General features: G+C 43.6%; 1 protein-coding gene across 1 annotated transcript; it reads left to right on the top strand.

Moving 5' to 3' along the window:
• The first annotated feature begins 47412 nt into the window (after positions 1 to 47412).
• LOC149390278 (mitochondrial phosphate carrier protein 3, mitochondrial-like) lies at positions 47413 to 51068 on the top strand. Its single transcript, XM_089619446.1, has 6 exons — positions 47413 to 47808; positions 48445 to 48806; positions 48897 to 48940; positions 49627 to 49841; positions 50406 to 50530; positions 50616 to 51068. The coding sequence occupies exons 1-6, from the start codon at positions 47539 to 47541 to the stop codon at positions 50668 to 50670; spliced, it is 1071 nt and encodes a 356-aa protein (XP_089475572.1). The 5' UTR covers positions 47413 to 47538; the 3' UTR covers positions 50671 to 51068.
• The last annotated feature ends 21021 nt before the right edge of the window (positions 51069 to 72089 follow it).

Here is a 72089-nt window from a genome sequence, read left to right as displayed (position 1 = left end):
GCTCGACTCAAGGAGCGAACTCGACTTGAGGAGCAAACTTGAGCTCGAGGAGCGAGCTCGACTGGAGGAGCGAGCTCGACTCGAAGAGCGAACTTGAGCTCGACTCAAGGAGCGAACTCGACTTGAGGAGCGAGCTCGACTCGATGCCGGCCTCGTTGAGCTTGCTCTGGTGAGCGACCGAGCTCGCCGAGTTAGGTCGACCTAAGCCTCATCCCGGAAGTGGGGAGCTTAAGGTTTTTACCTCTCTTTTTTTTTTTTTTTTGCCGTGAATTCGTGAGTGTATGTCGCAGACCCATTAGCCCCCCAAGTTTTTAGTTTACAGGCCGTGCCATGATGACTAAAAACTTTTTTTTTAAAGTGGGTAAAAGAGACCGCAAACTTTATTTTTTATTGATTTTTGCTAACAGGTAACATCCTTGAACAGTGGCACATAGGCCTTTATTAAATAAGGGAAAACAGAGCAATAATGGGGGGACTTGATGTTGTCAATGGTGCCCACAAGAAGAGTTGTAGTCTTTATTTTGTACATTTGATGTAATAAAGTCTCATGAAGACTCTTGCTTGTAATTGCCTATCTATTCATTAATAAAGTTGAAACGTTCATTCATTCTTTCTTTGTTTGAAGCTTTATGATAAAACCTTAGTCTTTTAGTCCATAAACAAACTTAACAACTTACGAAGAGACAAATGTAGATTTGCATGAACAAACTCTTCGTAGTTTGCTTAAAACGATATATTCGCAAGCTAAGGGTCAAAGGACTATTGACCTCAGTATGATTGTTAGAAGAATCTATGATGTCTGGTTATGAGGCATTGAGAGTTGGAGACTCTATAGTTCTTCTAGGTATCTTCCGAAGGTACTAAATTGACCAGTGCACTTCTAGAGACAATATAAGAACAAACCATTTAACCTCTTATGTCTCGAAGTCACTATGTATGAATTGCATCATGCTTACCTTAATCATGAAATGAGACATGCCATTTCACACCTTAGTATTCTCATTTGAGAAAGTCAAAGTTCGGACTCACTATGTGATTCCGAACAAGGCCTATTGGTGAAGTACTAAGTTGTGAGTCTGTCATGAGTAACTTTGTGAAGTTCTCATAGATATGGAATTCATGTACAAGATTGCTGAAATGCAATGTATGTCACCTCATACTTTGTTCCTTGCAGTGTGAATAAATGAACTGGCCAGTGTCCAAATTGAGTCCTGACTCTTTTGGATGAAACAATGTGACTTGTTAGCTCCTCGTCAATACATTGTTTCTAACTTATTCACAAGCGACAAAGGAGTTGAGGAAATAGATAATATTCATGAAGGGTAAACATAGATAATATTCAGTGGGTAAACATTCATGAAGGGTAAACATAGATAATATTCAGTGGATCCGCTCATCATAATTAGGTCGAATTCTTGAGTAGAAAACAAATTCATTTGAACCGAGAGATTTTCAGTGTCAGCTCTTTAGTGGAGTCAGTTGGCATTAAGCTAAACTTGGAAAAGGTTTGTGAACTTTTGAGTCCAAGTGTTTAGCTCAAGCTTTGTTCATTTGGGTCCATGAGGTCACTGTCACGAATCACATCGATAGGAATTGTTAAACTGGAAGCTAAGTCAAAACAAGAACGAAAATTGTCGAAAGGGTATTTTTGTCTTTTGAGACAAAGGATGAAATGAATGTCAATAAATTTTTGACAAGGTCATTTTATGACATGTATCACTCGGCCATGACTTGATCATTGGGCCTTGTGAATTAATTTCATTTCATAAGAATTTTATTGAAAATTCTTAATGGGTCTTTCTCATGTTGTCATGAACAAATGAAGAAGCTTCTAGAAGCTCCTTCTAGAGAGACTTGGGCGCCTACCCTAATAGAGAAATAGGAGAGTTTATTTTGTGCATAAATGTATTTAGATACTTGCCAAAAGAAAAAGAGGAAACAAATTTGCATATGCATGCATAAGAGAATCGGCCATGTTGAGAGAAAAGGCAAGCCTTGAACAAAATAGGAAACAAATCAAGGCTTCTAGAAGCCCTAGCTTGGCCGAGTGTCTCAATGGGAAAGAGAGGAATATGGCTCATGAATATATGATATTCTATAGAAGAGGAAACTACCTTATTGAAGGTGAGACCTCTCCTATAAATATGAGCCTCATTTCCTCACATTTCATTCATCCAAGTTTAAGAGATTTGAGAGACTCTCTCTCTAGAACTTGTGGCCGAAAATCCTCTCTCTCTCTCTCTAGTTTATTTTCGATTTTTTCTTGTCTTGGCACCTAGGTCCTCACTCGACCTAGTGTTTAGCTCTGCGACTTCAAGACTTGTTCTTAAGTCGTAGTGTTTAAAAGTGCCCACTCACTGATTCCTTCTTTTCGAGTGATTTAGTGATAGAAACTTTCGTGGTTGCTCGAGGTGCCGAGGAAAGAAAGAGAGACGTGCTGCGAGGGGAGACGAGCATTGCAAACTTTCCACAAGCTTCTTCAAAGTTCAAGCTTCAAGAAAGGTTAGTAAACTTCTATGCTCATATTGGTTTTTAATTACATGTACTTGCTTCTTTGTCTAGGTTAGTAAAAACTGGTTTTACTTGAAAAGAAATTTTTTAAAATTCCGCCGCTTCCCGAAGCGTTTAATCTTTTTCTTAAACCCTAGATCAATTCCAACAAATGGTATCAGAGCTATGGTCAAAGATTAGCATGTACATGTTTTTAAAATTATGAGCTTGAAAATCGTTTTCGAAAGTTTACTAATTTTGTGACAAGTTAGAATTGTTATCTTAGATTTTTTTTTAATTTATTGCTCATGTCTTTAAATTAAAAAGCATGTTGATTTTCTATGAGTTTGGGATGTTTTTAAAACACATTAGAATCAGTTCTAAAAGTTTTTAATTTTTTATATTGAAAAACGTGTTTTAAAGGTTTGAGAAATTTCGGTAAATTTTGTGACTAGTTACTTTGTCTTTCTAGTTTCTTTTATTTACCGTATTCGTTTTATGCTTGTTGTTATTTCTTTTATTCTATGTTATTACCCTGATAATAAAACACAAATAAAAGATTTAAACAACATCTTAAAACGTTCCGTTACACTCGATTCTTTTTCGCACCTAAAAATGACCAAGTTTTAATTTATTTCTTTTTCTTCGAGCTGGAGTAAACCCGCATTAAAATTGGCATAACTCTCTGCTCAGAAATCGAAATTTAATGATTCTTGAATCAAATTAAAGCTCTGTCTGTCCTCTGTACAATGCCACCGGTTTCGGCTGAAAAGGACATCGGAGCCGCCAGATATGGCGATTTTACTCCTAGGTGCGCGGCTGTCTGAAACTCCAGTTTTTTAGAAATCCGGATTTTCAAACCCCACTACCATGAGTTATAGAACTCTAATGAGAAAATTTTCTTGAGCAAAAATGTTTTTCATATGATTATAAACATGATGTGTAAGATTAAAATGTTTTGATTTTTGAAAGTTTAATTGAAATTGAATTTTTACAAAACTAGTTTGAATTTTGAAAAACCGTTTTCACTTTCAAACTTGAAAATATTTTGTCATCCAAATCAAATAAATTTTCAAAATGTTTTCAAAACTATATCTATATCACATATGTTCAAAATCTATATGCTCTTGAAAATTTGAGTGGGAGGTCTCCTTGTAGACAAGCCGAAAAATAAAAAGATGTGTAATCTCAAACTTTCAAGTGTTCGAGTGAGTTGAAGTTCACACTTCCCTCACGCACTTTCCCGAAATAGAAAATAGGAAAAGATCGAGTATGTACCTTGTGCCTTTATGCACTAATACTGCTCTGAACATGTCGATCTAGGATTCTCTTCTAGTTGTCCGCTCTGTCGCTCTCTAACTAGGAAATTTGTTTTCGAACTTATAAGAGTCGATGAACCAACTCCAAAAACTAAGTGGGAGGGTTATATTCGTTGTTTGTAACCCACGATCCCCAACACTAGTGAAAGATGCAATAACGTGGGACTAAGAGCCGCTCTTGCGACCCTCACTTAAATGTGAGTACTCCAAGGCGTTATTGCTTCGATCATTGCTCAATGAGCTACGTCCGAGAGTGATGCAATGATGACAAGGCCTCCCCTTGGGGGATTGTTTTTCAAAGCTGATCTTTTGGACTAAGTGGTTGGTTACACACTTAGGCTCAATCCCTAGTATCCTCCCTTGAGGCTCTGCGAAAGGATGTGAGTGATCAAACCAATTTAAAAGGTGGCTAGTCAAAATAGATGTATTGACATCTTGGCTTAGCATTAATGATGTGTCATTTACTTATAAAAGGAGATTTTTTGTGGCCTTCTCTTGAGGGAGTAAATTATCGTTTGGTTTATAACACCTTTGGATTTTATAAAAGTCTTAATAAAACTTAAATCCTAAACCAAAGACTAATCATAAACTTGTTTCAACTTTTATAGGCAATATGTCTCTCAACCTTCTCTTGTTCATCCTTTCCTCGAACAAACTCGAAAACGAAAACTACGTAGATTCGAAACATAACCTCGACATAATCCTTACCAAGCACAAATGGGTACTCACCACCCCTTGTCCTCCTCTGACGAATAATGATTCGACTCAAGAGGACAATGACGCCTTAGCGGCCTGGCTTCGATCCGATGAGATTGTGAGGTGCTATATCTTGGCATCTATGAACAATATGCTGAAAGAGCAACATCGTAACATCGAGACTGCCGCCGAAATGCTGTACAATCTCCTTGAGATATTTGGAGGGCAAAGGCGTCAAGCAAGGCAAAAAGCAATCCGACAATTTATGAACTGTCGCATGAAGGCTAGGACTCCTGTTGGAGACTTTATGATACTGATCATTAGTTTTCTGAATAGAATGGAAATCCTAGGATCTGAGATTGATGGGAAGAATGTCATAGATATGATCTTAGAAACTCTCCCCGCGTCTCTTGATACCTCCAAGATGAACTACTCCATTAACAAGCTAGAGTACACTGTTACCAAGCTTATGGAGGAACTTCACACTGCTGTAGGTCTCACTAAGAGAAAGAGGAATCAAGGAGAGGCACATGCTACTGAGCACAAAGCCTCCGCCTCTGGAACTGTGAAGAGACCGTACAAGGCCGATAAAAAGAACTGTCCTGCCTATCTCAAAGCAAAGGAACATAGTATTGTACTAGTTACTGAAGCATGGTTAGTAGCTGATAATATATCAACGTGGATTCTTGACTCCGCTGCTACTAACCATATTTGTTGTTCCTTGAATGGTTTCAAGAAAACCAAAAGCTTAGAGGAAGGCGAGTTCTGTTTCAAATGGGGTGATGAGAGCCTGGTGTCTGCGAAGGCTGTGGGATCCGTGACGCTGTCTTTTGAAGACCACACTTTAAACTTGAATAATGTTTATTTTGTTCCTACCTTTGGGAAGAACTTAATATTCGTTGCTCGTCTTCTTGAGCAATATTATTGTTTAAAGTTCATTAAGAATGGAATTCGTATTTCGTTTCCTGATAATTCTTTTGTCGCTGATGCATGTATGAAGAATGCTCTTTTTTTACATCTATCCCACTCAACCTTCTCTTTTAGACACCGAAATAGATAACGATCTAATTAGGGAGCCAAAGAGGATCAAACTCTCTGAATCCTCCGATCTAACAAAATCAACACACCTCTAGCACTTGAGACTTGGTCATATCAGTCTAGATAGGATTAAGAGACTTGTGAGGGACGGTCCACTCCAAGCCTCTGCAATAGGTTCACTACCTACTTGTGAATCCTGCATAGAAGGAAAAATTACTAAGCGACCTTTCTCTGATAAGGGTCGAAGAGCCACTGAGTTGCTGGAACTAGTACATTCTGATGTATGTGGTCCGCTCAACCAATAGGCACGTGGAGGATACGAATACTTCGTTACCTTCACTGATGATTACTCAAGATATGGGTTTGTCTATTTGCTCAAACACAAATCTGAGACCTTAAACGTATTTAAGGTCTTTAGGGCTTTAGTGGAAAAGCAAACTGGCAAAGTGATCAAAACCCTTCGATCCGATCGAGGTGGTGAGTATATGTCTGGAGAGTTCGATGACTTTCTTAAAGAAGAAGGTATCGCTTCTCAGCTTACCGCACCTGGCACACCTCAACAAAACGGAGTGTCAGAGAGAAGAAACCGAACTCTTATGGAGATGGTTAGATCAATGATGAGTTACTCATCACTCCCGCTTTCCTTTTGGGGATATGCCCTTGAAACAGCCGCCTATATTCTGAACCAAGTTCCGTCCAAAACGGTTCCTGGTACTCCTTATGAACGATGGACTGGCCGCAAAGTGAATCTTGGCCGCATCCGAATTTGGGGTTGCCCTGCACACGTGCTGAGGCAAAAGACTAGCAAGTTGGCTAGTAGGTCAGAATTGTGCCTGTTTGTAGGATATCCGAAGGAAACCAAAGGTTTTACTTTCTATAGTCCCGAGGACGATAAGACTTTCGTTAGCACGAATGCTCGTTTTCTTGAGGAGGACTTTATGAAGGATGCGAAACCTAGAAGCAAAATTGTGCTTGAAGAAAAGTTGGGTGAGGAAGCTTCTACCTCATCTGTAAGAACTGTTCTTACCCCAACTGAAACACAACCTAACTCATCAGAATCTCGTCAAGTAGTACTTAGACGTAGTGGGAGGGCTACTCAAAAGCCTAACAGGTACATGTCTTATTGAGACTCTCTTGTAGCCGTCTCCGACATGGATGACCCTGTTTCCTATAGCCAAGCGATGGCTTGTTCTGAATCAAACCTTTGGCTTGACGCCATGAAAGTTGAAATGCACTCGATGTATGTCAACAATGTCTGGAAACTTGTAGACCTTTCTGAAGGGATTAAACCCGTAGGGTGTAAATGGATATACAAGAAGAAAATGGGTCCTGATGGGAACGTCGAGACGTTCAAAGCACGACTTCTGGCGAAGGGTTATACCCAACAAAAAGGGATTGACTATGAAGAAACCTTCTCGCCAGTCGCGATGCTTAAATCCATCCGCATACTCCTATCCATAGCTGCAGCTCTCGACTATGAGATCTGGCAAATGGATGTCAAGACAGCCTTTCTGAATGGCAATCTTGACGAGCGCATTTACATGGCTCAACCAGACGGTTTCGTGGATAAAGGTCAAGAGACCAAGGTTTGTGAGTTGCTTAAATCCATTTATGGACTAAAGCAAGCATCTAGGTCATGGAATATTAGATTCGATGAAACTGTAAAAAGCCTCATGTATGCTATGCTTTGCACTAGACCTGACATCTGTTTCGCCGTTGGCGTAGTTAGTCGTTTCCAATCCAACCCTGGACCCGAGCACTGGATTGCTGTTAAGCATGTTCTTAAGTATCTTCAAAGAACTAGGAACTTGATGCTTACATACTCAGGTACTGACCTGACTATGACGGGATATACCGACTCCGATTTTCAAGCGGATAAGGATTCCAGGAAATCCACTTCGGGATCTCTGTTCATCCTTAATGGTGGAGCTGTTGTGTGGAGAAGTATTAAGCAATCTTGCATTGCTGACTCCACAATGGAAGCAGAATATGTGGCTGCTTGTGAAGCATCCAAAGAGGCTGTATGGCTTAGAAAGTTCCTTAAGTATTTGGAAGTTGTTCCAAACGTCGACGAGCCCATGACCCTTTATTGTGATAATAGTGGGGCTGTCGCTAACTCAAAGGAACCTAGAAGCCATAAGCGCTCTAAGCATATTGAGAGGAAATACCATTTGATTCGAGAGATCGTGCAGCGCGGAGACGTGGAAGTGAAGAAGATCTCAACGGTGGACAACCTCGCAGATCCATTCACCAAGGCCCTAGCGAACAAGGTCTTCGACCAACATCGTGAGGGTTTAGGCATGAAGGACTACACACACCTTCTTTGAGTCAAGTGGGAGTTTGTTGTCAATGGTGCCCACAAGAAGAGTTGTAGTCTTTATTTTGTACATTTGATGTAATAAAGTCTCATGAAGACTCTTGCTTGTAATTGCCTATCTATTCATTAATAAAGTTGAAACGTTCATTCATTCTTTCTTTGTTTGAAGCTTTATGATAAAACCTTAGTCTTTTAGTCCATAAACAAACTTAACAACTTACGAAGAGACAAATGTAGATTTGCATGAACAAACTCTTCGTAGTTTGCTTAAAACGATATATTCGCAATCTAAGGGTCAAAGGACTACTGACCTCAGTATGATTGTTAGAAGAATCTATGATGTCTGGTTATGAGGCATTGAGAGTTGGAGACTCTATAGTTCTTCTAGGTATCTTCCGAAGGTACTAAATTGACCAGTGCACTTCTAGAGACAATATAAGAACAAACCATTTAACCTCTTATGTCTCGAAGTCACTATGTATGAATTGCATCATGCTTACCTTAATCCTGAAATGAGACATGCCATTTCACACCTTAGTATTCTCATTTGAGAAAGTCAAAGTTCGGACTCACTATGTGATTCCAAACAAGGCCTATTGGTGAAGTACTAAGTTGTGAGTCTGTCATGAGTAACTTTGTGAAGTTCTCATAGATATGGAATTCATGTACAAGATTGCTGAAATACAATGTATGTCACCTCATGCTTTGTTACTTGGAGTGTGAATAAATGAACTGGCCAGTGTCCAAATTGAGTCTTGACTCTTTTGGATGAAACAATGTGACTTGTTAGCTCCTCGTCAATACATTGTTTCTAACTTATTCACAAGCGACAAAGGAGTTGAGGAAATAACAGCTAGAAGGGTAAAATGGTAATTTAGTAAATCCCGACTAGCTGATGACATTCATGAAGGGTAAACATAGATAATATTCAGTGGATCCGCTCATCATAATTAGGTCGAATTCTTGAGTAGAAAATAAATTCATTTGAACCGAGATATTTTTAGTGTCAGCTCTTGAGTGGAGTCAGTTGGCATTAAGCTAAACTTGGAAAAGGTTTGTGAACTTTTGAGTCCAAGTGTTTAGCTAAAGCTTTGTTCATTTGGGTCCATGAGGTCACTGTCACGAATCACATCGATAGGAATTGTTAAACTGGAAGCTAAGTCAAAACAAGAACGAAAATTGTCGAAAAGGGTATTTTTGTCTTTTGAGACAAAGGATGAAACGAATGTCAATAAATTTTTGACAAGGTCATTTTATGACATGTATCACTCGGCCATGACTTGATCATTGGGCCTTGTGAATTAATTTCATTTCATGAGAATTTTATTGAAAATTTTTAATGGGCCTTTCTCATGTTGTCATGAACAAATGAAGAAGCTTCTAGAAGCTCCTTCTAGAGAGACTTGGGCGCCTACCCTAATAGAGAAATATGAGAGTTTATTTTGTGCATAAATGTATTTAGATACTTGCCAAAAGAAAAAGAGGAAACAAATTTGCATATGCATGCATAAGAGAATCGGCCATGTTGAGAGAAAAGGCAAGCCTTGAACAAAATAGGAAACAAATCAAGGCTTCTAGAAGCCCTAGCTTGGCCGAGTGTCTCAATGGGAAAGAGAGGAATATGGCTCATGAATATGTGATATTCTATAGAAGAGGAAACTACCTTATTGAAGGTGAGACCTCTCCTATAAATAGGAGCCTCATTTCCTCATATTTCATTCATCCAAGTTTAAGAGATTTGAGAGACTCTCTCTCTAGAACTTGTGGCCGAAAATCCTCTCTCTCTCTCTCTAGTTTATTTTCGATTTTTTCTTGTCTTGGCACCTAGGTCCTCACTCGACCTAGTGTTTAGCTCTGCGACTTCAAGACTTGTTCTTAAGTCGTAGTGTTTAAAAGTGCCCACTCACTGATTCCTTCTTTTCGAGTGATTTAGTGATAGAAACTTTCGTGGTTGCTCGAGGTGCCGAGGAAAGAAAGAGAGACATGCTGCGAGGGGAGACGAGCGTTGCAAACTTTCCACAAGCTTCTTCAAAGTTCAAGCTTCAAGAAAGGTTAGTAAACTTCTATGCTCATATTGGTTTTTAATTACATGTACTTGCTTCTTTGTCTAGGTTAGTAAAAACTGTTTTTACTTTAAAAGAAATTTTTTAAAATTCCGCCGCTTCCCGAAGCGTTTAATCTTTTTCTTAAACCCTAGATCAATTCCAACACTTGATCACTGGTGGTACTGCCTCAAGTGTTCGGCGTTCCACGGGTGCCGGATTGGAGTTCCGTCCGTGTGCTCGATGTAGTAGGTCCCGTCGTGTTGACTTGTCGGACTCTATACACTCCTTCCCAATTTGGGCCTAGGACTCCGGCGCCTTGCACTTGGGTGTTCTGGAACACGCGTCTGAGTACAAGGCTGCCAACGGCGAAGATCCGCCTTTTGATTTTGGCGTTGTAGTATCTCTCGACCTTTCGTTTTTGTGCAGCGAGTCTGGTGAGAGCCTCGGATCTTTTCTAGTCGATTAGATCCAGTTCGAGGCGCATGGCTTCCTCATTTTCTTTTTCGTTGAAAGTGTCAACCCGATAGGTGGGGACTTCCATTTCCACGGGGACCACCGCCTCAACCCCTAAAGCTAGGGAGAAGGGGGTCTCTCCGGTGGCGTTTCGAACGGTCGTTCGATAGGCCCATAGGATGAAAGGCAGTTCTTCAGCCCAGGCGCCTTTTTTGTCTTCGAGATTTTTCTTGAGGTTGCTCTTAATCGTCTTGTTGACGGCTTCCACCTGGCCATTAGCCTGTGGATGCCGCGGGGATGAGAATGTCTTGCTTATCCCTAGTTGGGCGCCGTTGTCGAACTGCGCGCCGTTATCGGTCACGATTGACGCGGGGATGCCGTGGCGGCATATTATGGACTTCCAGATGAAGTTCGTAGTGTTGGCCTCGGTGATCCTGGCCAGAGGCTCGGCTTCGACCCACTTGGTGAAGTGTCGATAGCGACGATGGCGTATTCGTATTGCCTCGGAGCTTTGGGAAGCTTGCCTATAATGTCTATGCCCCATTTTTCGAAGGGGCGTGGAACAACGATGCTACTTAGGGGAGATGGCGGCTGTCGTGGAACGTTGGAGAAACGTTGACACTTGTCGCACTTTCTCGCCCAGTCGTAGGCGTCTTTTTTCATCGTTGGCCAGAAATAGCCTTGTCGAAGCGCTTTGAGCGCGAGGGGCCTTCCAGCGGCGTGGTTTCCGCAGAGGCCTTCGTTGATCTCGCGGAGGACCTTGGTCGACTCGACGCTGTTGAGACATCGGAGCAGCGGGGTTGAATACCCGCGCTTGTATAAGGCTTCGCCTCTCAACACGTATTTGGATGCGAGGGCTTTTAGCCTTTCGGCTTCTTTGCGGTCTTCGGGAAGTACCCCTCTTCGCAAGAAGTCCGTGAGCGGGGTCATCCAAGTTGGATGAGCGGCGCTCTCAATCGTTCCCACCTCGTCGCGTGAGACGGATGGCCGCGAGAGAGACTCGATTGGGATGGTTCCCAACCCGTCTTCGGCGATACCGGATCCGAGGCGAGCTAAGGCGTCAGCCTCAGACTTCTCTTCTCGTGGGATCTGGACGATCTCAAACCAGGAGAAGGCATCTAGCTTGGCATTTGCCTTTGCCAAGTAGGCGATCATGTTAGGTTCTTTGGCGACGTAGTCGCCTTTGACCTAATTTACGATTAACTACGAGTCACAGTGTATTCGTAAATTCTGAACGTCGAGCTTCTGAGCGAGCTCTAGCCCTACGATGAGGGCTTCATACTCAGCCTCATTGTTGGAGGCCTGGAATCCGTAGTGGAGGGCGTAGCGTAACTTTTCCCGGTCGGGGTTTGTCAGAATCACGACGGCGCCTGCTCCTTGGGCATTAGATGCTCTGTCTACGTGTAGTTCCCAGATGGGACCCGTAGGGTCGACCTTTCTCTTTCGAGCCGACAAGTCGTCGGTCGAGCCGTCTTCTGCTCTTCCCGTGTTGGGAGTGTAGGAGAATTCTGCCACGAAATCAGCTAAGGCTTGAGCCTTTATTGTCGGCCGTGGATGAAACTCAATCCCGTACTCGCTCGATTCTTGGGACCAGATCTCCATGCGAGTCGATGTCCCCTTTTGAAGAGCCTTACCAATTGGGTGTCCGGTCCGGACAACGATTGGGTGAGCCTGGAAGTATGGGCGTAGCTTTTTGGCAGCTACGAGGAGAGCAAGAGAGAGCTTCTCTATCTCTGTATAACGCATTTCAGCATCAAGTAGGGCTTTGCTTATGTAGAAGATGGGCCATTGAGCCCTATCTTCTTCACGGATCAGCACAGCGCTCACAGCTCGTTCGGAGACGGCGAGGTAGATGTAAAGCGTCTCGCCTTCTTTTGGCTTGGAGAGGAACGGAGGTTTCCCGAAGTAGGCCTTCATTTCTTGGAAGGCCTTTTCGCACTCGTCCGTCCATTCAAAGCCGTCCGTCTTCTTAATCGCTTTGAAGAACGGTTGACACTTGTCGGTTACTTTGGCCACAAAACGCGCTAGGGCGGCATTCCGACCGGTCAGACTTTGGACTTCCTTGACACGTCGCGGGGACTTCATGTCAAGGAGTGCCTTGATTTTCTCGGGGTTCGCTTCGATACCTCGACGGCTAACTATGTAGCCAAGGAACTTCCCGGACTCGACCCCGAACACACATTTGTTGGGGTTGAGCTTCATTTTGTACCGGCGGAGGATTAAGAACATCTCCCTCAGGTTGTCTACGTGGTTGGTGGCCAACAGGCTTTTAACGAGCATGTCTTCCACGTATACTTCCATGGTCTTGCCGATTAGGTCGCCGAAGATCCGGTTTACCAATCGTTGGTAAGTAGCTCCTGCATTCTTAAGGCCGAAAGGCATGACCTTGTAGCAGTAGAGGCCGCGATCAGTGACAAAGGTTGCCTTGATCTGATCGGGCTCGTGCATTCATATCTGGTTATAGCCCGAGTAAGCGTCCATGAAACTTAGGAGTTCATGTCCTGCCGTGGCGTCGACCAGTTGTTCGATGCGTGGGAGTGGAAAGCAATCTTTTAGGCAGGCTTTGTTAAGATCTTTGTAATCTATGCAAATGCGCCACTTCCCGTTGGGCTTTTTGACCATGACCACATTGGCCACCCACTTTGGGTACTTGGCTTCTCGGATGAAACCAACGGAGAGAAGTTTTTCGACTTCCTCGTTTATTGCTAGGTACCGTTCGGGGTTGAACGCACGTCTAGCTTGTACCTTTTCAGCGATGGTTTTATCGTCATTCAATCGGTGCACAATCACATCGGGGTCTATGTCGGGCATGTCTGCATGTGTCCATGCAAAGACATCCTTAAACTCCCGAAGGAAGGACGCGAGTTGAGTTTTGATGGCGAGAGGGAGTTGTGCACCGATCTTTACTACCTGGTCAGGTTTAGCTTCGTCGAGAACGATCGAAGTGAGATCATCAGGGGTGTCAACTTTCAACCTCTTGATATTGTCGCGGGGGTCTAATTCCCCGAGTTGCCGTGCGTCTTTTTGATCACACGGGTAGTCGTCTTCCAGTTGGTAGATCGTGTTAACCCTTTTTTCAGCGGGCTTGCCGTCCACGCCTTGGACGTAGCATATCCTCGCCTGGGTCTGATCACCGGCCATGACGCCAATTCCCTCTTCGGTGGGGAATTTCACTAGTAGGTGATAAGTGGACGTAATAGCCCTTAGTCTGTTCAACGTGGGTCGCCCAATGATAACATTGTAGGGCGACTCCTGGTAGACCACAAGAAAGGGGACCATGTGAACGACTTCGATGCCTCCGGCAGTTCCGAAGGTGACTGGTAAATCAATGATTCCTTCAGTCATGACCTTTTCTCTTGTGAACCCAAACAGGGGCGTCTGAGTTGGGACAAGGCGGAGCCCCCCGAGCTTCATGCGCTCGAGGGTGGTCTTAAAGATTATATCGGCTGCGCTGTCGTTATCAATAAGAACTCTTTTTACCAAATTGTTGGCCACCTGGGCCTTAAGGACTATAGCGTCATTGTGCGGGTGCACAACTCGCTTGGCCTCTTCATTGGTGAATTGTATCGTCTCGTAAGGTACGGACGGAGGTTCCTTGTAGGTGAGGTTAACCTGCCCGGCAAGGCCTTCATGGGTGGCAGCTCTGAGGAGCTTTTTCCTTTGCCGGGCCGAGTCCCCGTCTTGCAAGCCACCTAGTATGGTGGTGACGACGTGGAGTTGCGCATCAGCCGTAGCTGTGACCGCCGTGCGGTCGGTGTTTGGGTTGGTCCTTTCACCTTTTTCAGGCTGTGGCCTGTTGTCGGTGGGGGTTGCCGCTCCTACCAAGCGAAGGACAAACTCTTTGAGTTCTCCCTTCTGGATTAACGTCTCAATTTGTTTCCTAAGATGGAAGCACTGAGCGGTCGTGTGACCGTAATCCCGGTGGAACTCGCAATAGCGGGACCGGTCGCGAGACGCGGGGTTGCCTCTTATTGGAGCCGGAGCGACGAACTTGTCACGCACCACAGCGTAGATTTGCTCTACCAGGGCATTCAAGGGAGTGTAACCCGAGTAGTCTCTAAAATTGCTCGCAAGACGCGGCTTTTGAGACGTAGGGGATCGGCTATCGGAAGCCTGACCTCCTTTGTTTATCCTCTTACGGGGGTTGCCAGGCTCGTTGTCGGACTCGTCCCGACGGTGGGAGCTTTGGTTGCTGCTCCTGCGGCCGTCGAGGTAATCTTCTACCCCCATAAATGTTTTGGCTCGGTTCATTAACTCGGCCATCGTAGAAGGGACTCTGCCGACGACGGACTTTAGGAAGTCTCCAGTGCGCAAGCCCTCGATGATGGTTGTAATTGCGTCACTGTCGTCAAAGCGGTCGACCTTGTTCGATTATGTGGTGAATCGAGTGAGATACTGTCTCAAGGACTCGTTATTCTCTTGCCTGATTGACCATAAGTACATCTTGGTCTTCTTTTGGACCATGGATATAGCAAATCATGCCAGGAACATGTCCTTCAGGTATTTGAACGATTGGACGCTCCCTGGTCTTAGATTCTTAAACCACTCGAAACTGGGTCCGGTGAGGGTAAGACTAAAATCTTGGCATAGAGCCCCAGGTGAGACGCCCTGCATCGTCATCCAAGTCTCATAATGTTGGATGTGATACGTGGGATCAGATTTCCCATTGTATGGAGGGAGATTCGGGAGTTTGAAGTTTCACGTGCACACCTCAGCAAGGATTTGGGCGGTGAAGGGAGAGGAATGTTCTTCCACGACCCCGTATGTATCACCGGCCAAGCCGCCTTCACGCAGGTCACGCACCTCGTTACGGAGATTGTGAATCATGGTGACGACGTCGAGGCCAGTGTTGGGGGTCGCTCCTTGTTCAGGAGGAGTCACCTGTCGCCAGTGCGAGGGTCCCCATTGATCGGGGCCGTAGGGTTGTGACCCTTACGAGCGCTCAACCTCTCCCTGAGGTCTTCGCCACGGTTGTTCCGTTGGGCGGTAAGTCGATCTCTAAGATCCGGCCCGGCGGTATGGGGGTGCGAGCTTCGAGCCACGCGCCTTACTCACCGAGTCGTTGTACCTTCCCTGACATTGCCTCTTTGACCGAGTCGGTCATGGGCTGAACGTCGGGAGGTCTCTTCTTGAGAGGAGACCGGTATTGCTTTCGTCTTTGATGGACCGGCTTCGATCTCAACAGGGAGCTCCCCGTCCTTGGTGAGAGAAGTCTCGACGTCCGCCGAAATTTCCAAGCCTTCATAGTCGGGGTCATAATCATGTCCCTCGTCCATGAGGCCCTCAGATTCCCCGTGGGGGGCGCCGGGTGCCGGTGCCTTTCCCGCCAGTTGGCAGTGGTACCTTGCATTGGCTATCTTTAGCTGGCGGATTTTCTCCTCCATTTCAAGGATGCGGTCGTCCCGACTGCCCTGAAGAGGAGGGGGCGAGGGAGTGGGGCTCTCGTCGTTGAGAGACTCCTCATCGCCTTGCGCTCGGGAGCGCATGAAGTATTTCTTCACCGCGGTTGCGTTTTCGGGGTTGTTCACGCCCTCAGAACGAACGGGTGGTTGACCACTCATGTCTTCCTCGAGTCGAGAAGAAAGGGGTCAAGCTGTAGAAGGGATTTCGGCCTGTGTAAGTCGGGAAGTCCCCTCCTTCTAGCGCCAAAATATTGTCGCACGAAAATGAACAACGATTAAATACCTCGGGCGGTTCGATCCAAGGCCGGACCAAGTGATCGCGCCCGGGCCAAAAACGGGAGCTCGTAGACCGAGCTGCACCCTCCAAACCCTGAGGTGTGTTTTGGGGGGTGTGACCGTGCCAAAGGTTGGCTGCCTACGTACCCTTTAGTAGGGATCAGATCAGAACGTAGTTCAATTTGTGTGGGGAGGCTATCTTGGGCTCGGAGGCTTTGTGAATCCAAGGCTTTAGAGTAGGACCCGGCTCGTAGCTTCTAGTGAAGACTTTAGAGGGGTCGCGTGCTCGTAGCTCGGAGTTCTAGCTCAAGGGCCAAGAAGCAGGAGGGCAGTGTGTACTGCAGAGGTTTGGGTCGCAGAAGAGGAGCGCGCTCCCTCTCGTGGAGGGGGGTCCTTGATTTCTGAGCCGAGGGAGGAGGAGTGCGTGTTCTTGGAATGTCACAAGAGCACGAGAGAGGTACTGTTCTCGAAGAAGTATGTATTCTTAAAAAATGTATCAATTCTCAGGGCTGAATCAGCGTGTCCTTTTTCTCCCCTAAGGGGGGGGGTATTTATAGTGTTTGAGGGGAGGCCTTGGGCCGGCCCCTTGAAGCCCACCGGGTTGCCGGGAGCGAGGCGTGCGAGGCCTCACGCCCAAGAGGGCGCAGGGCGCGCGGGACATGTCGCCTGGATGGGCGCGGGGCGTGTCAGGCGCGAGACTTGGCCGGGCGCGGCGTGCCCGGCAGCGTGCGAGCCCGGCCGAGGTGGCAAGGACGCTCGGCCGAGGTGGTGAGCTGGCGAAGACGCTCGGCCGAGGCGGCCGAGCTGGCGAAGGCGCTCGACCGAGGTGGCCGAGGTGGCAGGGACACCCGGCTGAGGCAGCAGCGGCGCTCGGCCGGGGTGCCGAGGCGCGCGCAGACCGGGAGGCCGGGGTGCACGGGAGTGCGCGCGCGGGCCGGGAAGTTGGGGTGCGCGGGAGCGCGCGCGCGCGCCGGGAGGCCGGGGCGCAGAGTGCGCGCGAGCCAGGCGCAATAGGGCACACTGAGGCCCATTGGGCCGGGGGCCTCAGGGCCGGGGGCGCAGGTGCGCGCGCACCGGCCATGCCGGGCCGTGGGTGCGTAGGGGCGCTCCGGCCTGGTGGGCCGGGGCCCGTTGGGCTTCTGGCCGGCAAAGCCCGGCCGGCCTTGAATTGTTTTTGAATTTCTGGTGTCCCGAAAACGACCGGTAACAACTTTCCTTTAAATAAGGAGAAAATATAGGACAATATCTTATATTTTTCTCTCTCCTTTATTTATACAACTAAAGAGAAAATATTGGTAAATACTAATATTGAAAAAATCGGATTTGGAGGCACACGGCCAAGGGGATTTGCGCAAGTCCTTATGCCGAAATTCCAAATTCGATTTTTCCATGTGTGCAAGGCCCAATTGCTTAAAACTCAATTAATCATTTATTTACTTGGTCCAACAATAAACAAATAATTAATAATTGTTTATTTACTTGATCAAACAATAAATAAACAATTCTACCATAAATATTTATTTAATTCTACGAATACCCGTTTTCCATAATTAATGATGTCAATCACAATTACAGCAAGTGAGATTAATCATGATAAACATTATTATACGAAAGTTCTTATCCGCCTTTATCAGAGCCGAATCGGGGACTATGGACCTAGTAATAGGAGCTTAACAAATCTGATGAAAAAGACGAAATAGTCCTTTCTCTTTTGTCCATCGATTCGTCTAATCTTGGTCAAATACTCCACCTTGTAAGCCAAGACTGAACTCTCCTTTATACTAGAATTATATTTACTCATCGTGACGAGTGTCCACTGATATAGTCAGTTCGTGATCAAGATCCTCCAGGTTCAACCCGTGTCAAGAGAAGTCAATTTTTCCGTTATACTTCTCTTGATACATATCAGCCCTAAGCATTGTTGCTTCCCCAGCGAAAGATTCTTTCGAACGTTACTTACTTCGAAAGTGCGCGCAATCTATCGGTTCTGGAATCAACCCTTAGGTGAGAGAACATTAACCTTCTTTTTGGGAGGCTGGATTCTGTATCTGTAAATCATTTCCCACTCGAATTATGCTCTGAGAAAACTCCCAAGACATAAGCTGTGCTTAGCATGAATAGCCTTTTAGCGAATGAGTCAAAGAGCTCAGTAACATAACCCAGTGTCCATGATCACTTCAGGATTTAGATCAAGTCTCACTGTGACCATCATAGTGGCCTCGGTTAGTGTGTCGTAACGGTCCTTAAACGACACATCTACACCAAGACCTGTCCAGGTCGTACACTTACCACAAGTGTAGAATGCTCCCACATAGTGATCAGCCTTCACCTATGTGTTCCACATATATGACTTTAGATATACTTTTCCAGGCGTATATCAGTCATCGACCATGTTTTAGCACACCGCCCGAACTCAGGTGCCCAGCACGTGACTAAGTTAGATACAGAGGCGCTATGGAATAATGAATGTTTAATAAATCTCATTAAATAAGAAATAACGCTTTCAATTCAAATAGATAATAAATGTCAAACTTTATTTTATTAATAATTTCAACGAGAATTTACATAAGTATCTTCTCGTGGGCAAGAATTCCTAACACTTCGACAAACATCGAGAGGGATGAGGCATGAAGGACTACACACATCTTTTGTACATTTGATGTAATAAAGTCTCACGAAGACTCTTGCTTGTATTTGCTTATTCATTAATAAAAAGTTGAAACATTCATTCATTATTCCTTGTGTGAAGCTTTATGATAAAACCTTAGTCTTCAGTCCATAAACAAACCTAACAACACATGAAGAGACAAATGTAGATTTGCATGAACAAACTCTTCATGGTTTGCTTAAAACGATATATTCGCAATCTAAGGGTCAAAGGACTATTGACCTCAGTACGATTGTTAGGAGAATCTATGATGTCTGGTTATGGGACATTGAGAGTTGGAGACTCTATAGTTCTTCAAGGTATCTTCCGAAGGTACTGAATTGACCAGTGCACTTCTAGAGACAAGATAAGAACAAACCATTTAACCTCTTATGTCTCGAAGTCACTACGTATGAATTACATCATGCTTACCTTAATCGTGAAATGAGACATGCCATTTCACAACTTACGTATTCTCATTTGAGAAAGTCAGAGTTCGGACTCACTATGTGTTTCTGAACATGATCTATTGGTGAAGTACTAAGTTGTGAAGATGTCATGAGTAACTCTTTGAAGTTCTCATAGATATGGAATTCATGTACAAGATTGCTGAAATGCAATATATATCACCTCATGCTTTATTTCTTGGAATGTGAATAAATGAACTGGCCAGTGTCCGAATTGAGTCTTGACTCTTTTGGATGAAACAATGTGACTTGTTAGCTCATCGTCAGTACATTATTTCTAACTTATTCACAAGCGACAAAGGAGTTGAGGAAATAACAGCTAGAATGGTAAAATGGTAATTTTATAAATCCCGACTAGCTGATGATATTCATGAAGGGTAAACATAGATAATATTCAATTGATCCATGTTGGAATCGATCTAGAGTTTAAGAAAAAGTTTAACGCTTCGGTAAGCGGCAGAATTTTAAAAAATTTCTTTTACAAGTAAAACAGTTTTTACTAACCTAGACAAAGAGCAAGCACATGTAAATAAAAAACTAATATGAGCATAAAAGATTACTAACCTTTTGGAAGCTTGAACGTTGAGAAGCTTTTGGAAAAGGTTGCAACGTTCGTCTCCCCTCGCAGCACGTCTCTCTTCCTTCCTCGGCAACTCGAGCAACCACGAAAGTTTCTATCACTAAATCACTCGAGAGAAAAGGAATTAGTGTGTGGGCACTTTTAAACACTATGACTTAAGAAACTCTAGGTCAAATGAGGACCTAGGTGCCAAAACAAAAAATGAAATTGAATAGAGAGAGAGAGAGAGGAGTCGGCCAAGTCTAGAGAGAGAAGCTCTCAATCTCTAAAACTTTGGATGTATGAAATGTGAGGAATGAGGCTCCTATTTATAGGAGAGGTCTTACCTTCAATAAGGTAGTTTCGTCTTCTATAGAATATCACATATTCATGAGTCAATTTCCGTTTTTCCCACTTGAGATACTCGGCCAAACAAGGTCTTCTAGAAGCCTTGATTTGTTTCCTATTTTGTTCCTTTCTCTAGTTGGCCGAAATTCTCTATGCCATGCATAGGAAATTTGTTTCCTCTTTTTCTTTTGGCAAGTATCTTGATACATGTTGTCGCTGTTTTTCAGACAACCATTTAGGAGCCCAAAGTGGTTAGACCCAAGGCCGGACCAAGTGGTCTCACTTCGGCTCGAGCGTGTCGGACTTGGTATCCCAAGTCGTCCCTTAGCTGTCAATGTCCCTTGAGTTCGTCCAGGTACCTTAAAAGGAATAAAGAACAGGTGAACTAGGAAGGGAAAACAGAGGGGGGGCCTCTGTTTACCTCTCCGACGCTCAACATTAGTAGGATTGAGGTGGAGTATAGAGGTTTTAGAGGTGGTGAGAGGCCAAAGATGAGTGAAACGAGTGAAGTACGAGTTCGACAGCGTTTCGGGACTCAAAATTGGATTACCTTTGGGAGAGGACGGACCTCCCTATTTATAGGCGACCAAGGGGTGTTTGGAGAACCCCTTGGCCGAGTGAGCTTCTTGGGTCGGCCATTGGCCGAGTGAAGTGCATGGCCGGCTGAAGGTTCACTCGGCCAATGGCTGAGTGAACTGTTTGGGAGGTTCACTCGGCCATTGGCCGAGTGAACTGCATGGTCGGCTGAGGGTTCACTCGGCCAATGGCCGAGTGAACTATTTGGGAGGTTCACTCGGCCATTGTCCGAGTGAACTGCATGGCCGGCTGAGGGTTCACTCGGCCAATGGCCGAGTGAACTGTTTGAGAGGTTCACTCGGCCATTGGCCGAGTGAACTACATGGCCGGCTGAGGGTTCACTCGGCCAATGGCCGAGTGAACTGTTTGGGAGGTTCACTCGGTCATTGGCCGAGTGAACTGCATGGCCGGGTGAGGGTTCACGCGGCCAATGGCCGAGTGAACCTCTCACTTGAGAGGTTCACTCGGCCATTGGCCGAGTGAACTGCATGGCCGGCTGAGGGTTCACTCGGCCAATGGCCGAGTGAACTTCTTGAGAGGTTCACTCGGCCATTGGCCGAGTGAACTGCATGGCCGACTGAGCATATGGCCGGCCGTGGGCCGGCTGACCCTTGGACCGGCCATGGGCCAGCTGAGCATATGGCCGGCCATTGGCCGGCTGACCCTTGGGTCGGCCATTGGGTTGGGCCGGCCAATGGCTGAGGCAAGGCTTCGCCGGCCGAGGCCTCGCGCCGGTCGCGTGGGTCGAAGTGACGCCTTTGTCCTCGTCGGTCCGAGACGGGTCGACAACATTAGCCCCCCGAGTTTCTGGTCGAGCGTGGGTCGAGTGGAAACTCAGAACTTCCGCTGACGTGCGGACTTGGGACAAACGCCCTCGGGCTTGTGAGCCTGCCACGAAAGGGCTTTTGGTGCGTCGTGAGGGACGGCTTTTGTGCGTCGCGAGGGACGGCTTTTATGCATCGCGAGGGACGGCTTTTGTGCATCACGAGGGACGGCCTTTGTACGTCGCGAGGGACGGCTTTTGTGCGTCACGAGGGATGGCTTTTATGCGTCCCGAGGGACGGCTTTCGATGTCTTTCGTTTTGCATGTCTTATGTTCTCGACATACTATCGTAGTCGACTCGCATGGTTTTGTCGGTGAGCGTCTTATTTTCTCGATTTGCCGACGGGGGCGTAATCGATTTGCGCGGCTTGGCAATGCGTGGCTTATTTTCTCGATTTACCAATGAAGGCGTAATCGATTTGCACGGCTTTTTTGGTGGTGCGCGGCTTATTTTCTCGACTTACCAATGAAGGCGTAACCGATTCGCACGTCTTGATGGTGCGTGGCTTATTTTCTCGACCTACCAGTGAAGGCGCGATCGATTTGCACGGCCTTATCGTGCGCGGCTTATTTTCTCGACCTACCAATGAAGGTGTGATCGATTTGCACGGCTTTGTTGGTGGTGCGGCGGCTTATTTTCTCGACCTACCAATGAAGGCGTAATCGATTTGCACGGCTTGGGCCTCGGGGGCGTTGGTGTCACGTCGGTGTGAACGGGTTTTCCGTGGACGCTGGCTAGACGAGTAACATCCGGCGAGCGCAGGCCTTTGAAACCCATTTGTAACTCACTGCCTATTGGCGCACGAGCTGGGCGGCGAGCGCGGTGCCACATTTGCGTGACCAGGTTTCCCGTGGACGCTGGCTAGACCAGGTACGTCCGGCGGACGCAAACCTTTGAAACCCATTTGTGACTCGCTGCCTTTCGGCTCACGAGCTGAGCGGCGAGCGCGGTGCCACATTTGTGTGGCCAGGTTTCCCGTGGACGCTGGCTAGACTAGGTACGTCCAGCGGACGCAAGCCTTTGAAACCCATTTGTCACTCGCTGCCTTTCGGCTCACGAGCTGGGCGGCGAGCGTGGTGCCACATTTGTGTGGCCAGGTTTCCCGTGGACGCTGGCTAGACCAAGTACGTCCGGCGGACGCAAGCCTTTGAAACCCGTTTATGACTCGCTGCCTATCGGCTCACGAGCTGGGCGGCGAGCGCGGTGCCACTTTTGTGTGGCCATGTTTCCCATGGACGCTGGCTAGACCAGGTACGCCCGGCGGACGCAAGCCTTTGAAACCCATTTGTGACTCGCTGCCTTTCGGCTCACGAGCTGGGCGGGGAACGTGGTGCCACTTTTGTGTGGCCATGTTTCCCGTGGACGCTGGCTAGACCAGGTACGCCCGGCGGACGCAAGCCTTTGAAACCCATTTGTGACTCGCTGCCTTTCGGCTCACGAGCTGGGCGGCGAGCGTGGTGCCACTTTTGTGTGGCCATTCCACCTCACGAGCGTGGCACCCTTGGGTGCGCGTGTCGTGTGATAGGTGGGGTTAGGTGTAGACTTGATTCCCTGGCGAGTGTGGCACCTTAGTGCACTGGTCGTGTTTTCGGGTTGAGTCTCTTGGGTCGAGTCTTGTGCCCTTGTGAATGCGACGCCATGGCGTGCGCGTCACGCTTGGGGACTCAATTGGCCCATTCTTTCTCTCACGAGAGCGTCGTGGAGCGAATTTTGGTTTACCGTTTAGGGGCGATTTTTCGTTGCTTGTGTGAGAGCATTCAGATTTATCATTGAATCTTGTGAGTCTATCGTTGACTGGTGACTCAAGAAGTCGCGTATGTTTGACACGAGGATTCGTAAGTCGACTCGTGGGTTTGTGACGTGACTTGAGGAGAAATGTAGAGTCGGCACGAGGGGTAGCTTGTCAACTCGTGGACTCGGTACTCGACTCGAGGAATGAACTCAACTCGAGGAGAAATGTGGAGTCGGCACGACGAGTAGTTTGTCGACTCGAGCACTCGTCACTCGACTCGAGGAGTGAACTCAACTCGAGGAGAAATGTAGAGTCGGCGCGAGGAGTAGTTTTTCGACTCGTGGACTCGAGGAGTGAACTCAACTCGAGGAGAAATGTAGAGTCGGCACGAGGAGTAGTTTGTCGACTCGTGGACTTGTCACTCGACTCGAGGAATGAACTCAACTCGAGGAGTGAACTCAACTTGAGGAGTGAACTCAACTCGAGGAGAAATGTAGAGTCGGCACGAGGAGTAGTTTGTCGGCTCATGGACTCGTCACTCGACTCGAGGAATGAACTCAACTCAAGGAGAAATGTAGAGTCGGCACGAGGAGTAGTTTGTCGACTCGTGGACTCGTCACTCGACTCGAGGAATGAACTCAATTCGAGGAGAAATGTAGAGTCGGCACGAGGAGTAGTTTGTCGACTCGTGGACTCGTCACTCGATTTGAGGAGTGAACTCAACTCGAGGAGTGAACTCAACTCTAGGAGTGATCTCAACTTGAGGAGAAATGTAGAGTCGGCACGAGGAGTAGTTTGTCGACTCGTGGACTCGTCACTCGACTCAAGGAATGAACTCAACTCGAGGAGAAATGTAGAGTCGGCACGAGGAGTAGTTTGTCGACTCGTGGACTCGTTACTCGACTGGAGGAGTGAACTCAACTCGAGGAGTGAACTCAACTCGAGGAGTGATCTCAACTCGAGGAGAAATGTAGAGTCGGCACAAGGAGTAGTTTGTCGACTCGTGGACTCGTCACTCGACTCGAGGAATGAACTCAACTCGAGGAGTTAACTCAACTCGAGGAGTAAACTCAACTCGAGGAGTTAACTCAACTCGAGGAGTCAGGTGTAGGGTCTGCACGAGGACTTGTCGATCGACTTGTGGACTCGAAACTCAACTCGAGGAGTGATCTCAACTCAAGGAGTTACGTGTAGAGTCGGCACGAGGACTTGTCGATTGACTCATGGACTCGAAACTCAACTCTTGGAGTTACGTGTAGTGTTGATTATTTCTCTTTGGGACCTCCGGCCTGACCATCGGCCCCTTGAGACTTCGTTATACTTTTGTTTTTGTTTTTTGTTTTTGAGGGTTTCATCGAGTATCGTTCCCAATTAGTTAGCCCCCCGAGTTTCTTGTGTTTGTGAGACGGAGACCAAGAAACTCTCGAGTGGGAGATATACAATAGGATGTCACAACTTGTAGAACAACTTTTATTGGAATGAAAATGTTGTTACACCTTGTCTTGGCACATGGCCTCTTTAGGAAAAGGGAAATTACATGTCTTATATAAAATGATAATAAGTTCAAGCGCGAATTCAATGATGAAAGTCGTGTCGGTCGTGGCCGTGAATGCTAGGCTCGTGTCAGACAGTGCTCATCATCTCATTGTCTTTGTGCTAGAGGATTCTCCCTTTTGACAAGTCGGTTGCTCGGTCGGGGTCACCTCGCTACTGAATGTGATGAACTCTATGAGATTCCCGCCTTGAATAAGGGAATCAATTTGCTTCCTAAGCTGGTAGCATTCATTCGCCACGTGTCCGTGGTCTCGGTGATATTCACATTGTTTGCTCTTATCTCGTGTTGCGGGGTCCCTCTTCATTGGAGGCGGGGATCCTAGCTCCTCTCTGTGTAAGCTCAGGATCCTGTCGGGTGTCGTGTTGAGGGGGACGAAGGATCGCTTCGGGGTCGGAGAAGGAAGGTCATTAGGGGCTTGACCCTTTCGGCGCCTTTTCCTTCGTGACTTGGGACCGACGGCCGGCGTCACAAGTGCGGCCACGCGCTTCTTGTTGAGTGCTCGATCAATGTTGGGTGCTCGATGCCCCAAGACGATCGCGATCTCGCGTTGAGCGTTGAGTTTTTCTCTCAAGTCGCTCCCATGAGATTCCCTTCGGGAACTAAGACGATCTCTCAAGTCTCCGGTGGCCATCCCTATCACTTTAGGCGAGGACACGTCATTCGAGTGACGTCCTCGACAGACGCCACGGCCATTGACGTCGTCATCTCCCCGGGGGTTTTGGACGTGGATGGTGAGCTTGGAGCGTCCCTTTCGGGACCTAGAGGTCGAGTGTCCCCGACTATTACTCGGCGCTTGACGCCTTGACGTGGTCGCTCGAGGGTGTCCCCTCGAGGGCGCGTGCGCGTGCTCATTAGAAAGTTGACGTCTCGACGCAGTCGCCCGACGGTGTCCCCTTGGAAGCGTGCGCATGTGTCCACTTTCGTGAATAGCGTGGTCGAGGTTGGTCTCGTTGGTTCTCGACTTCGCCACGTAATCGGGGTCTTTCTCATCATGGTTGACGTCGTCGACGTTGTTGGAGTCGAGGAGGTCGGCGATGAGCGCGCCGGTGACGCCGGGGCGGTCTAGGAGCTCAGCGAGCCTTCGAGCCGCGTCCTCTCGGACTGCGGTCTCGGGGTCATTCGCCGAGTCTTGGGGCTGGCTCTCGTTATCATGAGGTTTCCCTCCTAGACGGTGTGCAAGGCTTCGGAGGCCGTATCTCGAGCTCGTCGCTCGGTCGGCCGCGGAGGTGACGGGCATTGACTCATCTATCGAGAGTTTTGCCGTTGAAGGATGAAGAAGAGTGGTAGAGGGAATGTGTCGCCAAGATCGAGAGATCCCCTCCTTCTAGCGCCAATATGTTGTCGCTATTTTTCAGACAACCATTTAGGAGCCCAAAGTGGTTAGACCCAAGGCCGGACCAAGTAGTCTCACTTCGGCTCGAGCGTGTCGGACTTGGTATTCCAAGTCGTCCCTTAGCTGTCAATGTCCCTTGAGTTCGTCCAGGTACCTGAAAGGGAATAAAGAACAGGTGAACTAGGAAGGGAAAACAGAGGGGGCCTCTGTTTACCTCTCCGACGCTCAACATTAGTAGGATTGAGGTGAAGTATAGAGGTTTTAGAGGTGGTGAGAGGCCAAAGATGAGCGAAACGAGTGAAGTACGAGTTCGACAGCGTTTCGAGACTCAAAATTGGATTACCTTTGGGAGAGGACGGACCTCCCTATTTATAGGCGACCAAGGGGTGTTTGGAGAACCCCTTGGCCGAGTGAGCTTCTTGGGTCAGCCATTGGCCGAGTGAACTTCTTGGAAGGTTCACTCGGCCATTGGCCGAGTGAAGTGCATGGCCGGCTGAAGGTTCACTCGGCCAATGGCCGAGTGAACTGTTTGGGAGGTTCACTCGGCCATTGGCCGAGTGAACTGCATGGCCGGCTGAGGGTTCACTCGGCCAATGGCCGAGTGAACTGTTTGAGAGGTTCACTCGGCCATTGGCCGAGTGAACTGCATGGCCGGCTGAGGGTTCACTCGGCCAATGGCCGAGTGAACTGTTTGGGAGGTTCACTCGGCCATTGGCCGAGTGAACTTCATGGCCAGCTGAGGGTTCACTCGGCCAATGGCCGAGTGAACTTCTTGAGAGGTTCACTCGGCCATTGGCCGAGTGAACTGCATGGCCGGCTGAGGGTTCACTCGGCCAATTGCCGAGTGAACTTCTTGAGAGGTTCACTCGGCCATTGGCCGAGTGAACTGCATGGCCGACTAAGCATATGGCCGGCTGTGGGCCGGCTGACCCTTGGACCGGCCATGGGCCGGCTGAGCATATGGCCGGCCATTGGCCGGCTGACCCTTGGGTCGGCCATTGGGTTCGGCCGGCCAATGGCTGAGGCAAGGCTTCGCCGGCCGAGGCCTCGCGCCGGTCGCGTGGGTCGAAGTGACGCCTTTGTCCTCGTCGGTCCGAGACGGGCCGACAACAATACATTTATGCACAAAATATTCTATCTTTCCCTTGGGTAGTAGGCGCCCATATTCAATCTAGAAGAGCCTTCTAGAAACTCCTTCATTTGTTCATGACAACATGAAAAAGGCCCATTAAGAATTTTCAATAAAATTCTTATGAAATGAAATTAATCCACAAGGCCCAATAAAACTAATATTGGCCGAGAGATGCATGTCATCAAATGACCATGTCAAAAAATTTATTGACATTCATTTCATCCTATGTCTCAAAAGACAAAAATACCCTTTTGACAATTTTCGTAAAACTTGTCTCGTTCTTGTTTTGACTTAACTTCTAGTTTAACTATTCATACTCGATGTGATTCGTGACAGTGACCTCATGGATCCAAATGAACAAAGCTTGAACTAAACACTTGGACTCAAATGTTCATAAACCTTTTCCAAGTTTAGCTTAATGTCAACTGACTCCACTAAAGAGTTGACACTGAAAATCTCTCGGTTCAAATGAATTTATTTTCTACTCAAGAATTCAACCTAATTGTAATGAGCGGATCCACAGAATATTATCAGTGTTTACCCTTCATGAATATCATCAGCTAGTCGGGATTTACTAAATTACCATTTTACCCTTCTAGCTGTTATTTCCTCAACTCCTTTGTCGCTTGTGAATAAGTTAGAAACAACGTATTGACGAGGAGCTAACAAGTCACATTGTTTCATCCAAAAGAGTCAAGACTCAATTTGGACACTGGCCAGTTCATTTATTCACACTCCAAGGAACAAAGCTTGAGGTGATATACATTGCATTTCAGCAAATTGTACATGAATTCCATATCTATGAGAACTTCACAAAGTTACTCATGACATTCTCACAACTTAGTATTTCACCAATAGGCCTTGTTTGGAATCACATAGTGAGTCCGAACTCTGACTTTCTCAAATGAGAATACGTAAGATGTGAAATGGCATGTCTCAGTTAAGGATTAAGGTAAGCACGATGCAATTCATACGTAGTGACTTCGAGACATAAGAGGTTAAATGGTTTGTTCTTATTTTGTCTCTAGAAGTGCACTGGTCAATTCAGTACCTTCGGAAGATACCTAGAAGAACTATAGAGTCTCCAACTCTCAATGCCTCATAACCAGACATCATAGATTCTTCTAACAATCATACTTAGGTCAATAGTCCTTTGACCCTTAGATTGTGACTATATCGTTTTAAAAAATTTATTGACATGGTCATATGATGTCCTACATCCACTCGGCCAAGTTAATTTGTTTGGGCCTAGTGGATTAATTTCATTTCATAAGAGTTTTATTGAAAATTCTTAATGGGCATTTTCTCATGTTGTTATGAACAAATGAAGAAGCTTCTAGAAGCTCCTTCTAGGAGACTTGGCCGCCAATCCCGTAGAAAGAAAAAGGAGATTATTTTGTGCATCAATGTATGAAGATACTTATTGCCAAAAAAAAAGGAAACAAATTTTCTCTATTAGGAAGGTGGATTTCGGCCAACAAGCTAAGGGAGAACAAAAGAGGAAACAAATCCAAGGCTTCTAGAAGGAAGCTTGGCCGTGTGACTCTAAGGGAAGGAGAGCAATTTTTGCTCATGAATATGTGATATTCTATAGAAGAGGAAACTACCTTATTGAAGGTAATCCCTCCCCTATAAATAGAGGCCTCATTCTCATTGTTTATTCATCCAAAGTTTTAGAGATTGAGAGCTTCTCTCTCTAGCTTGGCCACCCCTTCCCCCTCTCTCTCTCTAAGTTTTCTTTTGTTTTTGTTTTGTCACCTAGGTCCTCATTTGACCTAGCATTTTTAGCTCTTCCACTTTGAGACTTGTTCTCGAGTCGTCGTGTTTAAAAGTGCCCACTCACTAATTCCTTTTTTTCTCGAGTGATTTTAGTGATAGAAACTTTCATGGTTGCTCGAGTTCCTGAGGAAAGAAGAGAGACGTGTTGCGAGGGGAGACGAACGTTTATACCTTCCGAAGGCTCCTCAACGCTCAAGCTTCACAAAGGTTAGTAAATTATTTAATGCTCATTAATAATTTAAATTATATGTACTTGCTCTTTGTCTAGGTTAGTAAAATCGTTTTACTTGTTTTAAAGAAAATTTTTAAATTCCGCCGCTTGCTCAAAGCGTTAAAATTTTTCTTAACCCTAGATGAATTCCAACATCAACTTCCTTCTTCACATAAAGATCTTCTTGATTATAGCAGTCTTGTCCTTGATCTCTGACTCAGGCTGCCTGATTATCCTCTGCTTTATAGCAGAAGAAACAGAGGAAGATGTACCTGCATGGGAGGAGAATGGATGAACATCTCCTTGAACATCTGAGGCAACACCCTTCTATATCATTGGCATGCTTCCATGTGAATAGCTTGGGATCGACATTGAATCGCAAAGACTCTCCAGAAAGATCAACGTCAGAAGCCTTCAGCCAAGGATGCTGACATTATCACATCTTATAGATCAGAGAAGGAAACCTAATGAGATGGTCGACTTTCCCAAAGGCACCATGAGCTGCAATATGATCAAAGATGATCTGCCCAAAATCCACATTTCTCTTTAGGCCAATAGTAGATAGAACTTGACCCATGAAATTCTCACCGACCCTCTATGTATATTTGGGAACCAGTTTTTGATGGCTATGTCATAGAATAGAGAGAACATGGTAGTCATCTCTGTAGAGGGCAAGTTCTTAACTACCCATCCAGTTATCTCCTACCTGGTCAACACACGAGCAATCTTATCAAAGTCTTGTTCCCCCTAAAAATTTTCCACTGGGTAACTTCGAGGGTTTCTTCTTGATTTTCTTCACATAGGTCTTCAAAAGAGGGTAACTTAGTTCATCAGGGTTAGGAATGTCATGAATTCCCCCCCCCCCCCCCCCCCCCCCCCCCCCCCCCTCTTTCTTTAAATTATAACTTTTGAATCAATCGACTTGTAAATTCAAATTTAATAAACGAGCTTCCATTGTTACAATTAAGTTCTAGAGTGAATTATGGTCCTATAAGTTTATCGAATTACTTTAAAATATTTTAAGGTAGTGGAAAATCTCGGAGTAAATAAAGGATTTATCGAGTTCGTATTGAATAATAAATTATTTTTGAAGAAATATTCTGGAAATTAATTTAATAAATAAATTCTCAAGAAGGAGAATCATTTCCGACAAACCTTAAATATATTTAAATTAATCGAGAACGAACAAGAAAATTCTAGGTTTAATCATATAATTCAAGAAAACCAAAAGCTTAGAGGAAGGCGACTTCTGTTTCAAGTGGGGTGATGGGAGCCTGGTGTCTCCGAAGGCTGTGGGATCTGTGATGCTGTCTTTTGAAGACCGCACTTTAAACTTGAATAATGTTTATTTTGTTCCTTCCTTTGGGAAGAACTTAATATCTGTTTGTCACTAATGCAAGTATGAAGAATGCTCTTTTCTACATCTATCCCACTCAACCTTCTCTATTAGACACCGAAATAGATAATACTCTAGTTAGGGAGCCAAAGAGGATCAAACTTTCTGATTCCTCTGATCTAATAAAATCAACATATCTCTAGCACTTAAGACTTGGTCATATCAGTCTATATAGGATTAAGAGACTTGTGAATCTTGTATAGAAGGAAAAATGACCAATCGACCTTTCTCAGCCAAGGGTCGAAGAGCCACTGAGTTGCTGGAACTTGTACATTCTGATGTATGTGGTCCGTTTAGTACTCAGGCACGGGGAGGATACGAATACTTCGTTACCTTCACCGACGATTACTCAACATACGATTTTGTCTATTTGCTGAAACAAGAATCCGAGACCTTTAACGTATTTAAGGTCTTTAGGGCTTTAGTGGAAAAGCAAACTGGCAAACAGATCAAAACCCTTCGATCCAATCGAGGTGGTAAGTATATGTCTGGAGAGTTCGATGACTTTCTTAAAGAAGAAGGTATCGCTTCTCAGCTTACCGCACCTGGCACACCTCAACAAAACGGAGTGTTAGAGAGAAGAAACTGAACTCTTTTGGAGATGGTTATATCAATGATGACTTACTCATCACTCACTCTTTCCTTTTGGGGATATGCCCTCGAAACAGCCGCATATATTCTGAACCAAGTTCCGTCTAAAAAAGTTCTTGGTACCCCTTATGAACGATGGATTAGCTATAAAGTAAACCTAGGCCGCATCAAAATTTGGGGTTGCCCTGCACACGTGATGAGGCAAAAGACTAGCAAGTTAGGGTTGTTACCTTAGATTTTTTTTAATAAATTATTGCTCGTACCTTTAAATTAAAAATCATGTTGATTTTCTATGACTTTGGGATGTTATTAAAACATATTAGAATCAGTTCTAAAAAATTTTAATTTTTTATAATTAAAAACGTATTTTTATAGTTCGAGAAAATTTCGGGTAATTTTGTGACTAGTTATATTGTCTTGCTAGTTTCGTTTATTTAGTCGATTCATTTTAAGTTTGTTGTTATTTACTTTTATTCCATGTTATTACCATGTTAATAAAACATATATAAAAGGATTAACAACTCTCTAAAACGTTCTGTTACACTCGATTCTTTTGCACTCAAATCCCAACTTTAATTATTTCCAGTTTTCTTCGAGCTCGAGAAAAACTTGTAGTAAAAGTGGCAGAACTCACTGCTCAGAATTCCAAATTTAATGATTCTTGAATCAAATTAAAGGTCTGTTTGTCCTCTTTCCAATACAATTGGTTTTAGGTCAAAACGACGTAGGAGCTGCCAGTTATGGCGATTTTACTCTGAGGTATGCGGCTGTTCCGAAAGTCCAGTTTTTTAGAATTTTTGAATTCCGGATTTCGGACCCCACTCCATGAGTTATAGAATTCTAATTAGAAATTTTTTTTGAGAAAAATTGTTTTTTCATAAGATAATAAACATAATGTGAAAGATTAAAATGTTTTTATTTTTGAAAATTTAATTGAAATTAATTTTTATAGAACTAGTTTGAATTTTGAAAAACCGTTTTCGCTTTCAAACTTGAAAATATTTTGTCATCCAAATCAAATAAGTTTTCAAAACTATATCTATATCACATATGTTCAAAATCTATATGCTCTTGAAATTTTGAGTGGGTGGTCTCCTCGTAGACGAGGCGAAAAATAAAGATGTGTAATCTCAAAACTTTTAAGTGTTCGAGTGAGTTGAAGTTCACACTTCTCTCATGCACTTTCCCGAATAGAAAATAGAAAAATGTCCGAGTATGTACCTTGTGCCATTATGCACTAACACTATTCTTCCTTGAACATGAAGATCTAGGATTCCTTTCTTGATGTCCACCCTATCACTCTATAACTAGAAAATGTATTTCCGGACTAATAAGAGATGATGTGCCAACTCTAAAAACTAAGTGGGAGGGTTATATTTGTTGTTTGTAACCCACGATCCCCAACTTTAATGAAAGAAGCAATTAAACGTTTGACTAAGAGTCACTCTTGTGGCCCTCTCTTCAATGAGAGTACTCTATGCCATTTTTGCTTCGATCATTGCTCAATGAACTACGTCCGAGAATGAGACTATGAAGACAAGGCCTCCTCTTGGGGGATTGTTTTTTCAAAGTTAATCTTTTGGACTAAGTGATTGGTTGCACACTTAGACTTAATCCCTAGTAATCCTCTCTTGAGGCTCTGCGAAAGCATGTGAATGATCAAACCAATTTAAAAGGTGGCTAGTCAAAATTGGTGTATTGACATCTTGGCTAAGCATTAATGATGTGTCATTTACTTATAAAAGGAAATTTTTTGCGGCCTTCTCTTGAGGGAGTAGATTGTAATTTCGTTTATAACACCTTTGGATTTTTCTGTCTTGTTCATCCTATAAACTTAAACAAACTTAAATCCTAAACCAAAAGACTAATCATAAACTTGTTTCAACTCTTCGGCATAATGTCTCTCAACCCTCTTTCAATCATCCTTTTCCTCAAATAAACTCGAAAGTGAGAACTACGTAGATTGGAAACTTAACCTCGACATAATACTTACCGTTAACAGCACAAATGGGTTCTCACCACCCCTTGTCCTCCTCATACGAATGATGATTCGACTCAAGCGGACAAAGACACCTTGGCAGCCTGGCTCCGTTCCGATGAGATTGTGAGGTGCTATATTTTGGTATCTATGAACAATGTGCTGCAACAGCAACATCGTGATATTGAGATAGCCACCGACATGCTCTATGATCTACATGAGATATTTGGAGGGCAAGGGCGTCAGCAGTTAGACAGTTTATGAACTGTCATATAAAGGCTGGGACTCCTATCAGGGACCATATGATGCTGATCATTAGTTACCTGAATGAAATCCTAGGATCTAAGATTGACAGGGAGACCAAAATAGATATGATCTTGGAAACTCTCCCTGAGTCTTTTGATACCTTCAAGCTTAACTACTCCATGAATAAGCTAGAGTACACTGTTACCGAACTTATGAAGGAGCTTCACACTATTGAAGGTCTCACTAAGAAAAAAGAGGAATCAAGGAGAGGCACATGCTATTGAGCACAAAACCTCCGCCTCTGGATATAAGAAGAGACCTCACAAGGCTGAGAAGAAGAACTGTCGTGCCTATCTCAAAGCAAAGGAACATAGTATTGTACTAATTACCGAAGCATGCTTAGTAGCTGATAATGTATCAACGTAGATTCTTGACTCCGCTACTACTAACCATATTTGTTGTTCCTTTACTGGTTTCAAGAAAACCAAAAACTTAGAGGAAGGCGACTTCTGCTTCAAGTAGGGTGATGTGAGCCTGGTGTCTACGAAGACTGTGGGATCTGTGATGCTGTCTTTTGAAGACCGCACTTTAAACTTGAATAATGTTTATTTTGTTCCTTCTTTTGGGAAGAACTTAATATCTATTGCTCGTCTTCATGAGCAAGATTATTGTTTAAAGTTTATTAAGAATGGAATTCGTATTTCGTTTTCTGATAATTCTTTTGTCACTAATGCATGTATGAAGAATGCTCTTTTCTACATCTATCCCACTCAACCTTCTCTATTAGACACCGAAATATATAATGATCTAGTTATGGAGCCAAACACGATCAAACTTTCTTATTCCTCTGATCTAATAAAATCAACATATCTCTGGCACTTAAGACTTGGTCATATTAGTCAAGACAGGATTAAGAGACTTCTATGGGACGGTCCACTCCAAGCTTATGCAATAGGTTCACTACCTACTTATGAATCTTGTATAGAAGGAAAAATGACCAAGCGGCTTTTCTCAGCCAAGGGTCGAAGAGCCACTGAGTTGCTGGAACTAATACATTCTGATGTATGTGGTCCGCTTAGTACACAGGCACGGGGAGGATACAAATACTTCGTTACCTTCACCGACGATTACTCAACATACGATTTTGTCTATTTGCTCAAACACAAATCTGACACCTTTAACGTATTTAAGGTCTTTAGGCCTTTAGTGGAAAAGCAAACTGGAAAACAGATCAAAACCCTTTGATCCGATCGAGGTGGTGAGTATATGTCTGGAGAGTTTGATAACTTTCTTAAAGAAGAAGGTATCGCTTCTCAGCTTACCGCACCTGGCACACCTCAACAAAACGGAGTGTCAGAGAGAAGAAACTGAACTCTTATGGAGATAGTTAGATCAATGATGAGTTACTAATCACTCCGTCTTTCCTTTTGGGGATATGCCATCGAAACAGCCGCATATATTCTGAACCAAGTTCCGTCTAAAATGGTTCTCGGTACCACTTATGAACGATGGATTGGTCGTAAAGTAAACCTAGGCCGCTTCAAAATTTGGTGTTGCTCTGCACACGTGATGAGGCAAAAGACTAGCAAGTTGGCTAGTAGGTCAGAATTGTGTTTGTTCGTTGGATATCCAAAGGAAACTAATGGTTTCACATTTTACATAACTATTTAGAACTTTGGTAGTGTCTAAATAATTATCTCATATCGACAAATGATTTGTGTGATTAAGAGATAATAAGATAAGACAACTTTAAATTTAGTGTTGATGAAACATTGATTGAGTGGGAGGATCTTTATAAGAACCTAGACACTCTAGTTCAATAACTAAGTGGGAGCTTCTTTGCATGGAACCTAGTCACTAGAATTGATTAAGTGGAAGCATCCTTTTTTGGATCCTAGTCACTAGAATCATATTATTGAGTGGAAGCATCCTTTAAAGGATTCTAGCCACGATTGTTCATTGAATTTAATGGGAGCATCTTTATAAGAATCTCGCCGTTTTTGAACAATATAATGAAAGCAATGTCATTCACAAGACTGTTACCATCATTTATGATGGAATTCTTTAATATGTATTAATATTGCTATCATGACAATAATATGAATGGAAGTGTAATTAATTATTGACTTGCCATAAATAATCAATTAATAAGTGGGAGCATCTTTAATTAGAATCTTTCCGCTATTGAACGAATTTAAAATAGCTTAATCCTTCACAGGATTTTATGCATCATTAATGATGAGATTCTTAAACGAATCTAATAAGTTATTAAATCGTACAATAAATGGAAGTATGCATTACTTATCATTAAGTAGAAAGCATCCATTAACGGATCCTTGTCTTTAATCATCAACAAAATCTTTCTTTAATGAAAGTATTCATCTTTAATAATGAAGAACAAGCTAACTTGTATTAAGTCAATAAACCATTATTTAGCAGATCAACCTGTCAAGCTATTAGCTTGAAGGATTTGAGAGATCTATAAATTGAACAATGAATGTGTTCGAACAAGCGGATTGGTACTTAAGGGATTGAGCCCTTGAGAAGAGACATTGGCAACAATGTTGCTCTTCTCTTTCATACCACAAACCAGTTCATTTGGGATCTTATTTAAAATAAGATGAACTGTCCTTTGAGAAACATGTTCTGTTGACTTTGGATCTAAGTAGTTAGATACTACTGAACCTTTTATTAAAAGGTAGAACTTTAAAAACGAACAAATAATCATGATGACTTTTGTATTTTTGTTATAATCGATATTCTTGGAATGATCGATATGTGTTATTACTACTACAAATTAACATATTGGGTGCAGAAGGGTATTAGGTGCGACATGTTGCACCTAATAGTCGCACCTAAGCCCATATTAGGTGCGACATGTCGCACCGGATATTCATCCAGACGACTAAAAATTTCGCTAATGTTTAGTGGTATTCGGTGCGACAATGTCACACCTAATATTAAATTGTACCTAAATGTATTAGGTGCGATATTCGTCGCACCGAAATGTATTAGGTGCGACTAAAGTCGCACCCAATGGGTTTTAAAATTTAAGTTATCAGCCAAATCCCTCCGAATATTTTTGGATTTGGGATTTCATATTAGGTGCGACATTGTCGCACCCAATATGATTATTGGGTGCGACAATGTCGCACCCAATATGAAAAGAGGTTATAACCCGATCGAGCCTTCTTCTTTTCTTTCACTCGTTCACTCATCTCACTCTCAGCCTTCTCTCTCTCGCCGCCCAAGTCTCATCCCTCTCCACTGCCCTCTCTCTCACCGCCGTCGCGAAGTCTCCGTCGCCGCTCTCATTCAAATCTTCTATCTCCGTCGTCGCCCTCCACTCCCCGCTCTCCCTTAACGCGCGCCACCCCTCCGAGCCGTCCGACCAAACGCTCTCAGGTACGTCCCTCCCTCCCTCTCTCTCTCTCTCTCTCTCTCTCTCTCTCTCTCTCTCTCTCTCTCTCTCTCTTTGTCTCACCGTCTCTCAATCTCACTCTGTCTCTCTCTCTTCCAGCCCCGCCGGTCGTGACCAGCCTCGCCCGGACCAGCCTTGCCCGCCCCGCCGCCTGGACCAGCCCGCCCGCCGCCTTGACCAGTTTCCCACCCCGAGCCGCGTGCCTCTGCTGAGCCCAACCCCCTCGACGAGCCCGCTCCATCCTTGACAACGAGCCCTCCCCGAGACCATGGAGGTTCCTCTCGTTGATTTTTTTTTGGAACGTGATTAGTTTGGTTATAAATTTTGGATTAGAGAGATTTTGGATTGGTTAGGTTCGTTACGTTTATGTGAAATTGAATTGAAATTTTTAATTTAGTTTAGTTTTAGATTATCGTAATTATTTGAATTGAAATTGAAATTGAAATGTTTGTGTGATTGTTACTTAGTAATTTCGTTAGTAAAGTTGAATTGAAATGTTTAATTTAGTTTAGTTTTATATTATCGTAATTATTTGAATTGAAATTTAAATGTTTATGTGATTTAATTAGTTAAGTTAATTTACTATTTTTCGACGGCTAATTAGTTTATTGGATATATGTTGAGTTGAATTGGTTGTTTAATTTGACTGTAATTTGTTGAAAATTTGATTAATTAATTAATTAGTAATATATATGAATAGGATAGTCTTGGTTGGTTATATATGTGGTTTTTTTAAAATTGCAGATTTTAGTTAGTCAATATTATAGGGGAAACTCTGCCGAATTTCTGGTAGAATAAAACGTATTTGTCAAAAAATTAACTCTTTCGACAATATATTTTAACGAATTAACTAATTTATCGAAATTGGTTAACTCGTTAATGAAATCAGTAGTGAAGTGAATTTGTATTAACGATTCACTCTCAATTTCATAACAATTCACTCTAAATTTAAAATATTAACGATTCACTCTCAATTTTCTAATAATTCACTCTTACAAAATGAATTCTAACGATTCATTTTTATCTCTCAATTTCCTGTCTCATTCAGCAGAATGTCAAATCCAAGTAGAGATTGGATTACCGAGAACAATCAGTTGAGTTTGCAATATAAAACAGGGGTTAACGAGTGTATCCACCTTGCAAGCAAACTCCCGAACAAAAACGGTCATTATCGTTGTGCTTGTAAGTCTTGCAATAACGTGAGATGGCTGGACATCGGGGTCGTAAAGAATCACCTTTTGAACAAGGGGTTTACCCCGGGATACACCGAATGGTATCATCACGGCGAACGTCATGTGCTTACCCAAGTAGAAGATGCTAGCGAGACTAACCAGAGAGGGGTCGGTGGATTGCACGATGCTCTCCATGATATAATGGATCACGAGGACTTCGACGATTTTACGGATCCGAATCCGAGTGAAGTGCGTGCAGATGAGCAAGTGGAAGACTTGTTTGTCGAGTTGGAAGCAGAATTGTACCCTAGATGCAAAGAGTTTTCGTCTTTGTCGTTCTTGGTTTCGTTGATGCACATCAAAGTCACAAACCATTGGATGAACAAGTCGTTTACAAAATTGTTGCAGCTCTTGAGTAATTCTCATCCAATTGTTAACCGAATTCCGAAAAAACACTACGAGGCAAAGGCGAAGCTGAAGCGTTTCGGCATGGGATACGATATGATCGACGCGTGCATCAACGATTGTGTGTTATTTCGAAAAGATCTCGAGACAGAAGTGTGCCCAATTTGCAATGAGAGCAGATGGAAGCCAACCGGGAATAATTTATCACAAAGGATATTACGATACCTTCCTTTGAAAGATCGATTGAAGCGATTGTACACTTCTCGACACACGTCGCTTGAGATGCAGTGGTATGAACGAGATCGCGTCAAAGAAGAAGGCGTTTTGCGACATCATGCGGATGGTTTGACGTGGAAGAATCTAAACGAGAGATACCCAAATTTCGCTGCAGAGCCTCGTAACGTACGTCTAGGACTAGCTTCTGATGGGTTCAACCCGTTTGGGGAAATGAGTCTAGCGTATAGTATGTGGCCCGTGGTACTAACTGCGTAAAACTTGCCACCTTGGTTGTGCATGAAAAAAGAGTACTTGATGCTGACGCTTTTGATACCTAGACCGAGCTCACCTGGAAAAGACATGGACGTGTTTTTAAAACCACTAGTTGAAGAGCTGAAAGAATTGTGGGATACTGAGTTCCAAGTGCGAGATGGGGCGAACGATGAAGTGTTTCGGTTGCGTGCCGCGCTTCTATGGATGATAAACGAATTTTCGGCTCAATCGTATTTGTCGGGATGGAGTGGCCAAGGGTATCTTGCGTGCCCCACGTGCAACCTTGAGACGCCATCTCTGAAAGTCAGAAACAGGATTGTCTACTATGACCATCGTCGATTCTCGCCTACGCCTCACCGATTGAGGAAAAGCATTGATCACTATGTAAATCGTCACGAGAAGCGCCATAAACCTATCAAGTTGACTGCGCAAGATATACTCGATCAGTTGGCTAGTGTTTCTTCCACGACAACTGGAAAAAAATGTCGGTAAACGAAAACGTGTTGAGTGCGAATTGAATTGGACCAAAAAGAGCATCTTCTATAAGTTGTCTTACTTGTCAGAATTGGAGTTGAAACACAACATGGACGTCATACATATAGAGAAGAACGTGTGCGAGAATCTTCTCGGGACGATGCTCATCTTGGAAAAGAAGAACTACGATACGGAGATGTCGAGATTTGACTTGATGGACTTGAAAATCAAGTCTTCTCTGCACTTGAGACAACAAAGGAATGGGTGGTACAAACCGCCAGCAGCGTACACGTTAACGCTTGAGCAGAGACAACGGTTTACCGAGTTCCTCCAATCTGTTAAATTCCCAGACGGGCTCGTTGGAAATTTGAAGAAAAATGTGACTGCTGATGGGAAGCTCACAGGTTTGAAGTCGCACGATTGTCACGTGATCATGCAGAGGCTGTTGGTTGATGGTATTCGCCCTTTTGTGCCAAAACCGATACAGGAGACGATCTCCGAGCTTTGCAACTTTTTCAAGTTGATCAGTTCTAGAACCCTGAGAGTGGAAGATCTCGAAAAAGTGCAAGATTCAATCATTGATATATTATGTAAGCTTGAGATGATATTTCGGCCAGATTTTTTCACAATCATGGTTCACGTGGCAATTCATCTACCAGATGAAGCGTTGTGTGGCGGTTCGGTGCATATGCGATGGATGTACCCAATTGAGAGATACCTTGGAACGTTAAAACAATTTGTCAGAAATAGAGCTAGACCCAAAGGCTCCATTGGGGAAGCATACGTTGTAGAAGAGGAATTGACATTTGTTGCAAGGTATCTCGAAGATAAGAAAACTGTCGATGAAGTTCAAGTGCGGGAACTTATTGTTTTTCGGTCCGAAAACTGTGTGCCTTATGGGATGATGAAGCCGATAGTTTTAGACGACGACCAAAAAGAGAAGGCGGAGTGGTACATTTTTACCAATTGTCCAGAAATCGATCCGTATTTGATGTAAGGAAATCTTTCATTTAAATATGTACATTATCTAGCTCATGGATTTACATCTAATTACGTAACATTAACAGTGAGCATTTGGAACTTATACAAAATAACTCTGAAGCGGGAACTGCAGATTCTAATATCGAAGCAATGCATAGAAAAGAATTCAAAATTTGGTTTGCGAAAAAGGTAAACTGAAAGGATTTATTTGCTGAAAGCATACTAAAACTGCTAATGACATCATCTTAATTTGCATATTCCAGATTTATGACATGAAAGTTAGTGGTTCCGACGTGTCCGAAGAGCTTTACGCATTGTCTACGGAATCTATGCAAATTGCTCATCAGTATCCGAGTTGCTTTGTGAATGGCGTGAAGTTCATCAGTCGTCGTTGTGATAACCAACGAATCACCCAGAATAGCGGTGTTTGTGTGCCCGTGAACGACTTCAACTTTTACGACCGAATGGAGGACGTTATCGTGCTAAATTATACACATAATTGTCGTGTCGTATTGTTCAAATGCATATGGTATGGTGACAAGTACAATGCAGGACGTATAGTTCACGTTGATAAGACCACCGGATCAACGAGTTCGTATACCGCCAAAGAGTGGTTTACATAAGAGCTGTTTATACTCGTGACTCAAGCGAAACAAGTGTTTTACATCCAAGATCTCGTTAAGGGTCGCGAATGGGAAATCGTTCAGGAATGCAATCATCGACGGATATGGGACATTCCTTAAGTTGACCCGACCACTTCAGCATCGATTCCGTTGACAATAGAATTGTCAAATATCGACCGTCTTAATCATCGACACGAAACTGCTACGGCCGAGCTTGTTACTGTTGTTGAAGATGATGAAGAAGGGGATGAAGAAGATGAGGCATGCGCCGTTTTTTAGGGAGACGATGTTGATGTCGATACTAACATTACATCGAGTGACGACGATGAATGACTAACACCATGTAATAATAATCACAGTCGTCGAATACTAATAAAATACTAAATACTAACTATAATTCATTTTGCAGGATGTCTACTTCAGGCCAGGACCCATCTGGAGGAGAGCGTGATCCCCCACAGATGCCGAAGAAAAAGCGGGGACCAACGACTGGCCTCATTTCTGCGAGAGCTGGTGTTGGGACTCTTGGAGCGAACATAGTTCGCTATGATCAGACACAACAGGTGTTTTACCAAGACGTCAGGGAGCAAAATCTGTTGATCAGGACGTTCCAAAATCGATTAGGAAACCTGATCAAGAGTACCATTCCAGTTGACCTCCCAGATTGTAACGGCTCTTATGAACTCTATTCATAACGAGTACCGCTTCGTTTACGCTCATCCCGACACTGGCAAGCTTGTGTTAGCAGATCCTATTCGCAACGAGATTGATATGGCTATCATTCGCGATGTGAAGAGGATGCGCCGTGGCCAAAAGTCAAGGTTGTCGCAGCTCTTCTTCAAGACGTTTTGCGGGAGTAAGGATCTCGTTAGAAACGAAACTCCTGAAGGCTATAACCAGGAAGCCTGGTTGAAGGCAATAGAGAGGTTCGACTCACCGGAGCATAAGGTATGAGTTGAACTTTCGATGGTTATTTGAATTTCTTAATATTGAACTTAACGAATTTATGTCTCGCAGGTGAAGTCTGTCCGCAACCGGGAAAATTCGAAGAAGAAGAAGAAGACGAAGGCGAGACAAGGGTCGCTTAGTTTTTTTGGTCATTGCTCGAGGAACGTAAGTCCCTTAATATTAATATGCAATATATATGTGATTCATATTTTAATGTTGAAAAATTACAGCGAAGGGAAGATGGGAGTATCGGCTCAGCTTTAGCGATATGGTCAGAAAAACACCATGACGCTAAGGGATCATGGACAACGGACTTCGCGAAGTCGCAATTTGTAAGTTATTTGTTTTATTTACTATATTTAATTATATAAACTATTCATATCTGATAAGTTTTTTTTTTGTGAAGGATCAAATCACCGCCCAGACGATAGATATATTGCGGCAAGCGGAGGAGCAAAACACCATGATCTCCCAAGAAGATGCAGAGATGTACGCGATGCACGAAGTTTTGGGAGTACGCAGAGACTGGGAAGTAGGTTTAGGGCCTTCGATCCCAAGGTCATCGTTGGGTGTTGCCCAAGCGCTAGATAGAGGCTCGTCAAGTTCGTCATCTCAGACCGATCCATTGGTTGCCGAGATACGAGCTCAGATGAATGCCCAACAAGCCGAGCTGCATGAGATGCGGCAATAGATCACCTTCCTCACCCAGATGCACAACCAGCCTCCCACGACTCCCCAACCTCCGCCTGCACCGCAACCAGGTGGCGCTAATCAGCAGACGCCAGGTTCCACGCCTGGTTCTATGGATTTCTTGCGAGACCGTCCTTACGGAAGCGGCGGAACGAGCGGTAGCGCATCAGGCAGCGGTGGACGAGGACGCAGAAGCGGTTCTCGAAGTTCTAGAAACTTATTCGGTAGAGGGAATTCTACTATCGATAAGTTGTATAGGAAAAAAATTAGGAATTAATTTTTTCATTTTTTTAGAATGAATTTGTATTTTTAATCAACAATTCACTTTTCAGAACATTATTTCTAATTTAGAACTTTGTTAATTAATTTTTATTTAATTTTAAATGAATTTTGATTTAATTTTCTACTTTATGATTTTGTAATTTTTTTTAATTAAAAAAACATATTCGGTGCGACATTGTCGCACCGAATATAATGGCGGGAAGGGTATTAGGTGCGACATTGTCGCACCTGATATGAATATACCTGCCAATTTTAATAAATTTGGCAGGAAAATAGCTTGGGCATTAGGTGCGACATGTCGCACCTAATAATGTCGCACCTAAAGGTATGACTATTAGGTGCGACATGTCGCACCTAATGCCTTTAGCGACGGGCTTTTAAGTGCGACTTTGTTGCACCTAATGTCGCACCTAATAAACTATTAGGTGCGACTTTTGACGTATTTGGTGCGACAATCGTCGCACCAGATAACGATTTTTGTCCTAATGTATTATTATACACGTGTCATTGAGAAAGTTATTACCGTTGTGTAATGCTTAATGATGACACGATTGATTGAGCTAAAACAATTTCTGAAACTTGAGGTTTAGAAACGACAAGCTCGTTCCATAAATGTCTCAAACATACTTATTGTGATAAGGTACGAGCTCAAAGTTGAGGCTAAGGACATTGTCAATAAGTGGACTATAAATTAGCCCTTTTGACAACGTTAAATTTTTGAGAATACTAACGAGTGTTTTAAAACACCGTAATATTCTAGAAATAGTGAGATACTTAATTATTTAATTGTAAATCCTTAAAGTCATGTATATTGAATATGACTTGACCAACAAGGATGCACAATAAATAACCAAGTAATGGAAGAAGTCAATAAAGTTCTTATTGAAACATATTTAATCACACTATGGTTAGTGTGATGAGATCTGAGCATGCAACGGTTCAAATTGTTGAAGGCACCAAAAGATGTACACAACCGAATAGGGTAACTTCTTGTCTTTAGATATGAAGTCTGGTGTATAGTCTGAAACATGGAAAGTGTTAGAATGTTCTAAAGTAAATTGATTTACTAAGAATAAAACGACTTGACCTTAAGAGTTAGCATGGACTGTGGATATATATTTTGGATATAAGTTGAATTGACATAACTTGTGGAGTATGATAAAATTGAGAATCCATGGGAATCTCAATCCTGGGTCAAAACTTCTGAAACTATCTTTACGATGGCTACGAATAAATTGGCTCATGGTAACTTATCTTCTCTGGTCAAAGTAGGAGATTGTTATGAATATTGCCCACTAGAAGATGATGATTACTAAATAAGATAAGAAGTTACTTTATTAGCATCATATGATTAGTGGGTTGAGGTCTGATAACATTCAGAATCAATAACAACTATCATCCATAGTCTCCGTATCAAACTGAATCCCATGTTGGGCATCCGAGATCGGGCGGTGAGCTAAAACTTGGTTGATGACTGATATGTGCATGGAAAGCCTTATCTAATGTCATATATGTTGAACACAAGTGAAGATTGATCACTTAGTGGGAGCATTCTGCACTTGTGGTAAGTGTACGACCTGGACACACCTTGACTGTAGATGTGCCGTTTAAGGACCGTTACGACACACTAGCAAGGGTCACAAATGATGGTCACAGTGACGCTTGATCTTAATCCTGAAGTGATCATGGACTTCTAGGTCGTGTTACCAGGTTCTTTGATTCATCACGTTAAAGGCCAATGAAGGTTGAATAAATGGATGTTTTGGGAACTCGGGACATGATCGTAGAAGGGAAGTGTTTTACAGATACGGAATCCATCCTTCCTGAAAGAAGGTTAATTTTCTCTCACCTAAGGGTTGATTCCAGAACCGATTGATTGTGCACACTTCCGAAGTTGGCTTACGTTCGGTTGAATCTTTCGTTGGGGAAGCAACGATGCTTATGGCTTATATGTAATGAGAAAGGTATAATGGAACAAATTGACCTATCTCGATACGGGCAGAACCTGGAAGGTCATGATCACATACTGACTAAATCAGTGGACACTCGTTACGATGAGTAAATATAAATCTAGTATTAAAAGGGACTGTAGTCCTAGCTTACACGGTGGAGTATTGACTAAGATTAGACAAATCGATCGAAAAGAGAAAGGACTATTTCGTCTTTTTGATCGGATTTGTTAAGCTTCTACTACTAGGTCCATCGTCTCTGATTCGGCTTCGATAAAGACGGATAAGAACGTTAATATAATAGTATGTATTATTATTATAATCTCACTTGTTGTAATAGTGATTGACAGCATTAATTCCAAAAATGGTATTTTGGGAATTAAATAAATATTTATAGTAAAGCTGTTTATTTATTGCTGAATCAAGTAAATAAACTTATTATTTATTGTTGGACAAGTGAATAAGTGTTTAATGGGCTTAAATCTGTTGGGCCTTGAAAAAGCAAAAAATCGCCTACCCCCCTACGGTGGTTGATGTTTTTTGCACTGGTGTGGCAAACAGTATTTATTCTGTTCCTAAAATATAGGAGAATAAATAGGAGATATATTTTCATATATTCTCTCCTAATATTTAGGCTAAATATTAGGAGGATATTTAGGAGAAAATCTAGGAGAATATATTTTCCTAGATTTTCTCAACAGCAAAATATTTTATACTGTTGTATAAAATAAAATCCTAGATACTGATCTGACAGAAGAAATATGATGAGAGACGGATGAAAATCCTAGATACTGAAGAAAAAATAGGATTCACTTGTTGAGATCCAAGGGCTGAGATTTAATCCACTAGTCTGAACACAATAAAATGAAATAATATGTTTTAGAACTGTAATATTCTATAAAGATACTTTTTAGACTGATATAAATAGAGGGCTGATGTGAAGCAAAAATTGAACCTATTCTAAACAGTAGAAATCAGCAGCCTCTCTCCTATTGTGGCCGTGCCTCTTCTTTGCTTCCTCCCCTCGGAATTGCTTCAATTCCATTCTTAGAAATAAGAGAGAAAGATCGGAAACATCCCGTTTCCAGATCTAGAGAGATATAACGAAGCCCACTCTTTTGTCTTATCTTCCTCGAAGATTACATTTCGGAAGACTTTGGTGTCATCACATCGAGTCCTTGAAGGAGGAGTTCTAGATCTGATCGCGTGGTGGCTTGTACGTTCAAGACGAAGACGGATTGTGAAAGCTTTCAGTTCGTGAGCCTAAAACTGTAAGTTTTCTTAAACTCGTCTTTTATATGATATGTTTGCTTGATGAAGTTTCTTATGATTAATTAATTGAGTAATCTAGATCTTGTTTAATAACCATGTTAATAATTAGCTTTTGTAAGCTGATTATTCTTTTCCGCATTTAATTGGTTATTTAAGGTGCATTGATCACCAACAAAGTCAGTTGAGTTTGTGAGAGAAAAGAAGGATTTAATGAATAATTTCGGAAACTTCATTCATATAAAACAACGATCTCTGAAATATAAAATATCGTGGTGAACACAAACATAGTAAATGATAGAAATCGACATTAAAAAAATCATCAAGATCACAAATTCAAGCGTGACATCCAAGAATCAAAGTCGCAATTTGAGAGTTATGGATTTTTAGTCTATTTTGATTTAGTTCGATTTCAAAATCAGGGATTGAAGGTTTTTTTTTCTAATCTTTTTTATAAATAAATTACATAAGGGCGCGAAAGAATAAAGATAAAATAGAGTTTACATATAAATATCAGAGTCAAGATAAATGCAAAGTCAATAAAACGAAGATTAGTGGCACATTTATCAATTTCAGAGTATAATTTTATCATTTTAATTAAACATAAAATATAAACTCGACATTTTTAAAACCAAAAGTTAAACTCGACATATTTTCAAGATGTATATACTTCATTTTTTTTTCCTAGTTTATTATATTTTTTTTTCTTATCTGTGGCTAATTTTGTTGGACTCGTAGGGTTTGAGAAATCATGCATAACATTATTATTGTTGAACAAATTTCTCACAAATATTTTGCAATGCATAATTAGTGTTCATTTTCTACTACGTTTCCATCTAAATAGCTACCATGTTAGGTAAAATAAAATAGAGTTATGCTATTTGGCACGACGCACGAGTGAGAACGATCCACTCGTGAGTTGACATGTGGCAGTTAGTGGCCACGTGTCAACTCACGAGTGGATCGTTCCCACTCGTGAGTTGTGCCAAAAATCATTTCTCAATAAAATAGCTACCATGAAATTTATAATTATGTACCCTAGACTGAAAAAAGAAATCATCAAAATAAAAGTGGTAGTCAAGTCAACTAGTAAAAGACAAACAGAAATTGGCTATTTTGTAATATAACTTAATTAATGCAAAAATTTGAGTATTTAATTTAGATATCTAAATTTATTCCACTTATGGCTTATGCAGTATTCCTTGAAATGTTCAATGAAGATTTTGGGGCGTAATCGTAAATCCTCATACAGTAAGGGGTATATAGAATAAAATAAAAGGCTAGAGAAAAAGAAGCCCTATTGCCCGGTTTGATATAAGTCGAAAAGAGGCAAAAACAGAAGAGCCATTGTTTTGTGAGAGAGATTGAGAGACTGCTGTTTTCGCATCTACACCTTCTCTCTCTCTCTCTCCGAATCTCCTTACGATGTCGATCTCCGAGAAACGCAACTCTCTGATCCCCAATTTCCTCTACTCGTCCACATCGTCCAGAGCCCTAGCCGTGGACACGATGCTCCAGTCTCGTCCGGCGACGGCGAAGCTCCCGGTGGTGGTGGCATCTCCAGCGGAGCCAGGGAGGAAGATCGAGATGTACTCGCCGGCTTTCTACGCCGCTTGTACCGCCGGTGGGATCCTCAGCTGTGGTCTCACTCACATGGCCGTCACTCCTCTTGACCTCGTCAAGTGCAATATGCAGGTCCAACTCCTTCAGATCCCTTTCTTATTCCCTTGATCTTTCTCTACTTTCCGTCTTTGTTGGCTAGATCTGAGGTCTTTGATTTTTTGGTGTATTACCATGATGCAGTATTACGCCATATTCGATTTCACAGATTATTCCTTCGGAATATTCTCCGTAATTGAGTAAAGTGTTGATTTTCATGATAATTTGGTAATTTTCCTTGTTCAGTGTATTACAATTTGTAGTTAACACGAGAAATACTAAGCGTGTCTAAAAAAATTATTTTTAAGCGTGCGTGCTTTGTAAGTTGATTAGTCCTTTTATTAAGAAGAGTTGATCAGTCGTTTTTAACATTATTAATTCAACTTTTTTTTTTGTCTTCTCTAATCTGAGTATCTGAGCATGACAGGTCTTAGGGATTTGTTATAGAAATATAAATTTCGTAAGAAATTAAAATTCCTCACGAAATTCTTATTCGAACCTCCTATATGGTAGAATACTAAAATGAGTTTGTGAATTGACTTGCCTTTTTCATTGACTCGGTTCTTATGAAGCTCGAGTCTCTCAACTTCAAGGCTCTAAGTAAATCACGACACTTACTTTTTTAACTCGAGAGTTGTAGAACAGAGTCTCATAATTTATATTCCATATCAGATCAACCCTGAGAAGTACAAGAGTATATCGTCTGGTTTTGGAGTTCTACTGAAAGAGCAGGGCGCTAGAGGTTTTTTCAGGGGATGGGTTCCGACCCTTCTTGGTTACAGTGCCCAGGGGGCTTGCAAGTTCGGATTCTACGAGTTCTTCAAGAAGTACTACTCTGACATTGTCGGGCCAGAGTATTCTGCCAAGTACAAGACTTTGATCTACCTTGCCGGTTCTGCATCGGCTGAGGTGATCGCTGATGTTGCTCTCTGCCCGTTTGAGGCCGTAAAGGTTCGGGTTCAGACTCAGCCTGGGTTCGCCCGTGGAATCTCAGATGGGCTACCCAAGTTTGTCAAATCTGAAGGCGCTATGGGGTATATATGATTGATATGAGAGAATCTACTATTAGGCGTTTGCTTTGAGATTTTAAATTGTGTTGAAAGCTGAGCCTTCTTTCTTCCCAGGTTGTACAAGGGCATCGTTCCACTCTGGGGTCGTCAAATACCATGTAAGTTTGTGAAGGAAGTTGGGTTACTGTATCTTGTCATGCATTATTGAGTCTTTTCGTTTTTCCTTCCACTGTATGCACATGAGCTTAATGATATTTGTGGGTGCTATTGTTATGGCTTTTAAGTTTGGTCCCAGGGCGTCGGTCCTAACATTAGGCAATAATATAGCAATGGATTTTGGTTGCTTGTGTTTAGGCACTAACAAAGGGCCTGTTCTAATGAATGTTTTGTTGAAACTTCTAAGACCCTTTTAAAATCTGTTAAATGTTTCCTTGAAAAAAGAAGAGTATTAACAACAAAAATTACTTATATATTAATTTGTATTTTGTAGGGTGATCATTCTTCCTATAACAATGGTGATTAAATTTTCAAAATATTACACGTCTAATAATATATTTGACAAGTATAGTACTTGCACAATAACTACATGATGTTAACAAAATTTAAATTTATCGTCATAGTCTTTGAAAAACCCAGTAAGATCTTTCTTTTGTCCTCAAATTATATTGCACATCCTTTATCATATTTTTTTTTATCCTGAGACTAGCTTTATTTGCTGCATACGTATCAATTTACTTGCTAAAATTGGTTTTCATGCCTAAAAACTTACGATTTTGTTTTATTAATTAGTCATTGGTATAGGCTAGAAAACATGTTAAATATTTATTTACCATTTTTTCTGTAGACACAATGATGAAGTTTGCTTCCTTCGAGACCATCGTGGAGATGATCTACAAGTACGGTATCCCTCAGCCAAAAGACCAATGCAGCAAATCTCTACAGCTAGGTGTGAGTTTCGCTGGTGGATATGTTGCTGGTGTTTTTTGTGCCATCGTGTCTCACCCGGCTGACAACCTCGTTTCTTTCCTCAATAATGCTAAAGGAGCAACAGTTGGTGATGTAAGTGTGTTGGTCTCTAATATTTTTCATATCTTCTATTCCTGGTTTTTAAATGGGCATTAATCAACCTAGTCAAACTTAAGCTTTTGCGAAGAAGTCCAGGTTCCATAGTCGTTAGTCTGTTGGAGTGAAAATTGTTTTGGTCTTGCCCACTTTTAGTAACCAATTATGGCCATTTAGTTAGATCGGCTCAGTTATTTGAATCACATAACCGTTTTTTATACCCCCCCCCCCCCCCCCCCCCAAAAAAGGTTTAATCTTTATCTAGTTATTGAAATCTGGTCTAGTTAGGGTTAACCTAATTTTATACATTTCAAAACCAATAATCGATTCGAATTTTCAGTTTGCTGACGTGCCCCACTAAAATGTTGGTTTGGTTATTGGTTTAAATGGTTGTCGGTCAATTTTTTGTATCCATGTTTAGTTAGACAACAAGTCGACCGTAAGCAAAAAAGCCAAAGTGAAATTTAAACTTTATTCAAATGGCTATTTCACTGTAGATATGAATGAAAAGCCATGGTTGATATATTTCTGTTTAAATGTGGGTGGTGGTTGACTGTGCAGGCCGTGAAGAAGATGGGTTTGTTGGGTCTCTTCACACGTGGACTTCCTCTACGTATTGTCATGATTGGAACTCTTACTGGAGCACAATGGGGTCTCTACGATGCGTTCAAAGTTTCCGTGGGATTGTAAGCTTTTATCTTTCTTTGAATAAAATACTTAAAGCTTTAATCATATTTATTTTAATTTTAATATTCAATAAATTATGTACAGGCCAACGACCGGTGGTGTTGCTCCCGCTGCTGCTACTGAACAGGCTAAGGCGTAAACCGTATAAGGAAAAAGGTCAAACAAACATGGAGGGTTATAGTATTTTTTGTTTATCGGAATGAGTAAAACACAATTTTATATGGGGTTAAAAAAAATAAACATAGGGTTGCTACTTTTGTGAGGACTTGCCCCTATGTTTTTTCATTTCATTTTGGCCATATTTTTTCCCCCCCTTTTGTTGCTTTTAGAGAATGGTTTTGTTCATCATCTGGAGAAACAACTTCTAGACATGACTTTGCCCCTTGATAGGACTTAGTTGAAGAGAAAATAATTGAATATTTGGGGGTTTTTCATTATTGTTTTCTAAGATTTTTAGGCATGGAATCCATGCTTGTATTTGATTTTCCTATTCGGTTCATTACATGATCTCAATTTATCGTGATTTATACTGTGTTATTTGATCTTTTTCTAGTGTGTAATGACAAAATTCGAAGCTATCATTCTGATACGTTCGTAAAACTGCAATGCTTAAATTACACCAACTGATGAATTGTGGTGTGAAGAAGCATCGTTCCAGTGGTTACCAGTCCTTATTTATGCCCGGTATTAAGCCTCACTTTGGAGTCTAGTAGATGCCAGAGAAAGTGACAATATGAAGAAAAATGGAAGGAATTCAGATGTCACCTCCTTGATCTGTGCTATTTTGTTTAAATATATAACAAAAACAAATTACAAGATAAAAAAAAAAGTATTGCAACTTTATATGCTCACTATATAAGCAAAGATTTAAATGTTGGGGTAACCACCCGGGAGCCGGGATTTTTGAAGGATCTCGGTTGAATAAAACCGGATTTCTCGAAAAGCGAATTGGTTCTCGAAACCAAAATCTGGAGTGTTCGTGTGCATAAAATCATAAAAGCCTATGTACAATATCAAAATTTGCGACAAAAAAAAATAATAATAATAAAAACCGTTCGTGAAGGAGAAAAAAATTCCCATCGCCGCAATGTATGCTTTTCACTGTGTATCGTTGAATCCCGTGATTTCTAAACATTTGCAGGCCTCTGCACGTACATTTTCTCCTAATAACTGCTGAAAATTTTAAATAAAGTTTAAATTTACAGATCTTCAATGTGTACCTTAAACAATGGTTTAAGCAAAGATCGAAATACTGTTATCGCTGTCGGGGACGATTCCCCATATAACCATATAACTGCGGAAAAAATAATTAATTACGCTAATCATAAGCTAATTAATTCAATGATTATATGACAAGATCTAGATTTACGTTAATTAAAAATTATGAGAGAGCATATAAGTCAAGCAACCGAAACAAGAGTGAACGAGTACTTACATTGATTTTCGGTTCACGAACTGAAAGCTTTCACAATCCGTCTTCGTCTTGAACGTACAAGCTTCCACACGATCCAACAAAGAACTCCTTCTTCAAGGACTCGATGTGATGACACCTTAGTCTTCCGAAACGTAATCTCCGAGACGAATAAGAAAGATGAGTGGGCACAGTCTTTATCTCACTAGATCACGAAACTAGATGTCTCGAGATCTTTCTCTTATTTTACTAAGAATGGAAACGAATTTCCGAGGGGAGGGGAGGGGAGGCAGAAGTGCACGGCCAAGAGGAGGCTAGGTTGCACGAAATTTCTCTCAAAATTTGCTTAAAATAATTGCTTATTTTTGCCTTCTCATGAACCCCTATTTATAGTAGTAAAAATGAGATATTCATGAAATCTTCCAGAATATTTTATTTCCTTTTATTGTGTTCACACTAGTGGATTAAATCTAGGCCATTGGATCTCATCTAGTGTTTCCTACTTTTTCTCTCATCCATCAGATCGATATCTATGAGATATTATTCTTTTATTTAAATAGAGAATAATTTATTTAGTGAGATAATAAAGGAGAATATATTATTCTCCTAAATACTTTCCTTTAAATAAGGAGAAAATATAGGACAATATCTTATATTTTTCTCTCTTCTTTATTTAAACAACTAAAGAGAAAATATTGGTAAATACCAATATTGAAAAAATCGGATTTGGAGGCACACGGCCAAGGGGATTTGCGCAAGTCCTTATGCCGAAATTCCCAATTCGATTTTTCCATGTGTGCAAGGCTCAATTGCTTAAAACCCAATTAATCATTTATTTACTTGGTCCAACAATAAACAAATAATTAATAATTGTTTATTTACTTGATCAAACAATAAATAAACAATTCTACCATAAATATTTATTTAATTCTGCGAATACCCATTTTCCAGAATTAATGCTGTCAATCACAATTATAGCAAGTAAGATTAATAATGATAAACATTATTATACGAAAGTGCTTATCCGCCTTTATCAGAGCCGAATCGGGGACTATGGACCTAGTAATAGGAGCTTAACAAATCCGATGAAAAAGACGAAATAGTCCTTTCTCTTTTGTCCATCGATTCGTCAAATCTTGGTCAAATACTCCACCTTGTAAGCCAAGACTGAACTCTACTTTATACTAGAATTATATTTACTCATCGTGACGAGTGTCCACTCAAATAGTCAGTTCGTGATCATGATCCTCCAGGTTCAACCCGTGTAAAGAGAAGTCAATTTTTCCGTTATACTTCTCTTGATACATATCAGCCCTAAGCATTGTTGCTTCCCCAGCGAAAGATTCTTTCGAACGTTACTTACTTCGAAAGTGCGCGCAATCTATCGGTTCTGGAATCAACCCTTAGGTGAGAGAACATTAACCTTCTTTCAGGGGCTGGATTCCGTATCTGTAAATCATTTCCCACTCGAATTATGCTATGAGAAAACTCCCAAGACATAAGCTGTGATTAGCATGAATAGCCTTTTAGCGAATGAGTCAAAGAGCTCAGTAACATAACCCAGTGTCCATGATCACTTCAGGATTTAGATCAAGTCTCACTGTGACCATCATAGTGGCCTCGGTTAGTGTGTCGTAACGGTCCTTAAACGACACATCTACACCAAGACCTGTCCAGGTCGTACACTTACCACAAGTGTAGAATGCTCCCACATAGTGATCAGCCTTTACCTATTTGTTCCACATATATGACTTTAGATATAGTTTTCCAGGCGTATATCAGTCATTGACCATGTTTTAGCACACCGCCCGAACTCAGGTGCCCAGGACGTGATTCAGTTAGATACGGAGGCAATGGAATAATGAATGTTTAATAAATCTTATTAAATATGAAATAACGCTTTCAATTCAAATAGATAATAAATGTCAAACTTTATTTTATTAATAATTTCAACGAGAATTTACATAAGTATCTTCTCGTGGGCAAGAATTCCTAACAATCTCCCACTTTGACCTAGAGAAGATATGGCATGTATCTAAGGCCCATTCCTTCCACGTGTTTCATGAACACATGTTCAGATAGTCCCTTTGTCATTGGATCCGCAATGTTGTCCAACGTCGAGATCTTCATGACTGCCACGTCTCCTCTTCGAACTATTTCTCTTATAAGGTGGTATTTTCGTTCTATATGCTTTCCTCTCTTATGGCTGCGAGGTTCCTTCGAGTTTGCGATGGCTCCAGTGTTATCACAGTGGAGTTGCACATGCTCGTTCATTTTAGGAACTACCTCCAGTTCGGCTAAGAAATTCTTAAGCCAAACAGCCTCTTTGGCTGCCTCGGAAGCTGCAATATATTCAGCTTCCATAGTAGAGTCTGCGATACTAGATTGCTTAATGCTTCTCCAGACAATCGTTCCTCCATTGAGAGTGAACACTGATCCAAACGTTGACTTCAACATGTCACGGTCTGCCTGAAAATCAGAGTCAGTGTATCCTTGTATCACCAAGTCATTACTTGTGTATACAAGCATCATGTCTCTAGTTCTCTTAAGATATTTTAGGATATGCTTAACAGCTATCCAATGTTCTTGACCAGGGTTTGACTGGTATCTACTAACAACTCCCACTGCATAGCATATGTCGGGTCTAGTACACAACATGACATACATCAGACTCCCAACTGCTGAGGCATATGGAACTCGACTCATATCCTCCACTTCTTGCGGTGTCTTAGGACACTGCTCTTTCGACAAGAACTTTCCTGAACGAATTGGCAACAACACCCCATGGGCATTTTGCATCGAGAAGCGAGAAAGTACCTTATCTATATAAGTACCTTGAGACAGAGCTAGTAGTTTGTTCTTCCTATCACGAATGATTTGGAATCCTAGAACAAAGGCAGCATTCCCCAAATCCTTCATTTGGAATTGCTTTGCTAGCCACTCCTTTATGTCAGACATTACTTTAATATCGCTTCCTATAAGGAGGATATCGTCTACATAAAGGATTAAGAAAACAACTACTTTCTTCGAGTACTTGTAAACACAAGGCTCAGAAAGGTTTTGTTCGAAACCATAGGTCTTGATCACCTCATCAAACCTTTGGTTCCAGGATCTAGACGCTTGCTTAAGTCCATAAATGGACTTCAATAATTTGCAAACCTTGTGCTCTTGACCCTTTTCTATGAATCCGTCTGGTTGAGCCATATAGATTTCTTCTTCCAGATAGCCATTCAAGAATGCCGTCTTTACGTCCATTTGCCAAATCTCATAATCGTAATGAGCGGCAATGGCCAGAAGAATTTTGATGGATTTAAACATGGCTACAGGAGAGAAGGTTTCGTCGTAGTCGATTCCTTCTCTTTGGGTAAAACCCTTAGCCACAAGTCTAGCCTTAAAGGTTTCAACTTGTCCATCAGCTCCTTTCTTCCTCTTATAGATCCACTTGCACCCAATCGGTCTAATTTGTTCGGGTGCATCTACAAGAGTCCAGGCTGAGTTCGAGTGCATAGACTCTATCTCTAGATTCATGGCTTCTAGCCATTTTTCTTTGTCCAAGTCGACCATGGCGTCTTTAAATGACACGGGGTCGTCGTCGTTCGCATCCAAGGTAACGACGTTTGCTTCAAAACCAAGATATCGGTCGGGCTCTCTAGAGACCCTCCCACTACGACGAGGCAGTGTAGCACTTGGACCAACGTTTGTGTTTTCTTCTTCATCTCCCACTCTCACAACAATTGTAGGTGGAGATGGATCCCCTTGGACGTTAGTCTTCGGGGTTGGTCTAACAGTTTCCTCGAGTATAATTGTACTTCGAGGCTTATGATTTTTAACATAATCATCTTCAAGAAAAGTATCATGAGTTGAAACGAATGTTTTCCTATCAATAGGATCATAAAATATACCTCCTTTTGTCCCTTCTGGATAACCAACAAAGAAACAAACGTTTGTTCTTGGTTCCAGCTTGCTCGATTTCTTTTCCAAGACATGAGGGGGACAACCCCAAATACGGAAGTGACGCAAACCTTCAGGTGCTCCATTCCATAGTACTTTGGGTGTTTCGGATACAGATTTTGAAGGAACTTGATTTAAGATATACATGGCAGTCTTTAATGCATAACCCCAGAAAGATGTTGAAAGTGAAGAGTAGCTAATCATGGATCTTACCATGTCTAATAAAGTTCTATTTCTCCTTTCAGCAACCCCATTTTGTTGAGGGTTACCAGGAGCCGATAATTGCGACTCAATCCCATGCTCAAGCAAGTAATCGGTGAACTCGTTGTCTAAGAACTCGCCTCCCCGATTCGATCGAAAGGTCTTAATAGTCTTACCCAATTGGTTTTCAACACAAGCACGAAATTCTTTGAACTTACTAAAAGTTTCAGATTTTCGTTGCATTAGGTAAATGAAACCATATCTAGAATAGTCGTCAGTACATGTGACGAAGTATTCATAACCGCCTCTCGCAGCCTCACTCATTGGTCCACAGACGTCAGAGTGAACAAGTTGCAGAGGTTCGGTGGCTCTTAATCCTTTTCCAGCAAAAGATCGCTTGGTCATTTTTCCTTCAATAAAGGATTCACAAACAGGCAGAGTTCCCACTTGAAGGTGTTTAAACGGCCCAAGCCTTGAAAGCCTCTCTAGCCTCTTTATATTTATATGACCAAGTCTTAAGTGCCATAAATAGGTTTGTTCATCACTAGACAGTTTAATTTTCTTATTAGATGTGGGTTTAGCTACTTTAAACATTTCAGCATTAAATGAACATTTATTTTCAGGAGTTAATACATATAAATCATTATATAATAAGGCATCACATATTAATCTTCCATCTAAAGAAACACTCATAGTTTTCTCATTCACAGATAAAGAAATTTTTTGTTTAATTAATTCAGAAACTGAAATTAGGTTTCTACAGAACCCAGGAATAAAATAAACTGAATCTAATATCAAATATTTATTTCCAAATCGGAGTCGAACTATTCCTAAAGCTTTAGCCGTGACGGACTCTCCGTTCCCCACTCTAAGCTGTAGTTCGTCTCCCCTCAGTTCCTCCCACGAGTCAAACACCTGTAAGGTTGTACAAACATGATTAGTTGTCCCCGAATCAATTATCCAGGACGAGAGAGAATCTCCAGCATATAATGCTTCTAATACATGTAAGTGAGTGAACGGTACATTACCTTCACACGACTCAGGGCTGATGTCATCATCATCAGGAATCACTATAAATGATGGCCTTTCCATTACGAGAACATTCTCTAATGGTAAATCTTCTGGTGAAGGTGGACAAGGCTGTGGTGCCAAACTCGATTGCACCTGATGGTAAGCATACTCTACCAAACCATCACGCCAAGAAAGAAGTTCCCTTTGAAATTCGTCATTTTATAATCCGGGCCAAAACCACGAAAGTAAATGACAAAATCGGCGTATTCCTCGGCGAGTGAATTCAGAATGATTTCAACCCGAGTTGCCTCATCAATCTTTGTGCCCCGAAAGGCAGCTAGGTTCATCCAATCCGACATGTTTCTCATATAGAGAACTACGCATTCACCAGACTTCATTTTGTTATCCATAATATACTTCAAGAGATCATAATTCGAAGTCATGCTGAAATTAATAAAATAAAAGTACATAAATTACTAATGAAAAGAAAAAACATTCATCTTATAAATTTAGGAAATAAAAAACATAATGCATAAGCACGGGGAAAAATACTAAATATATTAAAAGACCCAGTTTTTTATATTCCAAGGTAATTCGACTAATAGTCACAGTCCGTTTCACTCTGGTGACGTAACGGAGTGCACCTAGTGAAAATGAGAACCATCTCAGATTAGTGAACAATCACAGTACATGTACCTTCATAACTATGCTCACTAACTACCATTTTAATAGGAATTGTTGGCCACATGAGCAACCACCGGTTGGTTCATGCATGAGTCGACCCAACATTTCAGTGAAAGAAATCTAGCCCATACGCACTAGCGTAACTAGTACACGCAGGGATCAACCCTCCCACCTATCGTCAGAGACACAACCTTGGTATTGGAATCAGAAAAGCCCTTCCGAATGGAACTGACCACCATGTTTAGAAAACCGCCGGTCACGAGGGGATCTTTCATCCTCACGGTGTTGTGTCAATGTTGGAGGCCTAAGACTCAATATACTTTTAGTATTTTAATTTCCTAGCATTAACTTTAATCTAGGTGATACACTCGTGTTTACTAAATCATATTAAAAGCTCGAGTGATTCTAAGCTACCCCTTAAAAACAATAAGTTTCGATATAGCTTAGTCATTAGGAAATTGTGACATTCTAGTCTTGATTATCCTAATAGTATTCCTTCACGGAAAAGCTCCCAGTAGAGAAGGTGAGACACTAGGTCTTCTTAAATACCTCTCAGCTTAGCCTCTTATCGGCTTGGTGACAAAGCTCTCCGATCCGTTCAACTCATTCATTATTTAACTATCGTAATCCAATTAGACAATTTTAATGAATGAAAGCCCATGACAACCATAAACATACGATACACGATCTAAGTTATAGCATACAAGCATGGCAAAGCAATTAAATAAATAAGCATAGCAAGCATGGTTTGATTTGTGTTGATCGTATCCTAATTGACTCTTTAAAAATAAATCAAGATGAGCCCAATCATATTGACCCATGGATTCAATTAGGCCCATTCTTATGTCCTATAGAAAAATAAATCAATATCAAATTATTTAATTTTTCTAAGTTTTTTTTTATGAGTGGGCCCGTGGGCCCACTAGGGTTTCCGGGCTGAGGCCTGGACGAATCCTCTAATCTTGACCTAGGTCAAGTTTAGACTTGAGGCTGCACCGGACCGCCGCCGCCACGAGGACGCGGCCTTGCAAGAAGAGGATGGCTGAAACTTGTCACAAAAATTTTGTGACAAGTTTTCTTTTGGCGTAGTCGTTAAGGCTTTCTTCATCCGTCATGCTTCTTCGTTGTATGTCCATCTCATCTCTCACCGATCGTCGTGATCATGAACGTCGCTCGTCGGATTACAACAATAATAATAATAATAAAAGATTTACAAAAAACCTATACCCTTTGAATTTCGGGTGTACAAAAAATCTAGAAAAGCGAGAATAAAAAAATCTACGATCAACCACAAATCACAATTCACATAATCATATATTGAATTGCATGAACTTCATATCAAAATATAAATTCGTTCAAAAAATGTCAAAATTAATCACATGAACGAATCAATTAATTAAGTAAATCAACTAGCTCTGATACCACTTGTCGGGGACGATTCCCCATATAACCATATAAATGCGGAAAAAATAATTAATTACGCTAATCATAAGCTAATTAATTCAATGATTATATGACAAGATCTAGATTTACGTTAATTAAAAATTATGAGAGAGCATATAAGTCAAGCAACCGAAACAAGAGTGAACGAGTACTTACATTGAGTTTCGGTTCACGAACTGAAAGCTTTCACAATCCGTCTTCATCTTGAACGTACAAGCTTCCACACGATCCAACAAAGAACTCCTTCTTCAAGGACTCGATGTGATGACACCTTAGTCTTCCGAAACGTAATCTTCGAGACGAATAAGAAAGATGAGTGGGCACAGTCTTTATCTCACTAGATCACGAAACTAGGTGTCTCGAGATCTTTCTCTTATTTTACTAAGAATGGAAACGAATTTCCGAGGGGAGGGGAGGCAGAAGTGCACGGCCAAGAGGAGGCTAGGTTGCACAAAATTTCTCTCAAAATTTGCTTAAAATAATTGCTTATTTTTGCCTTCTCATGAACCCCTATTTATAGTAGTAAAAAGGAGATATTCATGGAATCTTCCAGATAATTTTATTTCCTTTTATTGTGTTCACACTAGTGGATTAAATCTAGGCCATTGGATCTCATCTAGTGAATCCTACTTTTTCTCTCATCCATCAGATCAATATCTATGGGATATTATTCTTTTATTTAAATAGAGAATAATTTATTTAGTGAGATAATAAAGGAGAATATATTATTCTCCTAAATATTCTCCTAAATACTTTCCTTTAAATAAGGAGAAAATATAGGACAATATCTTATATTTTTATCTCTCCTTTATTTAAACAACTAAAGAGAAAATATTGGTAAATACCAATATTGAAAAAATCGGATTTGGAGGCACACGGCCAAGGGGATTTGCGCAAGTCCTTATGCCGAAATTCCCAATTCGATTTTTCCATGTGTGCAAGGCCCAATTGCTTAAAACCCAATTAATCATTTATTTACTTGGTCCAACAATAAAAAAAATCATTAATAATTGTTTATTTACTTGATCAAACAATAAATAAACAATTCTACCATAAATATTTATTTAATTCTGCGAATACCCGTTTTCCATAATTAATGCTGTCAATCACAATTACAGCAAGTGAGATTAATAATGATAAACATTATTATACGAAAGTTCTTATCCGCCTTTATCAGAGCCAAATCGGGGACTATGGACCTAGTAATAGGAGCTTAACAAATTCGATGAAAAAGACGAAATAGTCCTTTCTCTTTTGTCCATCGATTCGTCTAATCTTGGTCAAATACTCCACCTTGTAAGCCAAGACTGAACTCTCCTTTATACTAGAATTATATTTACTCATCGTGACGAGTGTCCACTGATATAGTCAGTTCGTGATCAAGATCCTCCAGGTTCAACCCGTGTCAATAGAAGTCAATTTTTCCGTTATACTTCTCTTGATACATATCAGCCCTAAGCATTGTTGCTTCCCCAGCGAAAGATTCTTTCGAACGTTACTTATTTCGAAAGTGCGCGCAATCTATCGGTTTTGGAATCAACCCTTAGGTGAGAGAACATTAACCTTCTTTCAGGAAGGCTGGATTCCGTATCTGTAAATCATTTCCCACTCGAATTATGCTCTGAGAAAACTCCCAAGACATAAGCTGTGATTAGCATGAATAGCCTTTTAGCGAATGAGTCAAAGAGCTCAGTAACATAACCCAGTGTCCATGATCACTTCAGGATTTAGATCAAGTCTCACTGTGACCATCATAGTGGCCTCGGTTAGTGTGTCGTAACGGTCCTTAAACGACACATCTACACCAAGACCTGTCCAAGTCGTACACTTACCACAAGTGTAGAATGCTCTCACATAGTGATCAGCCTTCACCTATGTGTTCCACATATATGACTTTAGATATAGTTTTCCAAGCGTATATCAGTCATCGACCATGTTTTAGCACACCGCCCGAACTCAGGTGCCCAGCACGTGACTCAGTTGGATGCAAAGGGCTATGGAATAATGAATGTTTAATAAATCTCATTAAATAAGAAATAACGCTTTCAATTCAAATAGATAATAAATGTCAAACTTTATTTTATTAATAATTTCAACGAGAATTTACATAAGTATCTTCTCGTGGGCAAGAATTCCTAACAATCGCTACCGTTTCGGGACTCAAATTTTGCTGGTATCCGATGGTAAGCCAGTAATAAGCCGTGGAATACAGAAAATGAAAAGGTAAACTGTGTCGTTAAAGTTACTGTTACTGTCGAAGAATACCGTCAAATACTGTTTTACCGAGAGGAATGCAGTAACAAAATAGTTCAATACAAAGTAAAAATCAAAATAATGATAATATTCATGTAAAAAACCAACTAATTATACATTAACATTCATATTCTACAACTAATTCAACAAAAAACTCAAAAACAACATTCAAATATAAACTCTATTTTGGGATCTAACAAAAAATCGGAAAACATTTGATACAAACTCATATTAAACACAATAATGAAGTTAGAAACTAAGAATTTGAACTAAATCTCAGAAATTAACAACAAATTCCATCAAAAGCACTAAATATCATCAAATTTTAAGAATTATCGGGATTTGACCAATTACTCGAAGACGCAAGAAGTTTTCGTCGGAATGCAGTGAGAATTCGCCTGAAGACAACGAAAGAGTGAAAGGATTCCCCGGAATACGACAGTAACGACGAAATGTGGAAAGATTCCCATCCGGATTCTCTCAAAATCCAAGAAAAACCCTGATTTTGTAAGAATTGTTACCGGTCCGTCTCGGCCCGGTAGATCGACGACAGCCACGCTGGCGGCCGTCCTGAGACTCCCCCGCCCGCGGCCGATTCAGAGCCGGCGCCCGTCCAAGGCCGGCTCAGAGCCGGCGCTCGTCCAAGGCCGACTCAGAGCCGGCGCTCGTCCAAGGCCGGCTCAGAGCCGACGCTCGTCCAAGGCCGGCTCAGAGCCGGCGCTCGTCCAAGGCCGGCTCAGAGCCGGCGCTTGTCCAAGGCCGCCTCAGAGTCGGCGCTCGTTTAAGGCCGCCTCCGAGCCGGCGCTCATCCAAGGCCGGCTCAGAGCCGGCGCTCGTCCAAGGCCGCCTCAGTGCCGACCTTCACCTCCATGGCCGGCTCAGAGCCGGCCCTCGGACAAAGGGGTTCCCAATGCCCTTTTGGTCGCCTATAAGTACCGGGGTCCCTCTCCCGGTCCAGGTAATCCGAAATTTGAGTACTGAAACGCTGCCGAACTCGTACCTCGCTCGTTTCTCTCAAGTCTCGACCCCTAAACACTAAACCCTCTACAAACCACCTCAATCCTACTGATGTTGAGCGTCGGAGAGGTAAACAGGGGCAACCCCCCTGTTTTCTCTTTGTAGTTCACACCTTTCCTGCTTGCTTTTCAGGTGCCTGGACGAGATAGATACCACGAACAGCTAAGGGACGACTTGGGATACCAAGTCCGACACGCTCGAGCCGAAGTGAGACCACTTGGTCCGGCTTTGGGTCTAACCACTTTGGGCTCCTAAATCGTTGTCCGAAAAACTGCGACAACATTTTGGCGCTAGAAGGAGGGGATCTCTCGACCTTGACGACGCATTTCCTCTACCAGTTTTCTCTCCTTGTTCTCACGACTCTCGAAAGATGAGTCACATTCCCACCAACTCCGCGGGTACCCGAGCAACGAGCTCGAGGTACGGTCTTCGACGCCTCGCACATCGTCTTGAAGGGCAACCTCGCGATAGCGAGAGCCAGCCCCAAGACCCGATGAATGACCCCGAGGCCGAGCTCCGAGAGGACACGGCCCGGCGGCTTGCGGAGCTCCTTGACCGTCCCGGCGTCGACGGTACGCTCATAGCCAACCTCCTTGGCTATGACATTGAAGATAGGTCCGCCCGAGACGACTCCGACCCCGACTATGTGGGGGAGTCGAGGACCGATGAGGCAACGCCTAGCCTTGCCCCTTCGCGGCCCGAGAGGCCTAACGATGCTTTGGCCGGGCCGTCGCACCTGGCGCGACAGCAGGCGCGGTCACATTCCCGGGGACTCGCCCCCTCGGTTTCAAGAGGCGGCCGGACACGGCCCCTCGCCGAGGAGAGAGCGACTCTGGTAGATGATGGGGCCGATAGCCGAAGCGCTCGCCGGACGTTCCGACCAAGGGCGACCTCGCCCCGCCACGCGCCGAGTGTGGACCTTAGAGAGCACCTGACGGCGCAGAGAAACTCCCGAGGGGAGGATCTCCGCCAAAGGCTAAACTCTTGAAGGGACGCGCTCCCCGTCGCAACTCTCGGCCGGCCTCAGGCCAATGTCGTGGACCAAGCGTCCAACGAGCGCAAACCGGTGACTCCCGTGGCCCCGACGGTCGGCCCTGCTAACGGGCTTGACATGGTCACGATGATTCAGAGCCTCCAAAATCAAATCATCGAGATGAGGGAGTCAGGGAGGCAAAGACCGTACAGAGGGATCGAGGAATCATACTCTCCCTTCGCCGCACAAGTCCTCGCGCAACCTTGCGTGGGAAACTTCAAGTTACCGTCCATTCCCCCCTACGAAGGACGGACGGATCCCCACTTCCACGTCCAACACTACGAGTCGTGGATGACGATGCAAGGGCAGACAGACGCCACCCTCTGCCAAGCCTTCAGCCTGACCCTCACAGGGTCGGGGTTTGAGTGGTTCCGAAGTTTGAGGCCGGGGAGCATCTCGTCTTTCCGGGCCCTGCGAGAAGCGTTCCTCGCTCGATTCGCCACCCTCGTGGCGCAAAAGAAACCAAAGACCCACCTCCTCTCTATCCGGCAAGGAAGGGACGAGACGTTGAGACAATACCTCGCTCGCTTCACTGAGGAGTCTCACAAGGTCGAAGGGTTCGTTGACAGGGACGCCATCACGGCGATCACTGAGGGAGTCCGCACGAGCAACTTCCTCAAGTCTATTGTTGGCAAAGTCCCACGAGACATGGCGGAGCTAATGGCGAGAGCCCGCACGTATATGGGAATCGAGGACTATCTCGATGTCCGAGATGGCCGAAAGTCAGGAGGACAGGGGAGTCGCCGCCGCGACGATCAAGACGGAGATCGCCCCGACCCTCGAAAGAGGAGGAATGAGGGAAGCCAGGCCCCTAACGGCCGCTCCCTCCCCGGGCCGAGGCCGCCACATGTCGATAGCTTCCGAAAGTTCTCGACATTTACTCCTCTGAACACTTCGCCGGAGCGGATCCTGGCTCTGCATTGTGACAAGCTGGGGAGTCCAACCCCTCTCATGAAGGATCCTGCCAAGAGGGATCAAAGTAAGTACTGTGACTACCATCAAGATCATGGGCATCTGACGTCCGAATGCTATCAACTCAAACGTCAGATCGAGGCCCTGATTCAAGATGGGAAACTGAAAGAATACATCCTCAGAACTATCGGGACGGCCGCGGCACACGGAGGCCGCCCGCGGCAAGAAAAGAAAGGTCCGGCGACGGTGACTGTCACGGACCGAGCGGCAATCGAAGAACCGGAGGGTTCGCAACTACACATCGTGGGCGCGATCTTGGGCGGCCCGGAGTTCGGAGACTCGGCCACGCAGAGGAAGAAGTACGTGCGCGAAGTTTCCCAAGGGAAGATAGCACACTACATCAACCACACGTACGAGGCCCCTCCTCCGGCCCCGTTCGAATCCATGTTCTTCACCGGCCAAGAAGTGGCACGAGTGCTCCATCCACACAATGACGCGATAGTCGTCTCTGCCCCCGTCGCCAACAACCTCGTCCGGAGAATCCTAATCGACAATGGGAGCTCCGCCGACATAATCTTCAAGTCGGCGTTGGACAAGATGAAGCTATCCGGGATGAGACCGACCCCGATCTCGACCCCGCTCTTCGGCTTTTCCGGGGAGAGGGTCATGACGGAGGGAACTATCAACCTCCCGGTTACCTTCGGTACCCCGGGAGGGCTCGAGGTTACCCACATCGTGTCGTTCCTTGTCGTGGATCAGCCCTCGGCATACAATATCATCGTCGGCCGCCCGACTCTCAATCGGTTGAAGGCCATAACGTCCACGTACCATCTGATGATGAAATTCCCGACCGAGAATGGGATCGCCGTAATGCTGGGAGACCAGTCAATGGCGAGGATGTGCTACATCCAGGGCGTGGGTGGAAAAGGGAAAGGAATGATGGTAAGCACCGTCTTCCAGCTCGGGGACAAATTCCCCTGCAAGATAGAGGAAGGAGGCACCTTCGGAGAACTGGACCAAAGGGACGATGTCGAGCGTCGAAAGGTGGAGACACCGGACGACCTCGTTCCCGTCGTGTTGGACGACGCCAAGCCTGACCAGGTGGTCAAAGTAGGCGCCCAACTCCCGTCCAGGATCCGAGTCGAGCTCGCCGCCTTCCTCCCCGAGCACAAAGATGTCTTTGCATGGACACACGCCGACATGCTGGGGATCGACCCCGAAATAATGGTTCACCGACTCAATGACGACAAGAGAGTAACTGAGCGCGTTCAACCGCGGCGGGCGTTCAGCGGTGAGAGGTACCAGGCCATTGGTGAAGAAGTTGACAAACTTCTCGCCGCCGACTTCATCAGGGAGGCGGAGCACCCCAAGTGGGTGTCCAATGTGGTGATGGTTAAGAAGCCAAACGGGAAGTGGCAGATCTGCATTGATTATAAAGATCTTAACAAAGCCTGCCCGAAAGACAGCTTCCCTCTCCCGAGGATTGAGCAACTCGTGGATGCCATGGCAGGCCACGAGTTGCTGAGCTTCATGGACGCCTACTCAGGCTACAATCAGATCCGCATGCACGAACCGGATCAGATCAAGACCACCTTTGTTACGAACCGCGGACTTTACTGTTACAAGGTCATGCCCTTTGGCCTCAAAAACGCGGGGGCAACGTATCAAAGGTTGGTGAACCGCATGTTCGCCAATCAAATTTGCAAAACCATGGAGGTCTACGTGGACGACATGCTTGTCAAAAACCTCAAGGCCCACGACCACGTTCGAGACCTTAGAGAGATGTTCACGATCCTGCGACGCTACAAGATGAAACTCAACCCCAACAAGTGTGCTTTCGGGGTCGAGTCTGGAAAGTTCCTGGGCTACATGGTGAGCCTCCGCGGGATCGAAGCCAATCCTGAAAAAATTAGGGCGATCTTAGAGATGAGGTCGCCGCAGAAAGTAAAAGAAGTTCAAAGTTTGACGGGAAGGATCGCCGCCCTGACGCGATTCGTTTCCAAGGCCACTGACAAGTGTCAGCCGTTCTTCAAGGCACTGAAAAAGACCAACGGGTTTGTATGGACGGAGGAGTTTGAGGAAGCGTTACGCAAAATGAAAGCCTATTTCCCCTCCCCCCCGTTCCTCGCAAAGCCAAAGAATGGCGAAACTTTGTACCTCTACCTCGCGGTCTCCGACAAGGCCGTGAGCGCGGTCCTCATACGCGAGGAAGACAAGGTGCAATGGCCGGTCTATTACGTGAGCAAGGCGCTCCTCGACGCCGAGACCCGATACCCGGAAATCGAGAGATTGTCCCTCGCCCTCGTCATGAGCGCAAGAAAACTCCGACCCTACTTCCAAGCGCACCCCATCGTGGTGCGCACGGGACATCCCATCGAGAAGGCCCTTCAAAAAGGGACCTCCTCTCGAATGGCCATATGGTCCCAGGAGTTGGGCGAGTACGGGGTCGAGTTTCAGCCGAGAACCGCCATCAAAGGCCAAGCCCTCGCCGACTTCATAGCGGAGTTCACAAGCGCACCCTCGATCGGCAAAGGGGCAAGGATAATGGGAACGAGGAAGACGATGAGAACGACCACATCGAGTCGTCAAAGAAGAGGACCAGCAACCCGATAGGGCCGGTCTGGGACTTGCACGTAGATGGCGCGTCAAACGCCCGGGGGGCTGGCGCTGGCGTTGTACTCACGAATCCCGATAGGGAAAAACTGAGATACGCCCTGCGGTTCGAGTTCAAGGCTTCCAACAACGAGGCGGAGTACGAAGCTCTGATCATTGGCTTGGAGTTGGCGAACAAGCTAGGCACCCAAAACCTGCGCATCCACTGCGACTCGCAGTTGATTGTGAACCAGGTCAAGGGCGACTACGCCGCTAAAGAGCCAAACATGATCGCGTACTTGTCAAAGGCCCAAAAGAATCTGGAGGCCCTATCGTGGTTTGAGATCGTCCAAGTTCCCCGAGAAGCGAACATCGACGCCGACGCTCTGGCACGCCTCGCGTCTGGGATAGACGAGGAGGCTGAAGGAAGCGTCCCGATTGAAGTGCTGACTCGACCCTACGTCTCGAGAGGCGACGTGGGGTTAGTCGACGTAGTTCCGCCACCCTCATGGATGACGTCGCTCGTGGAATTCCTGAAGCGAGGAGTCGTCCCCGAAGACAAAGAAGAGGCCAAAAAGCTGAGAAGCTTAGCGCCAAAGTACACGATGAGGGAGGATAACTTGTTCAAGAGATGCTACTCCATGCCCCTTCCAGTGCCTGACCGAAGTCGAGGCGAGGAAGGCGCTCCACGAGGTGCACGAGGGGGTGTGCGGAAACCACGCCGCCGGACAATCTTTGGCATTGAAGCTGCTAAGACTTGGATATTTTTGGCCGACCTTGAAAACGGACTCCCACGAGTGGGCCAAAAAATGTGATAAGTGCCAAAGGTTCGCACACATCCCGCGTCAAGCACCGGCCCCATTGTGTCCAATCATTGTGCCGCGACCTTTCGCGAAGTGGGGAATCGACCTCATCGGTGAGCTACCTATGGCCCCGAGGCAATACAAGCACGCGATCGTGGCCATCGATTACTTCACAAAGTGGGTAGAGGCTGAGCCGCTAGCGAAGATCACCGAGGCGAACACGACGAGCTTCATTTGGAAAAGCATCGGCTGCCGCTTCGGGATCCCCGCGTCAATTGTAACCGACAACGGGAAACAATTCGACAATGCGCGCCTCCGAGAAATGTGCGAACAACTGGGCATTAGCAAGACTTTCTCCTCTCCCCGCCATCCTCAAGCCAACGGTCAGGTCGAGGCGGTTAACAAGACAATCAAAGAGAACTTGAAGAAGAAGCTGGAGGAAAGAAAGGGGGCCTGGGCCGACGAGCTCCCCATGGTCTTATGGGCGTACCGCACCACCGCTCGAAATGCGACCGGCGAAACCCCTTTCGCTCTCACGTTCGGCGTCGAGGCCGTGGTACCCGTCGAGACCAAGCTACCGACCTTGCGCATCGAGGAGTACGAAGAAGCCACCATCAACGACGCAATCAGGCTCGAGTTAGACCTCATAGACGAGAGGATGGCGGACACACTCACCCGACTTGCTGCACAAAAGAGGAAGGTCGAGAAGTACTACAATTCCAAGATCAAGCTGCGGAAGTTCACCGACGGGAGCCTCGTTCTTCGAAGGGTGTTCCAAAACACCAAGGTGCAAGGTGCGGGAGTTCTAGGCCCCACCTGGGAAGGCCCGTACCGTGTGCGCTGAGCCATCCACAACGGCACGTACGAGCTCGAGAACCTGGAGGGACTTGTGTTCACACACCCGTGGAACGCGGAGCACCTTCAGCAATACTACCAATAGATGTTCAGTCGTCCACTTTACGTTTTGTTGTTTTCATGCTATTTTCGATTTTAGCAAAGACAATTTTAAATTTCAAGTTCGGCCAACGGCCTGGGATGTAATTTTTTAACCATTTCAACATTATAATGAATTACATTTCGCTTCAAAGTATTGTATTATAATTTCTAGTCTCCTCTACGAGCACCCAAGAAACTTGGGGGGCTAAGGAGGATAGAATGATGGTAACAAGCACATTTACTCCACTTTTCACGCACCAAGAGGTAGCGAAACGTCCACAAATCGGATCCGTGCACCGGACCTCCGACCCCGCACGTCCCTCGTGCGACGCTCTCGCACGAGTCGAATCCGTACACCGAGAGATAGCGAAACGTCGACAAGTTGGATCCGCGCACCGGACCTCCGACCTCGCATGTCTTTCGCTGCGACACTCTCGCGCAACGTTGCGCCTTGCACACCGATAGGCAGTAAGGCGTCGACGGATCACGTCCGCGCACCGGATCGTCGATCCCGGCTGTCAAAACCCAAAACGTGACACGCGTACCGACAAGTACCACGCTCACTGGGAACTGCAAGCTCGTCCCGATACGCACGCCGATAGGTAGCGTACTCGCCGGAAGATGAGCGCGACGGCCGCCCAGCTCGCACACGCCGATAGGCAGCGAGTCACGAAGGGATGGCCGAGGATCGCACCCGCCAAATGCGGCAGGAAGCCGTGCAAACCGGTTACGCTAGATATAGTAAGCCGAGTTCGTAAGACACGCATTGTTCAAATTGCGCAAATCGATTACACTAAGCATAGCAAGTCGAGAAAATAAGACGCATAACGAATAAAAAGGCTTCAATCAAAGCAGGGCAATGTTGCACAATCAACCCAACAAGAAAAGCACGAAAGTACGATACATGTCAAACATAACAAAAATCCGGAAGGAAGCGTAAAGCGAGCGCTAAACAAGTGCGCAGAAAACCAAAGAAAACTTGGCCACTCTGAGCTGAAGTCGATCTGCTCTTCGTCGTCTTCGGGGCGAGGGGCGCCCGGCCCGCCAACGGCTTCTCCATCAGACCGACAGTTTGACGACTGGGCGGCCTCCGCAGGGACTTCCGGAGGCAGGTCGTCCTCTGGCAACTCGTCATCCAGAGGAGGAAACATGGCATCAAAGAAGGAAAATGTGATCCCGCGAGACGCGTTCTCCTCCGCAGTCGCGTCTTTGACCCGCATGGCTGTTGTCAATGGTGCCCACAAGAAGAGTAGTAGTGTCTATTTATGTACATTTGATGTCATATAGTCTTACGAAGACTCTTGCTTGTAATTGCTTAATAAAAAGTTGAAATGTTCATTCAATCTTCCTTGTCTGAAGCTTTATGATAAAACCATAGTCTTTTAGTCCATAAACAAACTAAACAACTTACGAAGAGACAAATGTAGATTTGCATGAACAAACTCTTCGTAGTTTGCTTAAAGCGATATATTCGCAATCTTAGGGTCAAAGGACTATTGACCTCAGTATGATTGTTAGAAGAATCTATGATGACTGGTTATGAGGCATTGAGAGTTTGGGACTCTATAGTTCTTCTAGGTATCTTCTGAAGATACTGAATTGACCAGTGCACTTCTAGAGACAATATAAGAACAAACCATTTAACCTCTTATGTCTCGAAGTCACTATGTATGAATTGCATCATGCTTACCTTAATCCTGAAATGAGACATGCCATTTCACACCTTAGTATTCTCATTTGAGAAAGTCAAAGTTCGGACTCACTATGTGATTCCGAACAAGGCCTATTGGTGAAGTACTAAGTTGTGAGTATGTCATGAGTAACTTTGTGAAGTTCTCATAGATATGGAATTCATGTACAAGATTGCTGAAATGCAATGTATGTCACCTCATGCTTTGTTCCTTGGAGTGTGAATAAATGAACTGGCCAGTGTCCAAATTGAGTTTTGACTCTTTTGGATGAAACAATGTGACTTGTTAGCTCCTCGTCAATACATTGTTTCTAACTTATTCACAAGCGACAAAGGAGTTGAGGAAATAACAGCTAGAAGGGTAAAATGGTAATTTAGTAAATCCCGACTAGCTGATGACATTCATGAAGGGTAGCATAGATAATATTCAGTGGATCCGCTCATCATAATTAGGTCGAATTCTTGAGTAGAAAATAAATTCATTTGAACCGAGAGATTTTCAGTGTCAGCTCTTTAGTGGAGTCAGTTGGCATTAAGCTAAACTTGGAAAAGGTTTGTGAACTTTTGAGTCCAAGTGTTTTAGCTAAAGCTTTGTTCATTTGGGTCCATGAGGTCACTGTCACGAATCACATCGATAGGAATAGTTAAACTGGAAGCTAAGCCAAAACAAGAACGAAAATAGTTAAAAGGGTATTTTTGTCTTTTGAGACAAAGGATGAAATGAATGTCAATAAATTTTTTGACAAGGTCATTTTGTGACATGTTTCACTCGGCCATGACTTGATCATTGGGCCTTGTGAATTAATTTCATTTCATGAGAATTTTATTTGAAAATTCTAAATGGGCCTTTTCTTATGTTGTCATGAACAAGTAAAGAAAATTCTAGAAGCCTTTTCTAGAACATGTTGGGCGCCCATAATACCCAAGATAGAGAGATTATTTTGTGCATAAATGTATTTAGATACTTGCCAAAAGAAAAAGAGGAAACAAATTTGCATGTAGATGGACAAGGAATTTCGGCCAAGTAGAGTCAAGGCAAGGCAAGGAACAAAAAAGGAAACAAATCCAAGCCTTCTAGAAGGCAGCCTTGGCCGTGTGACTTAAGTGGGAAAGAGGCAATATTTGCTCATGAATATGTGATATTCTATAGAAGAGGGAACTACCTTATTGAAGGTAAAGCCTCTCCTATAAATAGGAGCCTCATTTCCTCACAATTGATTCATCCAAGTTTAAGAGATTTGAGAGACTCTCTCTCTAGAACTTGGCCGAAGTCCTCTTCTCTCTCTCTCTCTAGTTTATTTTCGGTTTTCTCTTGTCTTGGCACCTAGGTCCTCACTCGACCTAGTCTTTAGCTCTGCGACTTTGAGACTCGTTCTTAAGTCGTAGTGTTTAAAAGTGCCCACTCACTGATTCCTTCTTTTCGAGTGATTTAGTGATAGAAACTTTCGTGGTTACTCGAGGTGCCGAGGAAAGGAAGAGAGACGTGCTGCGAGGGGAGACGAGCGTTGCAACTTTCCAAAAGCTTCTACAAGGTTCAAGCTTCAAGAAAGGTTAGTAACTTTAATAGCTCATATTAGTTTTTATTTACATGTACATGCTCTTGTCTAGGTTAGTAAAAACT

This window comes from Urtica dioica, chromosome 7 (genome assembly GCF_054948205.1).
Source record: "Urtica dioica subsp. dioica isolate 48M chromosome 7, U.dioica_male_clone48M_v1_H2, whole genome shotgun sequence".
NCBI classification, from domain to species: Eukaryota; Viridiplantae; Streptophyta; class Magnoliopsida; order Rosales; family Urticaceae; genus Urtica; species Urtica dioica.
Note: the sequence above shows the minus strand (reverse complement) of the source record. Positions and strands in the feature narration are given on the sequence as shown.

What these genes read in the sequence shown, in the direction of transcription:
- LOC149390278 (XM_089619446.1), top strand. Translation starts at nt 47,539, where the DNA reads ATGTCGATCTCCGAGAAACGCAACTCTCTGATCCCCAATTTCCTCTAC. An exon ending in TCGTCAAGTGCAATATGCAG is followed by an intron (nt 47,809 to 48,444) that starts GTCCAACTCCTT and finishes ATTCCATATCAG; the next exon opens with ATCAACCCTGAGAAGTACAA. An exon ending in CTGGGGTCGTCAAATACCAT is followed by an intron (nt 48,941 to 49,626) that starts GTAAGTTTGTGA and finishes TTTTTTCTGTAG; the next exon opens with ACACAATGATGAAGTTTGCT.